The sequence below is a fragment of the Vulpes lagopus genome, chromosome 1 (genome assembly GCF_018345385.1).
Source record: "Vulpes lagopus strain Blue_001 chromosome 1, ASM1834538v1, whole genome shotgun sequence".
Lineage (NCBI taxonomy): Eukaryota > Metazoa > Chordata > Mammalia > Carnivora > Canidae > Vulpes > Vulpes lagopus.
Window position 1 is genome coordinate 87,235,959 of NC_054824.1, and position 72,089 is coordinate 87,308,047.

A 72,089-nucleotide genomic window follows, 5' to 3' on the forward strand; every position below is an offset into this window, starting at 1 on the left:
GAGAAATCTAGTCTTCACATCCCTCTATATGAATTCACCATTCATGGATCCTTAAAGCCATAAAAATCTAGATTGAGGATGATGTCTTGCTAACATCAGAACTGTGAAGACAATTTTATTTTAATAATTATTTGAACTGTTAATGAGTCAGAACTGTTTAAAATAAAATCACAGAATTTCATGAACTCTGAGACATTGTTGAAAAGTATTTTATTTTGTAATTATATATTTTAAATAGACTGTAGTTTTTAGAGCAGTTTTAGGTTCTCAGCAAAATTGAGTAGAAGTTACAGAGTTTTCATAAACCCCTGCCCCAACACATGCACAGTCTCCCTTCTCTGTCCATCTCCAACACCCTGATACATTTGTGAGAACTGATGAGCCTACATTAACACAACATTATCACTCATAAAACATAGCTTAATTAGGGTTCACTCTAGGTGTTTAGCCTACGCGTTTTAGCAAGTGTAGAAGTGGCACATATCCACCATGGTAGTTTCATAGAGAGTAGTTTCACTGTCCTAAAGGTCCTCTCTGCTCCAGCTACTCATCCCTCCCTCCACCCTAGCCTCCAGTAACCCCTGATCTTTTCATTGTCTCCATAGTTTTGCCTTTTCCAGAATGTCATATACGTGGGATCATACAGGATGTAGCATTGTTAAATTGGTTTCTTTCACTGAGTAATATGCATTTAAATTTCCTCCATGTCTTTTTATGGCTTGATAGCTCATTTCTTTTTAGTGCTAAATAATGTTCCATCATCTGGATGTGCCACAATTAAACCATATATTTTTGTGTCTATATTTACAGGTTACAAATCACCACTAAATTGGAATATTCTATATATCATGCTCTCTGTTTTGATTTTATTCATCATCATCATAGGTTGCGTTTTGCTGTTCAAAATCTGTGTCTGCAGGTATTCACTGATGCTTTTTCTTCTTCAGTTTTATTGGGCTAGAAGGGGTCAGATATATGGAATGATGGGGTAAAATTAATATGTTAACACCAATTCTCCCGTAATCAAGAAGGGTGTCCTAAAGGTGTTAGCTTTGGAATACTCTAAATGACAAGAGACATTTGCTTGGTTACTTGGACGTGTGAGCAGGGATATAGGCCATTTAGGACAAGATCTTGGGAGAGACAGTGTATGTTTTTCTGTATTTGAGAAAAGAATTACAATAATTCATTGTGTGTACCAAAAAAGATTGCCATATTTATTTCATATATCAGGATTCTGCTGCATAATTCTACTTTCCTCCAAACCAGAATTAACTTGTTTGGGTATATTAACTACAAGTAGGAGTCTTATTTCTGGTAGTGATTTCTGATTTATTTTGGCTTCTATAAAAAATAAACCACACTTGTCAATAGTATACTGTTTTGTTTTCCCATTTTTAATTAAATAATAATGTTTTCTACATTCACTCCAGCTTATATTTATTTTTGCAAAAAAATGCTAATTAAAAAAAAGCCACTTCAGTTGTTGAGGAGGTAAGACATTAAAAAGAAGTTTTACCATCTTTAAGCCACAAAGTCAAAATATAACCATGTAATTACAATTTGGATTAATATTAGTTTTTAGTTAAAAAGTAAAAATTCTAATTTCATAATGCCAATAGGTATACTTATTTTGTCAATTATCTACTATGGACTATTTATATTATGAGCAATATTTTCATTTCAGGAACTGTATCCTACAAACACATAATATTTGCCAAATTTGGGCTGTAATGTTTGGAGAAACTGAACTAGTCTTTCCTCCCCTATGAAACCATCTCCAATTTTTGACTTCCCTTTCTCCATACCATCATTATTCTCTTCTTACTTGAACTTAAATCTTCTCTTGCTTCATAATCTCTTATAACCAGTAGCTTATGAAGTCTTTGACCCTCTCCTTTGAAAAATCTCTCCTATTACTTTATTCTTTTCTATTTCTACTATCAAGCAAACTTTACCATCTCACACTGAGACTTAAATAAGCAATACATTTTTTTTTTTACAAAATAATAGAAAAAGTCTTTCTGTTATGTCCATTTAAGCACATATACAAATATAAGCACTCTCGGTAGATACTAAACCTGTGGGTACCTGCTAGAGCAAGACAGATAGCTGATGACTTCTGGCTTTTTTGAATTGATTTTGACTTTGAGTTCTTTCTTAGGATGAAATACAGCCCTACACCAGCACAGAGAAGAACAATCAACTCTATGATACTGTGAGCAAGGTGAAGAAGTCTCCAGAGTTTCAAAATGAAGTTGATGGGCTGTGTCTCCATACTTCATAAGTTACTGGAATCTAGCAGCAGGACAAATGAATAAAGATACAGCACAGCTACTATTTTGATTCTCTTAGAGTTCTAGCATGGAAAACTTTTTTGAGATTAGCTTCTCAAAGATTCTGAGAAGACAAAGACATTTTAAAGGGTTTGAACTCAGAGTCCCTGGGTGTCTCAATGGTTGAGCGTCTGCCTTTGGATCAGCTCCTGATCCTGCAGTCCTGGGATCAAGTCTTGCATTAGGCTTCCTTCAGAGAGCTTGCTTCTCTATCTGCTTATGTCTCTGCCTCTCTGTTGTCTCTCATGAATAAATAAAATCTTAAAAAAAATAAAGAGCTGGAACTCATACCCTTATGCATTTAAAAACTTTTAGAATGTTAGCTGCTATTAGCTACATATTGAAAAATTGATATTAATACAAAGAAAGCAAATGCTCATGATAAAATATTCAAATTGTTTGGTATAGTAGATAATGAAAAATGAGTTTCCTCAAGAAAGAACTCTGTACAAGGAACAGTCATCAACATATTTTATGTATTCTTCCAGAAAATTTTATATACATGTATCTATCCATCCAAGGTATGTGTGTGCATTTTTAAGTCTATTTATATATACCCATATGCTTGTCAAGACACAAATGGGAACATACCATGATAGTGTCCTGTACTTACATAAAGCCAATAATATGATAAGTCTTCGAGAGTCTATATCAACACAAGCACAAATGCTAAATTATGGTTTTTTTCATTAATAATTACAGAAATTTCCACTGTATGGTTAAATAATAATTAGTTAACCATATTTACAGACATTTAGATAATTTGTTTGCTATTACAAACAATCCCACATATAATGTTTCTTGTGGATATATCTTGTTATTTCAGTGTATTTATAAAAAGATTTCTGTGAATGGAATCACCTGGTCAAAAGGCTTGTGCATTTTAATTTTGACTAATATTTCAAATTGTATCAATTTTGATTCCCATCAACTGTGTTTGAATGTGCCTTTCTATATGCTGTTATTTTATTTTCTTCAATTTGTCACTTCTTGTTTTTAATCAACGAATTAACTAATGTGATGTAAGATTATAAGAAGAATTGCACTATTTAATAAAACCAGATTTATGATTTTCTGTTATGTTTACGAGAAAGAGTAGTAATAAGAGAGGAAACACGTGTGAGGAATTAGCTTTCTGAACTCATTATATCTCTATAGAGATACTGATATCTAATATCTAATAGTTTTGCAGATGTGATAAATTGAAATTGTGTATTTTTATGATGTACATTTTTGTGATGTATTTAGCAAATAACAGATGATCACTGACTTTATAAACAGATAAGTATGCATTATGAAGAAGTTGGGTATCCATAAAATATGATCTACCTGGTAAGAGAATAGTGAAGGGATGACACGACCTTCCCCCAATTTTTCTGTGGAATACAGTATCAAGAATGTGTGTACTAATTGTTTTTAATATTATGAAAAATGTATTTTATTTATGAAAATTTATGAAAAAAATTAGTCTGCTTCTTCAGAGCAGGAAAAACATTAAAAATTTTCATCATGGTGGAAATTAAATCAAAATCCATTCTTCTTCAATTATGCCATGTGAAGCATTTAAGACAGCTCTTACATCACTGTCATCTTCCTTCCAGATGTTTTGGCTACGCTAGGCTTTATTCTTAAAAAGATTCTTGGTTTCTTTTGGAGGTAAAACTAACTGAATGACATTTGTCACATGATTTTGACCAAAGCATTTTGACACCATTTGACTATGCCCCAAAAACAGTCCGTGAAGTTTCCCCATATAAATATTACTAAGCAGTGCACATCATAGATGTCAAATGCTGTCCTTGACCTTTTCTTAATTCTTCATGCATCCCTGGATAGGATGAGGCTCACAGTTAACTGGGTTAAAAGGAATCTGTTTAATTTTACTGAGAAACAAAAAAAGCAAAATTGTATTTACATCTTAACTTGATAATATATGTCAAAACAGCCATGTAAATAAACACATCAAGATAGTTTATAAATGCTAAACTATGATGTACAGGAAACAAATAAAGCTTCCATTATAGGGCTGCTAAATATGGTTGAACATGAGAATCATATGGGTAAATACAAAATTATATAGATTGCTCAAATCCGCTTTAGGTCTGCTGAATCAGAAAAATCTAGAAACAAAAACAGGTATGTCAGTTTGTTCCTCCAGGATGAAGAGGCTGAGATGGAGTTAGGAGCAGTAAAGGTTAATTGGGAAAGAGGGGTTATACATGTAAAAGATTGAAGGGGCAGAAAGTAGAATAGGGCAGGGAAGCCTTCAGACCATGACACTGATCTGAAAGAAACCTGTGAAAGGAAAGGGGAGGGAGCAGGACACAAGGGCCTCGGATCAGGATATAGAACTAAGTCTTGGCCAAATCAATGAGAAACCCTGGAGTGAAGATGGCTTCCAAGAAGAATTTTTCATGAGCAGAAGTGGTAAAACTGTAATACCCCTTCATGCTTAGTCATTAGCTGGAAAGAGTATGGCCTCAACTCCAAAGCTGAAATGGATCCTGAAGGCCTTAACAACTGGAGACCTTAAGCTGATTGCACTCCTTGCATTTGGATGGTAAATTCTCTACTGATGGGAAAGCTGAACCCCTTACCTCTTTGGCTGCCCAGTGCATCCTTTCACTGGTTAGTATTTGCCTGGTATGTCATCATCGGTCTCTCTTCAACTTCTCTGTGACGCTTTATTTTAGGTATACATTGTATAAAGAAACTCCAGATCGTTAGTAAATAAGATATAGCTGATTTTTACGAACTCTGAGAATTAACTTTTTTAAAAAAAGATCTTATTTATATTTTCATGCTCTCATGCACACACAGAGAGCGAGAGAGGCAGAGGCACAGGCAGAGGGAGAAGTAGGCTCCATGCAGAGAGCCAGATGAGGGACTTGATCCTGGGACTCCGGGATCATGCCCTGAGCAGAAGGCAGATGCTCAACTGCTGAGCCATCCAGGCATCCCAACTTCTGGTAGTTTCAAAGATATCCCTTGTAATATGCATGTATTCACGGTTACGCTTTATTTCAGAATACATAAAAGCATCTTTGTTTTGTTATTATTACCTCAAAAAAATTTTGTCTCCTTTTCTCTCTTCTGGCCTTTGATTATTTCAAATTTATATATGTAATCTGGCTTCTCCAAATATATATATATGTAATCAGGCCTCTTGAAATTGGCCCAGAGCTCACCGATACTCTATTCATATTAATGTAATCTTTTCTATTTATTTTTGCATAATTTCTATTATCTAGTCAATATTTTTTCTTTTGCAATGTGTGATCTGCTATTAATTTTATTCAGTCTATTTTTCACCTCACATATTGTAGTATTCATCTTTAGAAATCTGATTTGGGGGCAGCCCCAGTGGCGCAGCGGTTTAGTGCCGCCTGTAGCTTGGGGTGTGATCCTGAAGACCAGGGATCGAGTCCCACGTCGGGCTCCCTGCATGGAGCCTGCTTCTCCCTCTGCCTGTGTCTCTGCATCTCTCTCTCTCTGTGTCTCTGAATTAAAAAAGAGAAATCTGATTTGGGTCTAGTTAATGCTTTCCATATGTTGAATGAACCGTTAGAATATAGAGATAATAGTAATATTATAATGATTTTTATTGTCCTTGCCCACCATATCTTTCATTTGTGTCAGTTTTTAGTTGGCTTTAATTGTATGTCTTTTTTTCCCTCATTGTGGATTGCATTTTCCTATTTCTTTGAATGCTTTATAATTAAAAATATTTTTGTAATCACTCATAATGTGAAATTTACCATTTTAAGCATTTTTAAATGTACAGTTCAGTGGTACATTATTACTGTTGTGTGTATAGGATTTAGGTAAGTCTTTTATTAAAAATCTGGGTTAAAAATTGTGACAATTTTAATATTTATTGTTATGTTTATATATTTGATATAACATTTAAATATTAATATATTGTAATTTATATTTATCCTGGTGTCTGTTTTTCCCTTTCTCTTAGACTCACTGAGCTTTTTTTTAAATTGGAATTCAATTTGCCAACATATAGAATATCACCCAGTGCTCAGCCCCTCAAGTGCCCCCCTCAGTGCCGTCATCCAGTCACCCCAAACCCCCACCCATCTCCCTTTCCACTACCCCTTGTTCATTTCCCAGAGTTAGGAGTCTCTCATGTTTTGTCACCCTCACTGATATTTACACTCATTTTCTCTCCTTTCCCCTTTTTCCCTTTCACTATTTTTTATATTCCCCAAATGAATGAGACCATATAATGTTTGTCCTCTGACTGACTTATTTCACTCAGCATAATACCCTCCAGTTCCATCCACGTCGAAGCAAGTGGTGGTTATTTGTCGTTTCTAATGGCTGAGGAATATTCCATTTTATATATAGACCACATCTTCTTTATTCGTTCATGTTTCGATGGACACTGAGGCTCCTTCCACAGTTTGGCTATTGTGGACATTGCTGCTAGAAACATTGGGGTGCAGGTGTCCCCGCACTTCACTGCATCTGTATCTTTAATTAATCTCCAGCAGTGCAATTGCTGGGTCGTAGGGCAGATCTATTTTTAATTCTTTGAGGAACCTCCACACAGTTTTCCAGAGTGGCTGCACCAGTTCACATTCCCACCAACAGTGTAAGAGGGTTCCCTTTTCTCCGCATCCTCTCCAACATTTGTTGTTTCCCGTCTTGTTAATTTTCTCCATTCTCGGGATCCCTGAGTGGCGCAGCGGTTTGGCGCCTGCCTTTGGCCCAGGGCGCGATCCTGGAGACCCGGGATCGAATCCCGCGTCGGGCTCCCGGTGCATGGAGCCTGCTTCTCCCTCTGCCTGCTTCTGTCTCTGCCTCTCTTTCTCTGTGACTATCATAAAAAAAAAAAAAAAATCCCCATTCTCATTGGTGTGAGGTGGTATCTCATTGTGGTTTTGATTTGTATTTCCCTGATGGCCAGGGATGCGGAGCATTTTCTCATGTGCTTGTTGGCCATGTCTATGTCTTCTTTGGTGAAATTTCTGTTCATGCCTTTTGCCCATTTCATGATTGGATTGTTTGTTTCTTTGCTGTTGAGTTTAATAAGTTCTTTATAGATCTTGGATACTAGCCCTTTATCTGATAGATCATTTGCAAATATCTTCTCCTATTCTGTAGGTTGTGTTTTAGTTTTGTTGACTGTTTCTTTTGCTGTGCAGAAGTCTTTTTATCTTGATTAAATACCAATAGTTGATTTTTGCTTTTGTTTCCCTTGCCTTCATAGATGTATCTTGCAAGAAGTTGCTGTGGCCAAGTTAAAAAAGGGTGTTGCCTGTGTTCTCCTCTAGGATTTTGATGGATTCTTGTCTCACATTTAGATCTTTCATCCATTTTGAGTTTATCTTTGTGTCTGGTGTAAGAGAATGGTCTAGTTTCATTCTTCTGCACGTGGCTGTCCAGTTTCCTCAGCACCATTTATTGAAGAGACTGTCCTTTTCCCAGTGGATAGTCTTTCTTGCTTTGTCAAATATTAATTGAGCATAGAGTTGAGTAAAGCTCTTTAAAAGGACTTCCTTGGACTTCCTCTTTCTTTTACAGAGTCCCCCTTAATATTTCTTGCAGAGTCTGTTTGGTGGTCACATATTGTTTCAGTTTCTGCCTATCTTGGAAGCTCTTTATCTCTCCTTCTATTCTGAATAACAGCCTTTCTGAATAAAGTATTCTTGGCTGCATGTTTTTCTCATTTAGGACCCTGAATATATCCTGCCAGCCCTTTCTGGCTGCCAGGTCTCTGTGGAGAGGTCTTCTGTTAACCTAATACTTCTCCCCATAAAGGTTAGGGATCTCGTCTCTTGCTGCTTTCAGGATCTTCTCTTTATCTTTGGAATTTGCAAGTTTCACTATTAAATGTCGGGGTATTGGATGGTTTTTATTGATTTTAGGGGGGGACCTCTCTATTTCCTGGATCTGAATGCCTGTTTCCCTTCCCAATTTAGGGAAGTTCTCAGCTATGATTTGTTCAAATACACTTTCTGGTCCTCTGTCCCTTTTGGCGCCCTCTGGAACCCCAATTAAACGTAGATTTTTCCTTCTGAGGCTGTCATTTATTTCCCTTAACCTTTCCTCATGATCTTTTAATTGTTTTTCTCTTTTTTCTTCAGCTTCCTTCCTTGCCATCAACTTGTCTTCTATGTCACTCAGTCATTCTTCTACCTCATTAACCCTCATTGTTAGGACCTCCAGTTTGGATTGCATCTCATTTAATTGATTTTTTAATTTCGGCCTGATTACTGTTCTGTTTTTGCCTTTCTTTTAGACTTATTAAGCTTTAAAAGCTCTTTACACACTCCAACACTCCATTTCTATTCTTTTGATATTCCCTTTCAGTATTTATGCTTGAAATCTAGAGATAATCAACATTATTTTACCTAAAGGATTAAAATTTCTTACGATATTTTAACTTCTATTACTTCATCTCCCATCTAGGGGTTGAGACTTCACAATTCTTTGAAAACCATTCCCCAAACTAGATATTACTATAATGGTTTATAAGAGTTTATCCCTATATTTACCAATTTTGTTTGTTCAGTATTTCTTCCTGAAACTTAGAGATTCCTATTTTTCCTTTTGTTTTTTTTTTAATTTAAATTATATATATTTTTATTGGAGTTCAATTTGCCAACATATAGCATAACACCTAGTACTCATCCCATCAAGTGCCCCCCTCAGTGCTGGTCACCCAGTCACCCCAACCCCTGGCCCACCTCCCCTTCCACTTCCCCTTGTTGGTTTCCCAGAGTTAGGAGTCTCTCATGTTCTGTCTCCCTCTCTGATATTTCCCACTCATTTTCTCTCCCTTCCCCTTTATTCTCTTTCACTATTTTTTATATTTCCCCAAATGAATGAGACCATATAATGTTTGTCCTTCTCCGATTGACTCACTTCACTCAGCATAATACCCGCCTTCCTTTTCAGGTCACTTTCATTCTTCTCTTCCTCATTTTTAACTATTGTTCAGGAGTTTATGTAGGGAGGTTCTGTATTTATTGGTAATAAACTCTCAGTTTGTGTTTGTCTAGAGGAAAGGTCTTTAGTTTCTCATTTGTAAAATATGTTTTCCTGAGTAATTGAATCTAAAGAGTTATTTTGCTTCAGCACTTCGAAGATATTCTATTTATTTTGGCCTTCATCATTGTTGTTAGGAATTCTGTCAGTACAAGTGTTATTCCCTGGTAAGTATACAGTAATCTGTCTTTTCTTCTTGATTGCTTTTAAGATCATTTCTTTGTCATCAGCGTTTTGTAGTTTCACTATTGTACATTTAAATAAAATTTCTTTTTATTATCTTGGTTTAGGATTGGCTGTGCATCCCAAATTTGAAGATTCTGGATTTCCATTAATTAAATATTGAAAAATTCTTAGTTATTATCTCTTTTGACACTAAGTTTCATTATTTGACTCTGTTCTCTTCTTCTGGAAATCTAATGAAATTTTCTTGATCTTCCATGACACAACATTTTTCATATTTTCTATATCTTTGTCTCTCTGTGGGGTATTTTCTGCAATTTTTTCCAGATTTCTCCTAGAGACTACAAAATTTTTCTTACTTGTTTCTAATCTATAGTTTGGTCTGTTCTTGGCATTTTTAACCTTTAACAACATTAAATTTGATTCTGCAGGTTCTATTCAATTCTTTTAAATCCTTTTTTCTGTATGAATATAATTTTGTATTTTTATAAACATGTTAAAAATAATCATTATATAAATATATATTCTATGAATCTATTTGAATGTTATAATACTTGCCTTGATATTCTTTTTGTTTTTGTAATTTTGGATTGTGTACTCATATATCACTAATCTATATCTGCGGTATCATGTGGAATCTGAAATCTTGGGGAAAGAGTTTCTTTCAAAGAGGATTTTCTGTTCTTGGGAATGCTACTGAGATGGGGAAAGTGTATTTTAATTTCTGGGGTTAGAGTTTCTTAGATAACACAAGTAATATAAATTCAACCCCCAAACCCATATGAGGGTAGTGTGGTAACACATTCATGGTGGAAACCTTTCCATTGTTCTTATAAAAATAAGAGATAAGTGTATGACAAGTAATGTCCTCTTCTTTATTTTTAGATAATAACTTATTTAAACTTTATCCTGACTTTATTTGGGGGAAGGGAATCTCAGTTTCTACTTTCTGTTTTGCCTGGGTCCAATGTTCTTCTGTTCCCTAAATTGCTCTTAAAACCCTAGCGTCTTGGGATCCCTGGGTGGCGCAGCGGTTTGGCGCCTGCCTTTGGCCCAGGGCGCGATCCTGGAGACCCGGGATCGAATCCCACATCAGGCTCCCGGTGCATGGAGCCTGCTTCTCCCTCTGCCTGTGTCTCTGCCTCTCTCTCTTTCTCTCTGTATGACTATCATAAATAAATAAAATTAAAAAAAAAAAAAAAAAAAAAAAACCTAGCGTCTATATTTCTACTACACTCTTGATAGTTTTTGGGTTAAGTCAGTCTTTCCAGTACATGTTTGCTGCTTTCACTTTTGATTCCATGAGTTCTCCCTAATTACTCATGAGCCCAATTAAGCATTAATAATTTATCCATCCTTAAGCCCTAATTTTTGGTGTTTTGAATGGTAGGGTTTTTTTTTAGAGTACATAATTAACAATATTTCCAGAAATAGAAGTCCTAAACAGAACTAAAATCAGATTTTACATTAAATCTATTTTTTCAGCAATCAGTTGTTATGATGATATGTAAAAGTATAAAACACACTAACAATGATAAGTATATAGTCAGATTCAGACTACTCTAATGCTAATGCTGGTGTATAACTCATGTAATTCTATTGTAAAGATGAACAGATGGCATTAAACTTATTAAAAATAAGTTTAGCTATGATATGATAATGGATACACAATATAAAAAGATGTAAATTGTGATGTCAAGAACATAAAATGAGGAGCAGTAAAGGGATAAAGTTTTATGTAAGTTAAGTTGCCACCAACTTAAAATAGACTGCTATAACTACAAGATATTTTGTATAAACCTCATGATAACCACCAAGGAAAAACCTCTAGCAGATTCACAAAACATGAAGAGAAAGTAACCAAAGCATATATAGAAAGTCATCAACTCACAAAACAATACTGCAAGAGACACAGAAAAGTACAAAGAATTTTAAAAAGAGGTAGAAAACAAAAGTACAGTACTCAATCCTGAGTTTTCAATACTTACTTTAAATGTGAATCGATTAAATTCTCCAATCTAAAAGCAGAGTAGCTGAATGGATTAAAACTGAGATTTGACTTTATGCTGCCTCTGACACTCCCTTCAACTTTCATGACACACAAAGGCTGAATGCGATGAATTGGAGAAAGATAATTCCACACAAATGGAAACCAGAGAAAAGCAGGGAGAATTAAGCTTGTATCAAACAAAAGAGATTTTAAATCTATTAAACCCTATTAAGACCCTTTTTTTTTTTAAAAAAAAGATTTTATTTATTTATTCATGAGACACACACACACACAGAGAGAGAGAGAGAGAAAGAAAGAGAGAGAGAGAGAGAGAGAGAGAAGCAGGCTCTATGCAGGGAACCTGATGCGGGACTTCATCCTGGGTCTCCAGGATCACCTGAGCTGAAGGTGGCACTAAACCGCTAAGCCACCCAGGCTGCCCTTATTAAGACCCTTAATAAGAGACAAAGAAGGTCATTATATTATGATAAAGGGATCAGTTCTTCAAGAGGATATGGCAATTGTTTTTTTCTTTTTTAAAGGATCGCATGTATTTATTTGAGAGAGAGCACAAAAGAGAGAAAGCATAACAGAGAGAGCTCACACAAGATAGAGTGTGCAGAGGAGGGGCAGGGGAAGAGGGAGAAGCAGACTACTGCTGAGCAGGGAGCCAGTCATGGGGCTTGATCCCATGACCCTGAGATCATGACCTGAGCCGAGGGTAGATGCTTAAACGACTGAGCCACCCAGTGACCCCAAAGATATGCAATTATAATTATGTTTTCAATATCAGAAAACCTTAATAAATGTATTAAGCCAATACCAACAGATCTTATATAGAGCAATATAATCAATATAAGAAACTTCAATATCTCACTTAGAAAATTAAAAGGGAGCATTGAACCTGAACTATATGGTGGACTAAACGGACCTTACAGACATATACAGAACATTTCATCCAACAGAAGTAGAATACATATTCTTTCTGAGTGTAAACAGAATATTGTCCAGGATGGATCACAAAGTTAAGGCAAAAACAAGTCTTATAAAATTTTAAAAGTTTGATTATAACAAATATTTTTTCCAAACACTGTGGTATGAAACTAGAAATTGATAACAAGAGGAAAATTGGAAAAATCACAAATATCTGGAAATTAAACAGCACACTCCAGAACCACTAATGGTTAAAAGAAAAATAAAAAAAAATATCTTGAAGTAAGTTAAAATGGAAATACAATATACCAAAATTCATACAGTGTAGCAAAATAAGTTCTAAGAGAGAAGAAAAAAATCAACAACCATCATATTAACTGGTGAAAACCTATAAGCTTCCCCCCTAAGATCAGGAATAAGATAAGAATTCCAGCTTTTGCTACTTCTATTCAATATCATACCAGAAGTTCTAGCCAGAGCAATTACACAAGGAAAAGAAATAAAGGCTATCCAATTTGCAGAGGAAGACCTTGAACTATCTGTTCATGTATGACATGATTTTACATATAGAAAATACTAAGCATACGAACCCCACAACCCCAATACAATTAGGGCTAATAAACAAACTCAGCAAAGTTCCAGGATACAAAATTAAAGTCAACATGCAGCAATGTGTTGTATTCCTATACATTAGCAAAGAATAACCTGAAGAGGAAATTAAGAAAACTTCAATTTACACTAGCATCAAACAAAATAAGATACTTAATAGTAAATTTAAACAAGGAGTTGCAGGACTAATACACTAAAAACTGTAAAACATGACTAAAAGAAAATTTAAAAATTATAAATAAATGGAAAGATGCCCTATGTTCATGAATTAGAGACAATATTGATAAAGCAGCAACACTCCTCAAAGAGATCTATATATTCAATGCAATTACTATCAAAATCAGAAATGGATTTTTTGGCAGAAGTGGAAAATCATCTAATTCATATGGAATTTCAAGAGACCTCAAATAATAGAAACAATATTGAAATATAGGTTTGGAGAACTGACATTCCCTAATTTAAAACGTCTACAAAACTGTAATAATTGAAACTGTTTGGTACTGACCAAAGCATAGACATGCAGACCAATGGAAAAGAATTTAGAGTCCACAAATAAAACGATACTCTTATGACTTATTAATTTTCAGCAAAAGGGCCAAGACCATTCAGTTGGGGTAAGAAAAATCTCTCCAACAAGTGAACAAACTAGATCATCACCTACAAAAGAATGAGATGGATCTTTATTTGACACCATATTAGAAAACTAACCTCAAGTAGGTCAAAGTCCAAATATGATTATAAAATGATCAAACTTGGAAAAGACAAAGGTCTTCACTACTTTTAAATCTGGTAATCATTTTTAGGTATAGCATCAAGAGCACAAACTTCCAAAGAAAACATAGAGACATTAGAGTTCATCAATATTAACAACTTTTGTGTACAAAGTTTTGTGCATCAGAGTACACTATCAATAGTGAAAAACAGCCCATAGAATGTGAAAAAATTATTGCAAATGATCCATCTGATAAGATTCGAGTATCCAGAATATTTTTTTTTTTAAATTTCACTACTCAAAATCAAACAACCAAATTATAAAATGGATGGATGACTTGAATAGGCATTTTCACAAGTAAGATCAACAAATAGCCAATAAACACATGATAGATGGTCAATATTATTAGTGATTAGGAAATTGCAATTTGAAACTACAATAAAATACTACTTTACACCCACTAGGATAGCTAATAATAATGAAAATAACACGTGTAGGCTCTCATGTATTGCTAGTAGAAAGGTACAATTGTGTAGCCATGATGAGCAACAATTTGGGGACTGCATAATAAGTTAAACATGGAATTACACAGTGTTCAGCAGTTCCTTTATGCCCTTTATGCCCTAATCCCATGAAATTATTCAAATTAACCAATGCATGGGAACCCAGGAAATCTAGTGAACTCTGCTCTATCTGCCAGATATAAACTTTTCCCCATAGTTCTCACTGTTACCCTGAGCCCAGTTTATCCCCTGTACAGCCCTGTATGGCAGCCTTCTTTCATTTGGAATTGTCACACAGAGTCTGCTTTTTATCTATTCTGAATGTCGTTTGTTGTGTCCCGCCACCAAAAAAAAAAAAAAAAAAAAAAAAAAATCTTTCGATCTTATAAAACATTTGGCATTGTGAGCAAGAAAGCATGACTGCTTTCTCTTGCATAGCTTCTTAGGGTTCTGCTTTTGGCTTCCTAATTTATTCCAGATGACAGGAGAAGAGCTTGGGAAGGAGCTATTGCCTGTTGGTAAGCATGAGCTTTAACCTTGCAGCTTGTTGCTGCATCTGCTAGTGGTTTCCATGTTTCTCCTTGCCCACATTTTCTTGGAGCTGAAAGGCTAAGAAAGAACAAACAACAGTCCTAAATGGTTAAACTCCACTGACTAGATACTAGCCCAAGTGGGAGTCACCTAGGAGAAATGGGAATAATAGGCCACGTGAGCCACACTTTCCAGGGTCCAGCCTTATGTTTTCAGTCTTCTGTAGACTAAATATTGGTGTCCCTCTCATCCAAATTTATATATTGAAACTTATTTTTTCCTAAAGATGGCTTTTGGAGGTGTTGCCTTTGGGAACTGATTAGGTCATAAGGACAGAGCCATCATGAATGGGATGAATGCCCTTAGATAAGAAACCCCTAGGGAGCTAGCTCATCCCTTTGCCATGTGAGGACACAATGCAAAAATCAGCCTATGAACTAGAAAGTGGGTCCTCAGCAGGTACCAAATCTGCTAGTGCTTTGTTTTTGAACTTCTCAGCCTCCAGAACTATAAGAAATAAATTTCTGTTGTTTATAAGTCACTCAGTCTGTAGTGTTTGGTGATAGTAGCCTGAATAGTCTAAAATAGTAGATATAAACATTGTAACACAGCAAGTATTGAATCAAAATTAAATTTCAACAGATGAATGGATAAAGAATATTTGGTATATATATATATATATATATATGTATATATATATATATATATAATATTACTCAGCCATCAAAAAGAATGAAATCTTGCCATTTCATTGCAAATAATGATGTGGATGGAACTAGAGGTTATTATGCTAAGCAAAATAAATCAGTCGGAGAAAGACAAATATCATATTATCTTACTCATATGTAGAATTTAAGAGACAAAACACACACACACATACACACACACACACACAGAAGAGACAAAACACATAAGCATAGGGAAAGGAAGGAAAAATAAGACAAAAACAGAAAGGGAGACTTAACTATGGGAAACAAACTGAGGGTTGCTTGAGGGGAGGTGGATGGCAATTGGGGTAACTGAGGAGTTAAGAAGGACACTTGATGTAATGAACACTAGGTGATATATGCAACTGAAAATCACTAAATTCTACCTCTGAAATTAAGAATACATTATATGTTAGTTAAATTGAATTTTAATAAGAAAATGAAGATACATTTAAAATATTAATATTGAATTAATAAATAATTAAAATAGTTGTATTAGAAATTAAAGTTGATGAAATGGGACTCAGTGACCTTCAGTTAGAATACGGGCACTGAGGTGGACACTTGATGGGATGAGCACTGGGTGTTTTTCTGTATGTTGGTAAATTAAACACCAATAAAAGTTAATTAAAAAAAAAAAAAAAAAAAGAATAGCTACTATGGCTCAATGTAAGTTAAAACAGGTCCCTGCATGATTGAAACACTCCTAATTAACAAATAGGTGATTATTCCCTCTTCTCCATTGAACAGATCAATTTTGTCTGTTCTTAAACCTGGAAAGACAGAATTCTGCTTCATGATAGATTATTGCCATCTTAATGCCATTATTGCATCCATTAAAGCCCACATGCCAATATCCAACATTATTAAAAATAGTAACATCATCTAATGTGTTTCATTCAATGCTAACTTCAACAGCCTCTCAGTTTACCTTCTACTCCAAAGGGACACAATATACCTTTACTAGACTACCCATGGAGTACCTCAGTGGCTCTACCATCATACACAGGTTTTGCAAGCAGGAGTCTAAGTGCATCCACCTTTCCCCATGAACACAAATAGGGTATTATATTAATAACATTCTTATCCAAGGAATTGTGTTTAACATAAATATTAAGAATATACAAATCTAACATCTTTAAATCCCTTTGGGATTTAGAGGCAACATATTCCACATTTACTAATTTTACTTAATCTCTCTGACACTGCTACCTACAAATGAACTCATGTTAAATGACAACCAACCTCAACAAAAAGCTCTACAATCTATCCACTTAAAATCAATAGGATGTCCCACTCGTGCTAACAGAGACTCATTCACTATATAGGCTTTAGCAACATCCTCTCATAACTCCTGGGATCTCTGGGCTATCTATAATGGCCAGAAATAGCCCATGAGTTTCTGATACAAAACCCTACCCTTCACTGTTTGCTAAGTCCATAATCTTAATATACTCTTTGTTCTCTGCCTAAAATGTACATCGCTACACGTGTCTAAGGGAAATCCTGGTAGAGGATACTACCATCTGTGCCATTCTAAAAGTTAATGGATACTGTTACTCTCTGCAGGAGACAACTGCCTTACATAGGTCCACACCCAGGCCCCTGAGAAGAGGACCTCCTAATCCCTGAGCTTCAGTTTGTCACCACAAACCTCCCACCGTGCATCTCTGACCATGATCACCACAACTTGCTCTTCCCCTTAGTTACAAATATTGCTGATCATTACATATTCCTTAATGAATATAGTTCATATCAATGTAACTGCTGGACTTGCCTTCTTGAACCAAGGAACACACCGAGATATTATTGTCATAAAACATATAACTCATACTTGTAACATACTTTACAACTCAACCAGGGTATTGTTAGAGATCCTGAAAATTCCAGATACATGATCTAGGCTAATGCCATATAATGGTGAACTTGGCTATGTACTGACCTACAAGGACTCTACTTGTTTTCCTCTCATAATAAAATGATTTTTATGCTGTTTAGGGTGACGTATGTATTCAAATACCCCAAATGATGAAGCTCAAAGTTGATGTGAAGATCAGTGGGTCAATTTTAATATAGTTTTTAGTTATTACAAAATACTGACTTGACCCATATGTGAGGTCCTGACTAGAGGATGGTCACTTTCTTTTCTTGAGACCTGATCATTTCCACATCCTACCTACTTTCCTTAGTTATTACAAAATACTGACTTGACCCATATGTGAGGTCCTGACTAGAGAATGGTTAGTTTCTTTTCTTGAGACCTGATTATTTTCACATCCCACCTACTTTTCTTATCTGGGCTTTCACACTCTTGGCCCCTGGGCCAAGTACTAGAAAACAAAGAATAAACCCATAAATAATTATGCATAGGACTCTAGGAAATTATTCAAATTAGCCTGTCTGGGAGCCCTTCAAACCTAACTTCACCCCACTTGCCATACACACACACACTATATTCTATAGTTCCAGGTTGATGTTACCCTGTCCATTAGGACAAGACCTGTGTGATCTTATATGGGAGCCTCCTTTTATGGCACTATAATTAACAAAGTTCTGCTTCTCATTTATTCAAATGTCTTGTGTTGTGTCCCACCATCAAAAGAAATTGAAATCCCCTAGATCATGAAGGAAGCATCTATTCCATGCTTCTCTCCTACCTTCTGGTGGCCTGCTGGAAATCTTTGGAGTTCACTGGGTTGCAGAGGGTCTGCCTTGATTTCTGCCTTCATCTTTATATGGCATTCTCCCAGTGTGTGTATCTGTTTCTGGTTTTCCTCTTTTTATAATGATACTAGCCATTGGACTGGATCCACCCTACCCCAGTGTGGCTGCATTGGAACTAATCCCATCTGCAATGACCCTGTTCCAAATAAGGTCACATTCTGAGGTAATGAAGTTTACAATGTCAACATATGAATTTTGAGAGGACACAACTCAAATCATAATAGGAAGTATTTATCAAAGCCACACATTATAGCTATCATGTGATCCATTGATTTTATTCCTTGGTATATATGTAAAAGAATAAATGCATAAATAGACCAAAAGATAAGTACAAAACAAAAATGATCATAGAAGATGTATTTGTGTTAACCTGAACTGAAAATCCATGTACACAGCAAAATGGTGAATAAATTATGGCATAGTCAGATTAGAAAACCACTATACCATGTTACAAAAACCAACCATGTGAACAGTTTCATTTATATGGTGTTCAAAAACTGGCAAAGTGGTGATAGATATCAGAGTAGTGTTTCTCTCTGTAGAAGGGTTTTTGACAGAGAAAGAAAATGAAGGAAACTTCTTGAATAGTAGAAATGGTCTACCTTCACTTTGGAGGAGATTATCTGAGTTCATACCTACATAAAAATTCATCAAGTTGTACACTAAAGATTTGTGTGTCTTACCATATGTAATTTATGTTTTCCAAAATGGTTTCTAAATAAATTGTTGTGTCATTTATTTTGTAGCTTCAGTAATGTGGGAGACCTAATGAATTTTAAGTATTGGCTTTTTTGCTTTATTACCCAAGAAAACCCAGTGACATTTCCTGTTCATGGCTAGTCAGTGGCTAACCACTTGAAATGCATACTCCGGGGAGGACTTCAACTTTGAGCGTACTGATCTCCATCAATATCATGGTATCTGGTAAGTCTGATGCAATGGTATTTTTTAGCAAAAAGTAAAGCTATATTTCAATAGTGACGAGGATACTCTTGAGTGACTCACAAAATGTTTTATAACTTGTTCTAGTAGCAGTGATACATTTGTATATTATCCAGCAAACCTTCATATTTACCTTATGTCAATGGCGGACTGACTACTCTGGCTGAATCAGCGTGATGCCGGATCCATTCGGAGTGAAACTGAACTTGTGTGACTAGACAAAATGCAGTGTTTCCTCCAGTTTTTTGGTTTGTATATTTTTGTCTCCTTGAATTCTTATTTTTTGGACCTTATATTTATTGACATGTAGTTATTTTTTTCTCTTTTGATATTTTTAATATTTCTAGCACACAGGCTAAGAAGGAAACCATAAGTTTCTATTTGGGATTTTAAATTTTTTAAATGGAGACAAAAAAATGAATGGGTAAACTTTGTTTCAGAAAATGAGGATCATATAACTTAAGGATATATAAACAAAAAATAATTACTCAAAGTCAATGATTTCATACTCACACCAGAATATTCTATATAAAGGGAGTATTATCCCAAAGCATGAACAGATGTAGAAATGAATGCAGTGACTAAAATTAGAGCTGTCTCAGGACACCTGGGTGGCTCAGTGATTGAGCATCTGCCTTTGGCACAGAACACGATCCTGGAGTTTCAGGATCAAGTTCCACATCGGGCTCCCTGCAGGGAGGCTGCTTCTCCATCTGCATGTGTCTCTGCCTCTCTCTGTGTCTCTCATGAGTAAATGAATAAAAATCTTTAAAAAATAAAAATAAAATTAAAGCAGCCTCGGGCAGGTGGAAACAAACTTGAATCCATTCTGTGTTTTCTTGTAATCATCCCAAAGAAGTTCCAAAACATTCTGAAAAACACTGGCTTCCACATTACCATAATATGTCTAGTTAAGGGAGAAGAGAACCAGTTCTTAGGAGAAAGAAAGATGGAATCTAGAGTGAGGAAAAAGTGAAAGAAATTGAGAGGGAGGGAAGAACATTTGGGAAGAACTCAAAAGACAGTGAGTAGCAGATTTCTAAGTCTTTTCAAAACCTGATAGCTCATTCTTTTTAGCTCTGAATAATATTCCATTGTCTAGTTATACCTTGATTTAGGCAGTCATTCACCTACTAAAGGGCATCTTGGTTGCCTCCAAGTGTTGGGAATTAAGAATAAAGTTGTTACAAACAGCTGAGTGCAGGTTTTTGTGTTTTAAGACATAAGTTTTTAATCCGACTGGATAAAAACCAAGGAGTGCTATTGATGGATCATATTGTAAGAGTATTTTAATACCTTAAGAAATTGCCAACCTGTTCTCCAAATTTGCTATAGGATTTTACATTTCCACTGGCAGTCACTGAGTTCATTTTGCTTCACATTCTTGCCAACATTTGGTGTTATTATGGATCACTAATAGATTTTGGCCATTCCTTGTATTATTGCTGTCACTCATTTCAAATGTATATAAATATAGTCTATCTAATTAAACATATATAAATATTTTTCTATATTGTCTATATTTTATAATGTATTTATGTTAAGTAATACATAAAACATATAAGTATATATCTAAAGAATACATGTTTTATTATTTTGAACAAACTGTTGTCAGATCAATTAAGAATAAGAAAAATAAAGGCTTTTATTTTTCCTTCACTTATTCATTCTTCAATACTTTCTTCCATTATGTAGATCTGAGTTCTTCCTTACATTATTTCCTTCTTCCTGAAGAACTCTTGACATTCCTTGCAAGGCAGGTCCATTGGAACCAACTGACCAAAATTTTTGCTTGTTTGAGAAAGTCTTTTTTTCTCCTTCACTTTTGAAGGGTAATTTTGTAGGACACAGAATTCTAGGTTGATGGGTTTGTTTCTCTTAACATTTAAAACATTTTACTCATTCTCTTTTTCTTGCCTGACTTCCTAAGAGAATGTTGGATATAATTCTCACCTTTGTTCCTCTATGATTTGTTTCTCTGGATTTTTTTCAGAATTTTTCCTTTATCTTAGATTTTCTATTGTTTGAATATAATATACCAGGCCTTGTTTTTTGTTTTGTTTTGGTTTATGTTTTTGGGTTTTTGTTGTTGTCATTTGGCATTTTGCCTGCTTGGTGTTCTCTAAGCTTCCTAGAATTTTGATTTGATATCTGTTAGTAACTTGGAGAAATTCTCAATGCTTCAGATATTTATTCTGTTCCTTTCTCTTTCTTCTCCTTCTGATTTTTCCATTACATGTATTTTACATGTTTTCATAGTTGTCCTATAGTCTTTGGATATCCTGTTTTTTTTTAAAGTGCTTGTTCTCTTTGCTTTTGAGTTTTGGAGGTTTCTATTGATATATTGTTTAGCTTAGGGGTTCTTTCCTTAGCCATATCTCATCTATTAATAGCTTCATCAAAGACATTCTTCATTTCTGTTACAGTGTTTTTTATTTAATTTTATCAACTTTGCCTCATGTATTTTGAAGTTCTTATTAGGTATATGGACATATCTTGTTTTATTGTGTTTCACTTTATTACACTTTGCAGATATTGTGGTTTTTACAAATTGAAGGTTTGTGGCAACCTTCTATGGAGTAAGACCATCAGCACCATTTTTCCAATAACATTTGCACACTTTATCTCTCTGTGTCTCATTTTTGGTAATTCTTGCAAATTTGAAACTTTTATTACTTTATATTTGTTGTGGTGATCTGTGGTCAGTGATCTTTGATGTGACTGTTGTAATTGTTTTGTGGTGTCACTGTTTTGTGGTGTCACTAACTATGCCCATCGAAGATGGTGAACTCAAGTGACATGTATGTGCATGTGTTCTAGCTCTAGCACCTACTGGCTGTTCCCCCATGTCTCTCTCCTGTCCTCAGTCCTCTTTCTTTCCTGAGACACAACAATATTGAAATTAGGCCAATTAGTAACTTCACGATGACCTCTAAATGCTCATGTGAAGGGAGAAATACACATTTCTCACTTTAAATTAGAAGTGAGAAAGGATTAAGCTTACTAAGGAAAGCATGCTGAAAGCTGAGATCAACAGCTAGTCCTCTTATGCCAAGCAGTAGCCAAGTTGTAAATGTGAAGGAAAAAGTCTCAAAGGAAAATAAAAGTGCTACTCTAATGAACACACTAATGATAAGAAAGTGAAACAGCCTTATTGCTAATATGACAAAAGTTTGAATTATCTGGTTAGAATCTCAAACCAGCCACAACATTCCCTTAAACCAAAGCCTAATCCAGAGCAAGGCCCTACTTTCTTCAAAATCTGTGGAGGAAAAGAGAGATGAAGGAACTGCAGAAGAAAAGTTGGAAGCTAGAAGAGGTTGTTTCATGAAGTTTAAGGAGAGAACCATATCCAAAACAGAAAAGTGCCAGGTGAAGCAGCAAGTGCTGATACAGAAGCTGCAGCAAGTTATCCAGAAATCCTAGCTCATTCATGATGGTGGCTAAAATAAACAATGATTTTTAATGGAGATGAAACCACCTTACATTGGAAGAAGATGTCATAAGGACTTTATGAAATTCTATTGCCTTTCTCCTGTCATATACATTTATGTTATTCTCTATCATTTTTCAAGTTAGTAAGTAAGGAATCAATAAGCAAACTGAATTCTTTCGTGTGCTTCAAATCTGCACAGGTTTTTGTTTGGAGGTGGGTGGGGAGAGCATATATTTCTTCCTTTTTAAAATTCTGCTTTTATTTCTGTAGACATTCTCCACAGATTTTTTATTTTATACCCTACATTCAATAACTCCAAACTCTGAAGTTCTGAATCTTATTCTTCTCTTGAGGAATAAGGGAGGGCAACCAATAAAAAGTGCATCATGTCATTTTGTGGTTGCATTTTCCCCCCTGTGTTTTGTAATTTTGGAATATAAACTCATAATTATGTGGCTTTGAGTCTGAGAACCAACTGGTTTGAGTGTAGAAACTTGGGGGAAGGACCATCCTCTTCCATTATGGCAACTAACCAGAGTCTTTGCTCACTACTATGGACTGAATGCATCCTCAAAAATTCATATATTAAAATAATCTCCAACGTGATAGTATTTGGAGATAGATGTAGAGGCTTCGGGAGGGAATTTTGTCATTAGGGTGGAGATCTTGGGTTAGTACCCTTATAAGAAGAGACACAAGAGAGTTTGCTTTTTCTCTTTCTCTCTCCCTTTGGCCCTCCCATGCCAGAATACAGCAAAAAGGCAGCTGTCTACAAGGCAGGAAGTGGGCTTTCACCAGACACCATATCTGCTTGTGCTTTGGTCTTAGACTTCCCAGACTGTACAACTGTGAGAAAAAAGATTGTTATCTAATCCACTGTATGGTATTTTTGTTGCAGCAGGCAAAGCTGACTAAGACACTCCCGTACACTTGATTTAGATAAGGCAAACTATACCCTCTCTGACTGCCCTTTTATATTACCCCTAAGAACACTAAGGTTTATTTAGCTTTTGCTAGAAATCCTTCAGGTCAGAGTCTCTTGACTGCCATTCTGTCCTTGCTAGTGTTTATGATTATCTACTTTGCCTGACACTATTAAGTGCTGACACTTTGTGTTGGTACTGCAGAATCATATCGTCCTTCCTGAAGCCAGCACCACCACACCACAGATGATAGTGTGCACCTTCATAGATAGTGTGCATGGGTAACAGCAGTCACTTTATTCTGCCAAACTAGGAGATGGCATACAACCCTGAACACTTCAGGGCACTTTCCTAGTATAAAAAATTGGCAGATTTCAGAATTCTGTCTGGTTTTGTGGGTTTGAGAGAAGGCACACAATCCTAAGACTTCTGCCTCAAGAAGGAGCCAGGGGAATGGAGAAGGAATACATCTTTAGGAAACGTCTGAGAGGCATCCCAGAATCTCTAGCTGGGCTAACAGGTGAAGATGTTTTTCTGAAGAAGCCTGTCACTAAAGACTGGAGGAAGTGACAGCTTCCATAAATATGAAGACACTAATCATGGAAAGCTTCTAAAAAATCTAAAAACATGACACCACCAAAGGAACAAAATAAAGCTCCAGTGACTGATCCAAAAGAAATGGAGATCTGCATTCTGGACAAAGAAATAAAAATAGTCTATGTAAGGAAGCTCAATGAATACAAGAGAACACAGACAATTGGACAAATCTGGAAAACAATACATGTACAAAAGGAAGTTTCAAGAAAGAGACAGAAATCATGAGAATCAAGCTCAAATTCTGAAGCTGAATAATGCAATGACTCCACTGAAAAATGCAATAGGAAGCTTCAGTGGCATATTCATCAAGCAGAAGAAAGAATTATTGAACACAAAGGCGTAATTTGAAATCATTCAGCCAGAGATATAAAGCAAACATACAAAAAGAATGAAAGCGATTAATGAAAGTCTATGGGTCTTATGAAACACCAACAAACAAAATAATATCAGCATCATGGGAGTCCCAGATGGACAAAAGAGAAAGGAGCAGAAACCACATGTAATGTAATAATGAGAGACAACTTCCTAAAACTTTGGGGCAGTGGGTGAGGAATGAATGTCGAAATCCATGAAGCCCAAATAACCTGACTGACCATAAAGAAATCTTCCCTGGAACATCTTGATAATCAAATGGAAAAGAGAGACTTTTGAAAGTAGCAGGAGAAAGGTGACTGGCCACATATAAACAAACTCCATAAAACTAGCAGATTTCTCAGCAGAGACCTTGCCGACCAGGGGAGTGAGATGATATATTCAAAGTGTTGAAAATAAAAGCCTGCTATGGAGGAAATCTTTCCTTAGCAACCCAGAAATAAAACTGATCAAGACTTACCTAGAAAAAACAAAGCAGATGGCCTTTGTCAGTACTAGATGTGCTTGCAATTAATTCTAAAGGGAGCTCTTCAAATTTGATGACAGAATGGTAATCAAAGACATGAAGATATATGAAAAATAAAACACACTGGCAAAGGCAAATATATAATTAAATATATACAAGGTACAAGGTAAAACATCTTTCTGTAAAAACAGAAAGATGCCACTTAACTCTAAGAGTCCTGTGTTTGTGGTGTGTAAATCACTTTTGACTCTAGCACAAATGCTAAAAAGAAAAGTATGAGAAATAATTACAGCTATGATAATGTTAGTGAATAAACAAATTAAAAATATGTGAATTGTGACTCAATAAAAGAAAAGGGGGAGAGAAATAAAAGCAGTGAGTGCTGTATGCAATGAAGTTAAGTTGTAATCAGCTTAAACCAACTATAAGGTGTTTCATATAACTCTTGTGGTAACCACAAAGTAAAAGAAAATATCTGGTAGACAGACTAATGATATAGAAAAAGGAATCAAAGCATACTACTACAAAAAAATCATCAAATCACAAAGGAACAATAGGCAGAGAGGTAGAAAGGAACAAAGGAACTTCAAAACAGTTAGAAAACAATGAACAAAATGAAAATAGCAGTACATCCCTCTCAGTCATCTTAATATAAATGGACTAAATTCTACACTAGATGGTAATGGGTAAGACACCAAGATTGAACAATATGCTACATACTGGAGATTGACTTTACCTTTATAGATACAACTAGGCTGAAAATGAAGGGATAGAAAGTGCCCCCCCTCCCCCAGTGAGGAAGGTAATTTATGTTACTGAAATTATATTCATTTAAATGTTAGTCTTACCTTAACAAATACCTTCACAAAAACATCTAGAATACTATTTAGCGGAATACCTAGGAACCATGTCCAAGCCAAGTTGACACATAAAATCAGCCATCACAGTACAAAATGGGGGAAAGAGAGGGATGAATTATCTCAGTCTGGTTCCAAATTTTCCTGAAGGTAATCTCATTTGTGCCGTTGAATGAGGCCCACCACTGGATTTAACACTTTTAATCCTGCGGGTGATATCTGGAGAAAGCCCTGGACTCAGCCCAGATCATGGGAGGTACCCATGAGGGGTCAGTCCACTGTGGCTTCGAAAGAGGTGGAAGCAGGGTTGCCTTTGGCAGAATTGTTGTCAGCGTAGAGTAAGGTGTCTTATCAATGAGAAATCATTGGTTAATAGCTTATACTGTAATTTTCAAATGTTAACATGTTTTTCCACTTGATGGAATAACTTCTAATTTCTGTTTTGCAAAGCAAAGCATTTTGTGTGCTTTAGTTACAGTTAAAAGATTTTCTATAATTATGTCTGTAAGAGATGTGCATACATGGAGCCTTATAGGCCATTTAGGCACCTAAAACTGATATACTTTCCTCTGAATATTTTCTAGCTTTAACAAATATTTTACCTGTGGAAAGAAAACAGAAAAGCATCACACCTCCTGTGGAAGGTAATATGCTTTTTAATTTTTTTCTAGAGGCTAGTACTAAAGGGAGGAAGTGTTCAACATCCTTAGAAATATAGTTGACAGTCTGGTCAGGGGGACAATTTTGAGCCCAGTTGAAGAGCATGGTGATCTGAACACAGCGGGGTGAGGAACCATGCATGACCCTGACCCTCCTCTCCTAAAGCAGTTCAATTCCCTGTGAAGGTTATGGAGCTCTCTCTATCAGGCACTGTGCTAAGCTTCATGGGGAAGTCATAAACATGCTGCTTACCACCCTCTCTCTTTCTGGTTTCATCTTCAGCATCCATGCCAAAGAAAACCAAGAGAAAGTAGGGATAGGTATCCTTATATTAGAGAAAATAGACTTTAAGTCAAAAACTGTAACTAAAGGCAAAGAATGTTAGTATCTAATGGTAAAAGAGTTAATACATCAAGAGGATATAACAATTGTAAATATTTATGCATCCAACTTTGGAGCACCTAAATGTATAGATCTGATATTACCAGAACTGAAGAAGAAGTAGACAATACAGCAGTTGTAGGGAACTGTAGTACCCCACATAAAAATGGAAAACTCTTTGCTACATAGAGTCAATAAGGTAACAGTAGGCTTGAACAACACTGTAGACCAAATGGCCTAACACACATGTACAGAACCTTCCTTCCAACAACAGCAGAACACATTGTTCTCAAGCACACACAGAATAAACCACAAGATAAATGATTATATCCTTTATTTTTCTAAAAATTTTAGAGAGACAGAGAGAGAGCAAGCAGGGGGAAAGGTAGAGGGAGATGTAAAGCAAGGAAATCTTCAGGAGACCCATACTGAGGGCAGGTCCCGATGCAGGGCTTGATCTCAAAACCTTGAGGTCATGACTTGAGCTGAAACCACGAGTTGAACACTTAAGCAATTGAGCACCACCCAGGTGCCCCTAAATTATAATTTTCAAAAAAATTGTTGTTTTCCAAAAATTAGTTCAATATAGAAGTTTACAGAACCTGAATTTGAAGTAGATTAGGATTGTTTTGATTGTCGGAAACTGTATAGAATCCAAGGGATGGATGCATGTTGGTCTCAGGAACCAAGGAGTTAGAGATGCGAGCCAGGTGAGGAGAATCATTCTATCTTTCTCTGCTTCTGCTACAATCTTCCCAAGATGGGTGTATTAGGGTTCCCTGGAGAAAAAAGAATGAGAGAGAGAGAGAGAGAGAGAGACAGAGAGAGAGAGAGAGAGAGAGAATATAAGGGGGCAGGGAGATGGAGGAAAGAGGAAGACAGGTGAATGAGAGTGAGAGAGAAGGAGGAGGGAGAGGAACAGGGAGGCAGGTAGAGAGACTTAAAGGATTGGCTCACGTGATTGCAGAGGATTGCTAAGTCCAGAATCTCTCAGGTGGGCCAGCAACTAGAGACCCAGGGAAGAGTAGCAGTTTGAGTCTGAAGGCTGTGTGCTATAGAACTCTTTCCTGGGAGGTCACTCTTTTTTCAGTCAAAGCCTCCAACTGGTTTGAAAGTGCCCCCCCTCCCCCAGTGAGGAAGGTAATTTATGTTACTGAAATTATATTCATTTAAATGTTAGTCTTACCTTAACAAATACCTTCACAAAAACATCTAGAATACTATTTAGCGGAATACCTAGGAACCATGTCCAAGCCAAGTTGACACATAAAATCAGCCATCACAGTACAAAATGAGGGAAAGAGAGGGATGAATTATCTCAGTCTGGTTCCAAATTTTCCTGAAGGTAATCTCATTTGTGCCGCTGAATGAGGCCTACCACTGGATTTAACACTTTTAATTCTGCGGGTGATATCTGGAGAAAGCCCTGGACTCAGCCCAGATCATGGGAGGTACCCATGAGGGGTCAGTCCACTGTGGCTTCGAAAGAGGTGGAAGCAGGGTTGCCTTTGGCAGAATTGTTAGGAAAGGATGGATAATAGCAATCCCCTAAGATGCCTCTTATCAGGTGAAGAGGCATCGTTGGAGGTCATAGAGTGGAGCAAAGTGAAGGAAGAGAGACTATCCATAGTCCTGGGGATCCTCACCATTGGACCTACTTCTCTGGAGACTGCACCCCTATTAAAATATGTATGTTTATTTGATTAATTAGTAGTTTCCTTTAAAAGAATAGAGTCACACCTTGAGAATAAATGTCAGGAAAATTAAAGCCTTAGCCTGAAGGACTGAAGGGCAAAGTCCCCAGAACACAAAAGAACCCTCTTAACAGGCTGCTCATCAGCCTCTTCTCTTTCTGGTTTCATCTTCAGCATCCTGCCCTTGGGCACGTATATGCTCCTCCACACTCAGCTCTATGCGTTCTCCAATCAGCTACATTCTTGCTTGCCTCTAAGCTTTGGCCAAGTCACAGGTTCTCTGTGAAAGGAGTGGCCACCTGCAGTGGTCAAAAGAGCATAGATTTAATTGCTCCTCAGATCAGCTTTTTTTTTTTTTTTTTTCCCAGAAAAGTGAAATTTATTAGCATTGTGCTACGGGACATAAGAAATGTAAAGATTTGTCCTTCAAGATCCACTGACTTGAAACTGTAACATCCTGAGAGAGAATAAGTATTGTTATAAGTCATTTTATTACAGCATAAAATCATACCAGTTAGGTTTTGTAAGATGCAGAATTCTATGCCTACACAGGAAGTGACAGATGATGCTTTTGTGAAATTGGCAACGGTCTTCCCTGGAAGCCCTGGGAAATACAAGATGTTTTGCATGGTATTAGTCACAAAAGGCATTTGTAGACAGCAACAAAACAACTGTCCCCAACAAAACACAAGAGGGTAGAGAACGGATGAGAAAGTAGGAAGACCACTGGTCAGATGGCACTGAAGGAAGGAAGGAAAGAAGGAGATCTGTTGAATTTACTGACTTAGTGATTCTCCAAATAAAAAATAGCTTAAGAAGTGTCCATCTTGCTCAACCTGAATGTCATCTTATTTTTAATGAAAGTGTCACATGCTTTTTATATTTATGTTTGTATGAAGTGCCATCCTTAGGGGTAGGCTTTTCATTCTGATATTACAGATTTATTCTTTCTGATCAAGACTTGGGAGGAGAAAACCACATCGCCAATTTTTCCACTTTCTACCCCAAAGAGGATGAGATAAATCTAATAATCTCTGTGACCAAAAGATTTGATTTAGATGAATCTGTCCTTTAATTTATATTGTGTTTTTTTATTTGTGTTTCTCAAAGCTAAACTTCTGAATCAATTTTAAACTCTTAAAATATTTCTCACACATATAAGAAATATTAGTTTACCAAAGAACACTTGATATAGGAGAGAAATGGGTTCATCTTTGGATTAAGTTTAATGTGTTATATACATTTTGTGCATGTTTAATTTTTATGTAAGCCTAATTAATATTCTTGAAATAAGATCACCAGCAAAGTCATGTTGTAGTACACTTTATATAATCTGTTGTAGAGAGTGTAACACATGAAGTTGTTCACCACGCTTCTGTTTTCTCCTTCTCTTTGTGTGTGTGTCCAGCCAACACTTCTCTGTCTGTATTTGTGGATACAAGGGTTGTGCTCCATTGCCCTAATGCCACCTCGGATGCTGTGGTAGTAACATGGGCAGTAACCTTCAGAGACCAGACTTCCTGCAGCAGAGACTACAGGACAGATAACAACAAGACCAGTGAAAAAACTTGTACAGACGAGAGAATATCCTGGGACTTCAGACCTGATCAGAACTTTGCCCTTCAGATTAATCCCGTGGCTATCACTCATGAAGGATATTACAAGTGTGAAGTGATCACACCTGATGGGAATTTCGGTCATGGGCATCACCTCCGAGTGTTAGGTAAGGAGCCTCGCATACTGTGGTATGCCAGAGAACCAGATCTGAGACTGAACCGAAGGTCTCTCTCTAGTCCATATCGCATGTGTTGAGCCTGAAACATTTTCCCCTGCATCTCTGCAGTGCCCCCTAAGGTGACCCTGTCTCTAGGCGAGAATGGAACTACCATTTGCTGGGCAGTTGCAGGGAGTCCAGCTGCACAGATCTCCTGGACCCCAACGGGAGATTGTCACACTGTGGAAGAACGACTGGGCAATGACACAGTGACCGTGCAGAGTACATGCCACTGGGAGGACCGCCAGGTGTCTGAGGTGTCCTGCTTTGTCTCCCATGTGACTGGCAACAAGAGTCTGTCCATAGAGTTGAATCAAGGTAATTACCTGTTTTTTTTTAAAGGTAATGAACTTAATGCTTGGGAGGAGAAAACCACATCACCAATTTTTTCACTTTCTATTCCAAAAACAAAGCAAGGAACCTTTTGCTCCTAATTTGAAGATGTTATCTAAACTTAACTAGGTAATGCTTTACTATGTTAGGGAAATAATTCCTATTCCTTTAACAAAATGAAGGAGTAAATTTAACAACTTCTTAGTGGTACACTCTAAATATCTTTTATTCTGGAAGCCATAAAAATTTAACTTAGTATCTATTGACTTTTACTTTGAGATTAGTATTTGCATAAAGTAGCAATACGTTTATATAATTTAATAATACTGATTCAGTAGATAGACAGGAACAATATTATTCCTTTCCTGATTTTCATAGTTCTTAAATAGTCACCACTTTTATTACTAGCAGACAAGTTTTCCTTTCTCCTCTCTGTCATCTGAAACATATACATCAATTCATTTGCCAAATACTTGTTGAATGTATGTGTTTTTGATGCTGTTATGTAAAGATGAAAAGACAAGCTCCATGTCTTCATATCATTCCAAGAAGCATAACCCGATGGTTATGAGCAAAGCCTTCAGCATAATATGGCTTCTTGTTTACCAGCTGTGTGACTTGGGAGAGTATTTAATTTCTCTGTCTCATGGCCTTTTAAAAAATTGAGATATGGGACACCTGGGTGGCTCAGCAGGTAAGTGCCTGCGTGGGCCCGGGGTATGATCCTGGGGTCCTGGGATTGAGTCCCATATCGGGCTCCCTGCATGGAGCCGGCTTCTCCCTCTGCCTGTGTCTCTGCCTCTCTCTCTGTGTCTCTCATGAATAAATAAATAAGATCTTTAAAAAAATTGAGATATAATTGACATATAATAAATTAATTTGGGGTATACATAATGATTTGATATTTATGTATGTGGCAAAATGATCACTACAATGGCTAGTCTCATGGTTTCTTCATTTGATAGAATGGATGACAGAACCATGTTATAGAGTTATTATGATATCTAAAAGGAATAATATATTTGAGGAGCCTAGTTGGCACAGTTGGTTAAGCATACAACTCTGGGTTTTGGCTCGTGATTTCATGGGTGATTAGATCAAGCCCCGGGCTAGGTTCTACATTCAGAGAGTTTGCTTGAATTTATCTTTCCCTTTGTTCCTCCCCACTGTTCTCTCTCTCTCAAATAAATCAATCAATCCTAAAAAAAGAGTAATATATTTATTTTACATGGTGCCTATCACATAGGTGGTACTTAACAAATTTTAGCTACTGTATTTACCATGTGAACAGTATTAGCTTTTATATTCAATAAATGTTAGCTATTATGTTGATTATATTAATACAGATTAGCTATTATACTCATTCTTATGTTATTTAAAATAATCAGCCTATTAATTATTCCTTATAACATCTCTCCTATTAAGTTTTTTGCAACATCTTTATTGATATCTAATTTATGTAGCGTGCAATTCACGCATTTAAAGTGTATCATACAGGTCTTTGGCACATTCAGAGTTATGCAACCATCACCGCAATCAATTTTAGAACATATACGTCACTCCAAAAAAAAAAAAAAAAAAAACCTCTATCCTTTAGCTATCACTTTCTAATTCCAGAAATCCTCCAGCTTTAGGCAACCACTAACCTACTTTCTGTTTATAGGTTTTCCTATTTTGGACATTTCACATAAATGGAACCATATAATATGTGCCTTTTGTTACTGACTTCTTTTACTTGGGATAATGTTTTCAAGCATCACCCGTTGTCCCATGTACCAATACATTCATTTCTATTCTTTATTTTCTATTACCAATCTCCTACCAGCTCTAGGTTATTATTTTATACTTCTTGCCTCTAGACATATGCATTTATCTGCAGTCCCACCTGACTATGCTTTCCATAGATAAAACATTCAACTGTACTCTATATTCATTTCTCCCTTCCCATGTCCTGAGAAGCTTTGCTTCAGTAGTTTTCTGTGCTCTCTTTTGTTCACTCTTTTTTGTTCCACAGATCCATTTCCTAAGGCTGATTATATGGCATGACTCTTTTTCTCCCTGTTTTATTTTTTGTTTTTCCTCCCATGTTTTATTTTTATTTTTTTACTTTTAAAAATATTTTATTTATTTATTCATAAGAGACACACAGAGAGAGGCAGAGACACAGACAGAGGGAGAGGCAGGCTCCTCGCAGGGAGCCCGAAGTAGGAGTCCATCCCGGAACTGGCATCACACTCTGTGTCAAAGGCAGATGCTCAACCACTGAGCCATCCAGGCGTCCCTCCTCTCTTGTTTTAATAGTTGCTTTGACTTCCGCAAACTCTTGGCTCTTGCCTTTTATTCATATCCAAGATTTTTTACCAGAAGAATCTATGCTCATTGTCTCTTCTGTGTTACCTCACATCTACTCCTTAACTCCTTTGCATCTTTGTGCACAGGAAATATTCTAACAAAAAGCTAAAGATCTCTCAGATGCCAAACAAAATATAAATTTTTAATTCTTAGTTATTAATTAACTTCTTTGTGATATGTGATATGGTCTTTCCTCTCTTCTTACCTATTTTCCTCCCATAATCACTTGGTTCTCTTCTTAACCTTCAGTCAACTTCTTAGTCATTTGAGACTGTTTTTCATCTACTCATTCCATGAAGGAAGGTATTTCTCTGAGTTTGATCGTTGACTCTATTAATAGTCTTTTCACCTTTACTCCTATTCATTGAAGGACTTCATCCATACATGTGGCTCCAACCACTGCCTAATTATTGACTCTCAAACCTATTTTTAGCTCATATTTCTCTCCTTGGCTATACCATGATCAAAACCAATTTCCAGTTGAGTGACTTCATGTGGATACATCATGGGCACCTCAACTTGCATATTCCTGAAAAGGAATTCCTCTTCTCTACTCTTTCATAAGGAGTACTTATATTTTAATTTAATAATGACTCAAGCCAGAAAATTAAAGATATCCTACAATATTAATCTTTCTTATTTCCCATATTCAAAATCAGTCACTATGTTCTATTGATTTTTGTCTTAAATTATTTTCTTAAATCTAGACCTTTTCCTTTCCTTTGCTTTAGTTGAACACATGATCATCTCTCCCCAGAATTATTACAATTTCCTTGTAACAGGTCTAGCACCTAACTTACCTGTTAGGTAGAGTTGACTGTTGCCAGAGTGACTTTTCTAAAACGAGAAGAACATGCCCCTCTCCTCCTTAAATGCCCCCAGTGGTTTCTCTTGGTCTCTAAGAAAGCTAAGCTCCTTTGATATGCCATTCTCCATAGTCTCATGTCTCGCTAATCTTCAGCCTGGACTGTGGGCTTCTTTGGGTTCCTCAAAAGTGTTATCCTTTCTCATACTTCTGTACATGTAATTGCACATTATACATGCCATTTTCACCTCTCCACATGCAGTTCTTTCCTCATACTCTGTTCTTCCATTCCATTTTCTCAATTCCTATTCAAGTTTTAAAAAAAGATTTATTTATTTAGTTGAGAGAGAGAGGAAGAGTATGGAGGAAGGGGCAGAGGGAGAGAATCTCAGACCCACCTTGATCATGGAGCCCCATATGGGGCTCAATTTCATGACCCAGAGTTCATGACCTAAGCTGAAATCAAGAGTCCAATGCTCAACCAACTAAACCACCCAGTGGTGCTCTTCCTCTGAAGTTTTGAGGCTTAGTTTGAAATAGTTTCTGGGATAATTTTCTTTTCCCATGAAATTTCCTACTCTGTGTTCATCTAATGCCTCATGCATATATCTGAGTACTTCATAGTCCTGTAATTGCCTGTCCACTTCTCTGACTCCAGTACATGGTAAACTCCTTGAGAGTAAGAACCATATTCTTCATTTCTATATCCACAGTCTGGCACAGTGCCTAAAACATACAAATAGCTACAGAATTCAGATCATCATAGACTTCATCTACATCTGTACTCTGCTCTATCACATTTGATTTGTTAATGAATTCTTCAAATCTTTGCTCAAATTGTTTCTTTCCCTTGAAAACTTCTTCCTTCTTCTCTTAACCTATTTAATCCTGTTATTGGCAAGGTTCCATTCAAATTTCACTTCACCCTGACCTCCCAGTTGGAGTTGATTAAGTTTTCTTATTCTTTAGATGATTACATTCCATAATGCTCACTTAGCACTCTTTGCTCTCTTGTAAGTGATCTTTTCATTTGTATGGATCTGACTTTTCCAATCAGACTGTGAGCCTTTTTGAGGACTGAGACTATGTCTTCTTCCCTGATAGTGCATAGAAGGAGATTGGCCTACTTCTAGTCTAGTATGTGAATAGGTTATTTAACAAGATGACATGACTTTTGGAGCAAAGACTCAGAATAGTACTTAAAGTGTACTTTTGGTTGCCATTTTCTTAGCAGAAAAAAATTTCAGAATGATAGTTCAAATTAGTCTCATTTTATCTTTTCAACAATTTTTGGGGCCATTTTACAGATTAATAAATGAAAGTAAGAAGACATAAAATACCATACTAAACCGGTGACAGCAACTCAGTGACAAAATTACTATGTGGAAAATATCAGATAGTGCTCAAAATATTAATGATAATACCCTAAAAATCTTCCATTTACATAGGAAGTCAGAAAACATATTTCCTTTTTTCTTATATAATTGGAAAGTATTAGCAATGTTTACTGTGTATTTATTCATTTAGAAAATATTGAAAATCTACCATGTATAAACACACAGCTCCTAAACTCTGTCATGAAAGAATATCTTAACATTTGAATTGTAGTTTAGAAGGTGTTTTGATTGATAGTCTGTGAACTTTTAAGACTATTTTAAAAGTCTCTTTTAGACAATTGACCCTACTTTGTTCATCACAAGAATCCTTGAAATGGTCTTTACCTGTGCCTGTGTTGCCTGTATTTAAAGGTGCCATAACTCTGGAATTTCCAGCATCAGCCTTACTGGTCATTCTCTATGTGAAATTCTCTTTATTCTTGGTTATTATCCTGGTCATCGTGGGATTCACCTATTTCCAGAGAATAAATCATTGCAGGTAGGAAATGAAATCTAAAAAAATATAGGCTCATTAGAAAGAAAACATCATTGTAAAGCTTTAAGTTTATAATATTCTGGGAAGAGCTTGATGCATTTTTTGGCTCATCGTTTGTTCCCCTACCCCTTTCTTTGATGTATGAACTTTGTTAACTCCTGGAGAGTCCAGGAAGTGATGCCTGCAGCATTGGGACAAAAGTTCCTGTTTCTTTCCTGAAAGATAATCTGTCCTGGGCCATCCTTCGAGAATTCAGTGGGGGAAATGAAGTTCAACTGAAGCTTCTTAAATGTTTACTCCCTAGTCTCTATGCCTGTGAAGGATTATATTCATTGTGCTTTATTATATATTTTCTGTTTTTTCATAGAGCATGAAAACTGAAAAATCTGGAAGTCAATTTAGATTTGATGGAACACCATGAAAAAGCAGCTGGTTAAGATCAGCCTTTGGGTTCAACATCTAACTCAACTGCTCCAATTCTATTTAATACCTTTGTGTTTATGTGAATCAATGTGATAGTTGGCAAATCCTGTTTCAAACTCTTAGCATACGTATATTTACGCACATGCCAAAGCTTGCTGCCTGCCTTTGTAAATGTCTGGGATGACTCATCTACTTTCCTCTTTGTCTTACTGAATTCTTATTTGCAAACAGGAGATAGCCCTGCTCTCAGCCTAAAGAGGAAGATGGTTCAGCAAATGGCAAATTACAAAGCTTTGCAGGTTTTCTACACCCCTTGAGTTCTTTGGAACCTCCCATCCTTTTCTTACTTACTAGCAATTAGTCTGGTTGTCGTACTGCATGTTTGGCCCAATCATTGAATAAATGATGAGGAGTCATTTTCAATAGTACCTTTATTTTTGAAGAAATTATAAGTTAACCCCAAATAAGGACTCTTAGAGTTATTGGAGACAGTGCTGAATGTTACCTCATCTTTTAGAGCTCAGCTGTCTCAAGTACTCCACACTGGAATGGATTAATGGTAAGATTTCTTGGTGAAACCCCAAAATTTTCTAGGGCCACAGTAAACTGGAACCCTATCTTGATCGATTGATATGGTTACCCTATAGTAAAAAGTGTCCTTTTGTTTAAAGGAAAAATTTCTTCTATAAGTTGGCACGTGATTCAAGCTATTGTTTTTTTTTTTAGCAAGGCTCCAAGGGAGAAAATGAATGCATACTACTATCTGGAAGACAATATATAAGTAGGATAGTCTAATTGTTAAAACAAACAACCTCCCAATCTCAGTGTATTCATATCACAAAAATTTAATTATTCCTCACTCCGTATCCCAGGGAAGGATTTTGATCTAGAGCAGGGAACAGGAGTGGTTCTGCTATAAGTGAGCACTTTATCCTATATCTCTGCCCTTCTCAGAGTATTCTCCTTTCAGCTGGTGAGTGTGAAAGAGAAAGGGAGAATGGGGGATTTTTATGTAGGAGGTTTTTATGAGCCAGACCTGGAGTGGTAATAATATCTGCTCATGTTCTATTGGCTAGTATTTGTCACATAGCCACACCAAATTCTATGGAATTTGGAGAATGTAGTGTAACTGCCTCAGCAGAAATAGAGTCATAGTCCATCCCTACAGTAAAGGATAGGACAAATGCTAAGATTAATACTTACTTCATCAGTAATTCAACATGAACCAAGAAATAAACTAGTAAATAATTTCATATATAACTTATATTAGCTCTTTTTTCTTTATTGTAAATATTCCCTCATGTTTAAAACAGAGTATATAACTGAAAAAATCTAGTATCATAGTTTTGTCACAGACTCAAAAATACTGTGGCACTGACTGCTAATTGCCTGATCCAATGCTCATCTTCCCTTTTCTTTGTGGTAGAAGATTATATTTGTGACTCCAGATCTTCCCCCTCCCTCTGTCCATGTAATTTATCAGTGATTTTTTAGTTGAAAACATAAAGAAATTGCATGTTTCTCTAACTCATGTAATTTGCTTTAGCCAATCAAATGAGACAAAAGTGGCAGTGTACTAGTTTTGAGCTAACATCTCAAGAAGTCCTGAGTGTTTCTGTTAATCGTACATGAGAACATGCCTGGGCTAGTCCGCTGGAGGATGAGAAACATGTAGAGCAGAGCTGGGTCATCCTAGTCCCATTCTCCACCTTACTGTTGAGACCAGCCTAGATAATCCAACAGTTAATCATCTCTTAGACAAGGAAGAAGCTCAATCAAGATCAAAAGAGCTGCCTACCTGACCCTCAGATGATCCCAGACATTTAAGCAATTGTTGCTATGGAGGTTTTGTGATTGTTACACAAAATTGTTGTGATATTAGATCTTTGATGCATTGCTTAATAACATGACTCCAATTTTTTTTAGTATGGAGACACACTTAACTAAAAGACATTTCTCAGTTTCCCTTGTAACTGAGTATGACTACCCATTACAATTTTTGCAAATAAGGTGTAAACATATATCTTGTGTGATACCTTTTGGGATATCTCTTTGAAGAGAAAGGAGAAATCCTCTTTTACTTTTCTTTCTTGTCTCCTGGACTATAACACTGGCATAACGACTGGAGGTCCAGCAGCCAGCTTGGGCCATGGATGACATTGAGGATGGCAGCTACTCACTAAGATGGTGGAAAAGAAAGACAGAAGGATCTTGGGCCCTAATGACTATGGAGTTACCATACTAACTCTAAAATACCTACTGTAAAATTCTTTTGTGTGAGAGAAAATACGCTATTGTGTTCATGCCACTGTTATTCTGAGTTTTATTCCATACAATGTGAACTTAGTCCTAGTTCATGAAAATGCCTACTTTGCCAGGTTCAAGATTTTCTGTCAATCTTACAACATAGGTTATACTCTATTCATGTGCATTTTTCATGTCCTATTTTCATTCTTCCCATAGAGATTATGAAACACATGTAACTTCAGAAGATAGTAACCATAGATATAAGAGCCTTCTATGTTAGAACCAATTCCAGAAGAGCCAAAATTCCAGAAGAATTGCTGGTTATGTAAAACTGAAGGATGTTATAGACTTGTGATAGGAAAGGGCTTGGGAATTTGGAGATGTGCAAAGATTATCTAATAGTCAATCCCACCACATGTGAAGACGTGTCTGTGTTACAGGGTTGGAAAGATAAGGATGCTGTTGTGGGCTGTTAGAGAGGATGTGATCAGGAGAAACAGAGGAATTGAAATCTATGAGGCTTTACTGAGTTAATCTTTTTTCTGCTATCATTGAAATGAAAAGACTCATTGTTTCTGGAAGAAATTTACATTTGATTTCATGCTTCTTCACTGCCATGATTTTCTATGTGATGTCAAATTGGAAGAGTAAAAAGCTATAGCTACTGTCTCTCAACTTCTTACCCCTGAATAAAGAAAAAGAATTTCTTTCCTAAACACATGTATGCATACATATATACATGCACAACAAATTAATTATGGTCCTAAATTGAGGGAAATTGGGAGCAACCTTAGAAAAACACAATCGAGAGCCACTAGATGGTGCTTCAACTTAATTCTTTTAACATTTTGAAGCAAGCTAAAATTTAACCTTAAAACAGCAATCCTGCATTTTTTCTTTAATTTTTCCATAAAACTGTCTCTTCCTTTAGGTTTCTTGGGTAACTTAGGGACAATTACAGAAGGAAGGAAATAATTGTTGAAATTAAAAAGAAATTTTTTTTTAATTTCCAAACTTGAATTGTACTACTCTTGCCACTTAATTTTAGTAGAAATATTTTGTTTATCAAATGAGATAAGGGTGGATATGAATAGTCTAGTTTCAGGGAAAAAGGAAATGTGAGAATCTCCTGGTGGTTAGACAAGATTAGTACTCACTTACTTCTTAAGTGGAGTGCTGAGATCCTAGATCATTAAAGTGTTAACAGCAGCAAATGATTGGAGCTACAAATAAAATTAACTGGCCTTCTCTACTTCTTGGATTCATCCTCGTATCTCATCCCCCATGACTTTTAGAGGCCTACGTAGTATTCTAGAACTGGAAGGAAGCTACAGAAAAGTAGGCCACCTTCCTCATTTTACAAAAGAGGAAACTAAGATACTTAGAATGAAGTGACTGTTGGGTATTACTAAGAAGCCAGCTGGAGTGTGGACCTGCCTTGCTTGCTTGCTGATAAAGAGCACTCACAAAGTGAACTTTATAGTTTGTTGTTTTGTTTGGAGTAAGAGTTGGGGTTCAAGAGAGAATTTATGGGAATCTTCAAAAAGATGACAAAATGAAAAAGTGAAAGAACACGTGAAATATTCATGAGATTAATTACTATCTTCAAGGGACAAATGGATGTTATTAAAAATTGAGTGTCACCACATGTCAGGGATATCATATTTAAGCTTTTTTTAATGATTTATTTATTTATTTGAGGTGGGGAGAGAGAGGAAGAGAATCTCCAGCAGACTTTCTGCTGAGCTCAAGGCCTGACACAGGGCTCCATCTCATGACCCTGAGATCATGGCCTGACCCGAAGTCAAGAGTCAGACACTTAACCGATTGAGCAACCCAACAGCCCCCATATTTAAGCTTTGAGAATACAAGTACAATGGAGAAATTTTAAAAATTGCTTGTTTAAATCTTACTTCAGTCCTTTCTATAATCAGGAAGCAGGACAAGAATCAGAAGAGGAAATTTTGTCTATTTAGGGAAATACACCCACATTTTAGAGAGGAAAGGTAAAGCTTAGGTCATAGAATGCATAAGGAACACCAAAATAAAGGGAACTCAAATGGTCTGCATAATTTTTTTTAAAGTTTTGTTTTGAGGCTCCAGTGATGAGAATTTGGGAACCCTTGAGGAATCAGGTAAAAGAAGAGGTAGACTAGGCGTTAGCTTCAAAAAGAGAGTAGTTGATAGTAAATTCTCTTCTAGTTGATAGTAGCTAAAGAGTTCTCAAAATAAGGGTGCCTCTCTGTTAGCATTTAGTTAGAGTCTGTTATGTAAAACATCCTTCATGTGATTAATGGTGACTTAGAAATGAAGGAAGAGGGAACCCTATCCACATCCTGGGGAAAACAGTTGGCAGAAGGCAGAAGTTGGTAGCTCCTATGGTGTGAAAACAAGGGTGACCAATAAATTGGTCTGATATTTAAAGTGTACGCTAAGAGATAGTAAGAAGCCAGTAAGTAAAGGCAGATCATTAAAATCCAGTACTGATGCTGTAATGGAGGTATGTACACAGTGCCAGACCAATCAAAGGAAGGAGTATTCAATTCTGGCTGAACATGTTGGTTGTAGGTCAAGAAAAGCATTGGATGTATTAGGAAGCTTTCAGCTGCAAGAAATAGAGAGTAGGGCTCTGAGTTAATCAATAAAAAATTTATTATCTTACATAAGAAGACTTCCAGACGGGGTGCTTGGCTGGCTCGGTCGGTTAAATGTCTGCCTTCCGCTCAGGTCCTATTCTTGGGGTCTTGACATAGAGCCCCGTGTCAGGCTCCCTGCTCAGTGGGAAGTCTGTTTCTCTCTCTCTCACTGCTAATGCTCTCTCTCTCACTCTCACTTTCTCAAAAAATAACTAAAATCTTGAAAAAACAGAGAGAGAGAGAGAAAAAGAAGAAGGCATCCAGAAGTAGAACCAACTTCAAGTGTGGTGGTTTCGATGGATCTATGAAATCTTGAAGGGCCTGGATTTTAACCTCCTCTCTACTCTGCCGTTTTCAATGTTTTCTTCATCCTCAGGCTGGAAGTGAGAAGGTGGTGGTCACCCCAAGGCCATATGGCATGTCCAGAGGAAGAGGATTGACCATCTTTTCCTCAAATCCCATCTTACTTGTGAGGACTAAGAGCTCCACATTCATTTCCTCTCTTGCCTGATTGTCCAATCAGGCCACAGGATAATTCTTTATCTAATCTCTGGCAACAACTGAGATCATCTTTATGTTGATTAGGGCTTCTGTTGAACTGTGCTAAAGTTAGTACATCACATCTTGTTAGTGGGAATGAATAGAGACCTGAACAAAAACTGAGGCTTCAAAGAGGAAGCAGAATGGGAGAATGCCTGAGAAGCCTTAGTGAAGAAGATGGTAACTGTCAAGCTGAGTTCTAAAAGATGCACAGAGGGGCTGCAGGTGGGCAAGGACAGGGAAGAAAGGCATACTAGGGGAGAAGATAGCATGGGTAAAAGCAGGGGGCTGTGACAGGCTGGGTCTCTTTCCAGGCAATGGGGAAACTGTCTATATCATCTCCTACAGGTCCTGCATTTCAGGAAGTCATCTGGGGACACAAGAATGCTATTCTATTGAGAATGCCAGAGAGTTTTGCAGATCGAGCAAAACTCTCCTTGCAGATCTTGACGAATTTATAACATTTTCTGAACAGAATGTCCAAATCTTCTGACTGATTCACCCATCACTGATTTTAAGATCAAATAAGGAGCCAAGAACATTGGCTTTCTTATACCAAAGAAAGACAGCAGCTCAGCCTAGAGAGACAGTGGGTTGGTGGGATGATGTCACTCATCTCTGAAGGGCGGGGCTCAGTTTCTGAGCAGGGTAAAACTGGCAGATTTGAGACACTTCTCCTTATTCTGGTTTCCTCCAATGTAATATGAAAATAATTCTTGCTCTTAACCCAGCTGAAGAGAGGATTTTGTGGATAATCTTTATAAATTTATAATAAATTTATAAATATCCTTGGGGAAAATGCTATAGAAACACCAAGCCTTGTTATTCATCCTTGCTTTCGAGTGTCTTTTATGCACACACAGGAAAGTAAAGAAAAATTTGACCCTATGTTCTGCCCTAAAGCATCTCTTCTTTTTTTTTTTTTTTTAAATTTTTTTATTTATTTATGGTAGTCACACACACACAGAGAGGCAGAGACATAGGCAGAGGGAGAAGCAGGCTCCATGCACCGGGAGCCCGACGTGGGATTCGATCCAGGGTCTCCAGGATCGTGCCCTGGGCCAAAGGCAGGCACCAAACCGCTGCGCCACCCAGGGATCCCCTAAAGCATCTCTTCTACCTAAAGCACAGAGATCCCACGCACAGACAACCACAGACATAGATTTCCATTCCCAGTTGTGGAGCTGGAGTCGATGTTCCCACACATTGAGGAGAGAGCTCTGTAGAGGTATGGCAATCACTGGAGAGGGAAGAAGTGACCATCTCTGTGCAGGTAGGGGAAGGCCATGTGACTAATCTAGGCAACTTGAAAATTTTACAAGAGGGAGAGAAAAAACATACACAGGCTCAAAATCAGAAAAAAACAAATCTTAACAAGATACACTAAAACAAAAAGATTTGTGAAGTTCCACAAAATGCTAACACTTTTAGGAGAAATGAATCACTTTCCAAATTGCTGTCATGATCTGCCTGTTACGAAGAATGTGCTCCTCCTGGGAAAATGAGGTTGCTTATGAGATTATTTACTCTTGAGCCTTAACATGATGAAAACGCTTGAGTACATCACATCTTGTTAGTTTCTCTTTTTATCCCATTACCTTTATGAAGCTCATTTTCTTTACAAAAAGAGAGAGCAGAAGACCTGTTGAGCAGGGTGGTTTGTGCTAACATATGAGTTTTACTATGTTTCTGAAGGGCGTGTTGTCTACTGTGCAGCTTTCTGGGGTTCCACGGGGGCCTAGAACCTGGAGGGAAAGCAGTTCTCTTCCTTTGTGGGTACTGTGAAAAGAGGTTATGCTAGTGGAAAGATGATTTTGTATATTGCTAGGAACCCTTGAAATGGACATACGCACCTCTGTACACCTAGCTGTTGTTCTGTAGGAGATGATGCCAGGCCAGGTTATGTATTTTGTGTCTGACTACAAGAGTTTACAGTTTATTTACAATTTATACATTCCCAATTTAAGGCTTTTGGCCTGAGGACACCATCTATGACATAACACCTTTAAAACAACTACTCCCACAGATTTTCCAATAATCCATATAATGGAAAATCACAGCACAACACCATTTACAAGACATTGAAAACCAAGGAGTGGCCCAAGATGTCTGCTCCAAGAAACTACAGTAAATGTCTTGGGACTAGAAAGAAAGATTAAACAGCCAGCATTCCAGCAAGAAGCATCTGTCTTTTGTCATTCTCCCCAAAGCAACATAAAATGTGCAGAGAAAGGCAGCCATTTCAGTGAGGGCAAAGGAGGTCGACCGTCTGTAACATTTTCCACCATTCCCTTGCAACTAAAACCCAAATCCCATTACTTTCCAACTGCCTATCAGAGAAGGGTGTTTGCTGATGCAGCCCAAGGAGGCCTAATCACTATCCATGGCAGCCCCTGTGTCCTGGAGGATGATTAAATGGCCCAGCCTAGGGAGGAGCTGGATGTGAAAACTTATCTCAATGCCAAACTCATCTCGGGTATTTCAAATCTTTATTTTTTTTCTTTTTACTTTTTTTCAGATTTCTATCCAAAACATGCTTTCTTTGGCAGCCTCCCCAAAGGACTGTGAAGTCATAGTGCATAAACTATCCAACTCCTACCTCTGCAGGATGGTAAAACAGACTCAAGACTTGCCAACTGCAGCTGTTTTCAGGCAAGGGCTCTCTCTGGCCAGCGGAAATCAGCAGACACACTGGCAGTATGCACGCACCCACCAGAGGGCTGCAAAGCATCCACCTTCAGGCCGTTGTCAAGCTTGCAGACAAGGCCATCCGTGGTCTCCCAGTCACTCCAAATCTTCACTTCTCACAGTCAATAATGTTCTTCTTTTCATTAATGACTACTTTTCAGGGAGACTATGAATTGTAGGATTTATCACTTATTTCTTATTTATGCATAGAAGAGTAAGATAGTTCCACTCTACTTTTTCGATCTGGTCTTCCACTGACTTGACTGCTCTTATTCCTACCCATACAGTCACTGTCCGGCTTTCCCAGAAATTTCTCCCCAGCCCTTCCTGGCTGCATTTTCTGCCTGGCTTGTGTTGTTTCTCCTGTGATGAAGACTTTTACCTATCCTTGCTTTTCAAAAGGCCGCTGTCTCTTCAATGCTACTACATCTATGAAACTTTTCCATGTACCTTGTTCTGAGCCAGACATTGCCCCACCATAGTACTTATTTTTACAGTAATTTGTGGATTATTAAGACCCTTGGCTTTATAAATATTTGTGAACATGTGTCCCCAACACTGAATTGTGAGATCCATGGGGGCAGATGTCAGGTCTCAACTACTTTTATATTTTCCAGGGGCCCTAGCACATTGTTTTATATGTAGAGAGTACTTAATAAACGTATGCTGAATTTGAATTTAAAAGGTCAAAATAATAAAGACTGATGAAGGTATGATTATTAAGAGGATGAATAAAATGAGAGAAAATATTTACAACATATATAAAAAAAACTTTATTAATTTTTTTTTAATTTTTTTTTTAAATTTTATTTATTTATGATAGTCACACACACAGAGAGAGAGGCAGAGACATAGGCAGAGGGAGAAGCAGGCTCCATGCACCGGGAGCCTGATGTGGGATTCGATCCCGAGTCTCCAGGATCGCGCCCTGGGCCAAAGACAAACGCCAAACCGCTGCGCCACCCAGGGATCCCAACTTTATTAATTTAAGTGCATTAGCTCCAACAAATCAAAAGAGAAAGACAAAAAAATCCCATAGAAATATGGGCAAAGGGTATGAATAGCTATTTTTATAAGATAGGAAATGTAAATGTCTAATAAATGAAACCATATTCAATGTAAATAGTAAAGGGAAGTGCCAATTACAAAAAAAAAAAACAAGATGCCATTTTTTGGATACATAAGATTGATAAAATCAGTAACTTTGGTAGTATTAACTAAGAGAGGTATGGGGAACAAACAGTTTTCGATGGAAATAAAAATCAGTATAACCATTTCAGAGAGCAGTTTGCAAGGATGACCCAATATTTCTGTTTTTCAGCATCTACTCAAAGTACTATTGTACGTGTGCACAAGGTAATAATACAGCATGGTTTTTAATGGGAAATAAATCTTGCTATCCTTCTGCAATGTCATGCTAGGCTGTGTAGGAGATATAAAGAATGAGATTGCCCCTGCAGAGGGGCCTTCTCTGATGGTCTGAAACACCACCTTTGTCTCTGACCCTTTATCCCACTTTTTTCTCTTTGGATCCATCTCTTCATGTTATATCACTTATGTACATGCATGGATGACTATTATCTTTCTTCTTCTCTAACATGTAAGCTGACAAGACTAGAGATTTAGTATATTTTTCCAGTGCTATATATGCAGCCCCTGGCACACAATAGGGACTCAATAAGTGGTTATTGAATAAATAATGTGGAGCTATATGTAGTAGCACGGAAATATCTTCAAGGCATACTGAACAAGAAGAAGAAGCAAGTTACAGCATAATACATCTAGGGTGATATAATTTGTGTACAATAAATACAAAACCAATTTTTTTTCAGTGTCATTCTAATAATCCCATACTTTCCTTATCCCTTTTCGTTTCAAGCTTGGCCATCTTAGGCTCATCACCTTAGCAAAAAGATACATTTGAGCAGTAGGTAGGAATGTTGCATATATGCTTCTTCCTAAGTCTAGTTTTCAACAGGGTAAATTCTCTTAGGGAAACAGAATTCTGAACCTTTCCCTCCACCCTCTCCAGAACCTAAACAACAGCAACAACCAACCTTGGGCTGAGTGGAGAAGAGAAAATGGGGTAAGTGATCAGAACATAGATTCCTTTGGGGATGAGCTCACCCAGGCAGAGCTCAGGAGGTGAAAGACAGAGGGAGTTTTGGCAGAAGAGAACCTGTATGGTATTGCAGAGATTATCTTGTTTTAACAGGCACTACCAGTAGACTGATTGTTACTCTTCCAATCTTGATGTGGCAAGGGTAGGCTCCAGTTCTAAGGAGCCAGGCAGAGGGAAACAAGAGTTTTCTCCACAAATGTCTATGAGACAGAGGATTTAGAGGACAGATGCTTCCCTAATTGACACCAAATATACTTTATTTTTATTATACTTTATTTTAATTAGCCTTTTTATTTGAGCATAATTGACACAGAATATTGCATTAGTTTCAGGTGTACAACATAGTGATTCAACAAGTGTAAACATTAAGCTATGCTCGCCACAAGAGTAGCTACCATCTGTCACCACACAACACTATTACAAGATCACTGACTATATTCCTTATGCTGTGCTTTTTATTTCTGTGACCTACTCATTCCAAACTGGAAGCCTATACTTCCCACCCTCCACCATCCATTTTGCCCATGCCCCCCACCTCTCCTCTCTAGCAACCCTCAATTTGTTCTCTGTGTTTACAGGTCTGATTCTGCTTTTTGTTTGTTTATTATTATTATTTTCTAGATTTTACATAAGAATGAAGTCATGTGGTATTTGTCTGAGTCTGACTTCTTTCACGTAGCATAATATTCTCTAGGTCCACTCATGTTGTCACAAATGGAATACTTATGTACTGTGAGTGGGAATGTAAATTGGTTAAGTCAACTGGAAACCAATTTGGTGGTTCCTCAAAAAATTAAAGATAGGACTATCATATGATGTAATAATTCCACTACTGGGTACTTACCCAAATAAAAACACGAATTCAAAAGGATATATGTACCTCTATGTTTATATGTTTATTGCATTATTCACAATAGTCAAGATACAGAAGCAGTCCAAGAGTCCATTGATAGATGGATAGATAGGGAAGATGTGTTATTAATATATATTTATATTTATTTTAAAAATATTTTATATATTTAATCATGAGAAACACAGAGAGAGAGGTAGAGACATAGGCAGAGAGAGAAGCAGGCTCCCCGTGGGGAGCCTGATGCAGAACTCAATCCCAGGACCCCAGAATCATACCCTAAGCCAAAAGCAGACACTCAACCGCTGAGCTACCCAGGCATCCCAATATATATTTATATTTATTATATAATATTTATATTATATATTCATATATTATGGAATACATATATACATATATAATGGAATATTAGAGAATATAATGGAATATTATGCAGCCATAGCAGAAGAGAGGAGGGAAGGGGCTGATGGACTAGTTTTTATGCTACCAGAATAAGTACTCTACATATTAATGATTTTCCTTGCAACTCAGAGTAGAGGCTGAGCGTTACACCTGTACTTACATAATTCAATACGTATGTAGAAAAAATCTGGAAGTTTGCAAGCATGGGCAGGGATTTGAGCTGTGGTTAGTAGTGAAGAGAAGTTTTAGCTTGGTCTGTAATGTTTGGATTTTGTACCAAGAATGTGTTCATGTAGTCAGTGTAATTAAAAATAAGAATTTCCAAAAGATAAAAAGACAACCCAATGTATTTTCTTGCCAAAAGGTGGGGCAAGAGTTATCAGATTTGCTAAGGCCATGTAGAGGGACTGAGTTTAGAGCTGCCAGGCTTCTAAGGGGAAACCCGATAAAGGTGGGTAGAGCTGGCTAGATTTGACTTCTAGGAAGCTGTGATTGTGCATTTTTACTGATTCTTCATGTAGGTAATTTCTCTGGCCTCCCTACAGATTTGTCTACTGGCCTAAAAATACCAGAATTTATGAGAATTTTTAACTGAAGAATTAATCAAAGGCTTATGAGGAGAAAGATGAAACATTAAATCTAAGTTCTGTCATGGATATGCCTTTTTAATTACTTGGGAAAACAATATAACAATCTGATATTTATGACTGTCTCATACTTTTATAGCTGGTTTCAATTATGATAAGTTGTGTATAACCTAAATTTCATTTTCTACGTGTCCTTGCTTTAACTGGCATAGCTTTAAAATTAATTTTGTTCTTCAATTTCTTGCTGCCTTCTGTTCTTGAAGTTAATGAATGTTTTGAAATAATTTTTAGTAAGTTGATAAACATGTAATTACAAAAAAAAATGAAATAGAAAAACTTTGAAAAGCATCTCATTTATAATTCATCAGTGTTTGAGGGTCCTAAATTCTGGTACACTGATGTCTACCTATAATTATTTATTTTAAAGATACTGTGTCTCCTTAACCTTTTTCTTTCCATATCATTATTCTTCCCGCCAGTTAAGTTATGCTTTGAAGACTGATTCAAGAGGCCAGAATGAAGTAATCCTCTCTCTCAGGCAGTTCCTATTGACACCTTTTGATGTATCTGATGCCCTGTGATTTCCATTGGACCTACCATGATGCAGTATGCGTACAGTAAATGATGATTTATGCACAAGAGAAATATAGTAATACTGGGTAACTTTTAGAGTCTCTGTAGCTGGAAAACCGGTACTGGGAAATGGGCAGGAACAAACCAGTCTAGTGAGAAGGAGCACTGCTATCATAACTGCTGCACCACAATGGATGCCATAGCTTACAATACCACCATTACTGTGAGCAAGTGTGTCTGACAAATCATGCCTGGGGCACCTGTCCAACAACTGCCAGACAGACTGTTAAAGTAAGTGTTCTGCATTTTGCGGGTCTAGAGTGGAAGGAAATGCTCCACATCTCACCAAGACTCAGAAGGTGGAAAAGTCACAAACACAAGAAGGGGGTTTAAAGCCCAGGAATTGCAAAAACTCATAAATGTTATAGGGATTAAAGTGGAGCCTTTTATCATTTCCTGACCTGGAAAGATTTACAAACACCAGATCTCTAAATATTGGGTATTAAATGCATAACTGAGTGTACTAGTTTTCTATTGCTACATAACAAATTATACCAAAAATTTGCAGTTTAAAACTAAAAGAAGCATTTATTATTTCACACAGTTTCTGTGGGCCAGGAATTCAGAGGCAACAGCTGGGCAATTCCAGCTTGGGATCTATCATGAGGTTGCAATCAAAGTATCAGCTGGGACTGCAGGCTTCTGAAGATTTGACTGGGGCTGAGGGATTCTCTTTGAAGAGGGATTACCTACAGTTAATACCAACAGTTGCCAGGAGGCCTCTGTTTCTCCCCATATAAACTTCTCTACAAGATCTGAATGCTTTAATGATATAGAAGCTGTTTGTAAGCCAAGAAAGAGAAAAGCAGAAGCTTCAGTGTTTTCTAAGATATTTTTGCATGATATTCTACTGCTAATACAGGTTAGTCCTATGCAATATCTGAAAAAACTATATAGGGGCATGAACACCAGGAGGAGAGGCTCATTGGAGGCTGGACATCACACTAAACAAAATAGGAATTTGGGAGCTATCTAGTTAATTTCATAAAGTGGAAAGTCAAACAGATTTGCTATCCATTTGACTCTGAGATATATAGACAGGAACTTGGAATGAGGTTATCATAATTATTTGACTTGAAGGCCAAAAACTTTCCTGAATCTATTAAAGTATGATGATTAAAAAAGCTAGCAATTAAAAGTGTCTCACAAGATAGATTTTTTTTTCAATTTAAGCCAGTTTGGAATCTCTTCATCAAAGAAACCTCCTGTTACTCTTCCAAAACTGTCAGAATAAAATAAGAAATTAGAAAATTAAGGGGACTTATTCCTCTTGTTGCATTGTTTGGCTGAAGTGCTACCTTACTGGAAAGTTCTTAAATTGTTTAAAATATTAGATTCTCTTCACCCAGAATGATGAGCAGTCATGCAGTGTCGGACATGAGTGGTAAAAGATAAAGACCATTATTTTCCATGCTAGGACACGTCTAAACCTTTTTCTTGTTTTAACTCTCACAAGCTTGACTTACTCTCTTCTTATCCCATTGCTCCCACAAGATCAGTTGAGAAATGGAGAAAAATTAACAAGTTTTTGGTCCTAAGTGAAATTATTTATATATATGCCCCTTTGGGTTTAAATAATTATCAGCGCACTCAAATGAAAGAAAGAAAGAAAGAAAGAAAGAAAGAAAGAAAGAAAGAAAGAAAGAAAGAAAAGAAGGAAGGAAGGAAGGAAGGAAGGAAGGAAGGAAGGAAGGAAGCAAAGGAAAACCTCCTGACAACCAGCTTCTCAAGGGTAAAGAGAATGGGTTACCATCCTCAGGAGGTGAGTGACTTTATAATCTAATCCTGGAAGGGCTGGGGAATTGACTGAGCTCAGGGGTATGTAAATCACTTTAGTACTGCAAATGGGCTAAAAACTGGAAGTGTCCCTCAGCAGGAAGAAGGACATAGTAGAAGGTTCTATGAAGTTTGATGGGGTGTACAGAATACAGGAGACCCTCCCCCATCCCAATAAAAGAAGGCACATTTGATTGGCATCGGTACCAGCCATATGCTGGAGCCAGCTCTTACTAGCTTATGAGATTGAATACGAAATGTTCAGGAAATTTGGGAGCTGGTTGTTAAATTATTGGTGTCTTGAGGTAGGCTACAGTGGGAATATTTATGCCAGGCTGCAACTCAAGGCTCCCTCTTCACTCCCCTGCACCTTATGAAAGAACCAGATGTTATGGGTTGAATTATTTCTCCCCAAAATTCATATCATGAACACTTAATGCCTACTACCTCAGAACATGATTGTATCAGGGATAGGGCCTTTAAAGAGGCAGTTAAGTTACAATGAGGCCATTATGGTGGGCTCTAATCCAATCTGAATGGTGTCTTTATAAGAAGAGGGAATTGGACACAGAGAGACACCATGAATGATGTATATACAGAAGAAAGACCATGTGAGGACACAGCGAGAAAATGGATATTTGCAAGTCAGAGAGAGAGAGAGGTCTCAGAAGTCAAACCTGCTGATCTTGATCTTGAACCTACTGCTTCTAGACCTGAGCAAATAAATTTATGTTGTTTAAGCCACCCAGACTGTGGTATTTTTATTATGGCAGCCCTAGCAAACTAATTCACCAGTTTCCTGTGACCTGTACGTGGTTTACAATGGAGACCCCCCTGCAAAAACGATACTATGATTTAGTTTACAACAGTAGGTGGTAGCAGTGATGATTTGAAAAAAAAAAAAAAAAAGCTGAGTTGCATCTGGAAATTAAGCTGGTGAGGCAATGCTCACAGGACAGAGAGAATTGGTTCAGGGATATATTTAGGATCTAGAACCATGAATTTTTTTTTTTAAAGTAACGGTAACTTCAGATCAGTGTGGGATGGTCTACAGCCTAGAAGAAGAATTTAAGGTTTCATTAGGAATGGGAGACAGAAGCCAATACTTATTGGCACTTGCTTTAGGTGTTGTAAGCATTTCATCAATCTGCTCAGGAAGGCAGTGATTTATGGTTTTATCTATTTTACAGTCAAGAACGTTGAGGCTCCAATTAGTAAGTGATGGAGAACCAAAGTTCTAACTCAGGGTTGTCCCACACCTTCCTCCAGAAAATTGTGAATGGGAATAGGAAGAAGTATAAAGGTTTATGGACCAGAAATATCCAGAAAGAGCAGATGGCATCTCCACGTTAGTGAAGAAAGACATGAAGTTTAAGGGGGGAGTATCTGAGCAGACCAAACCTTCCTCACCAAAAGGAGACAGGCTGACCTATGAATTGGGTTTTGTATCTAAGTTTTCACTGTAGTGCCAGGAAACTATGTGCATGAATAGGAGAACTTCGTTATTTTAGGGGCCCGAGGAACATTTTTATAAGTTAGACCTGAGCCATCATACATAGTTGACAGATCTATAGCCCTTCCTGGAGGGCCCAAAGGTAACAGACAAGGATTCCTCTTTGTCTTGCAACTGACCTAATGTGGGAAAGTGCATCCATGCATCCATCTTCAACTTAACTTTATTCTGATTACCTTTTTTGAATGTCTAGTTCCTTAAACTTGTATTCTCTGTGCATGAGGAAGGACATGAAGATGGAGATTATTTGTTCTCCAAAAAGATCATATGCTCCAGGAGGACAGAAGTTGGTCTTTGTCTTTGGTATGTCTCTTGACAACATGGCACACTGGGTGAACAAAAATTATTTTTCAATAAATGTGTTGAACAGACATCTAAAGACTCTGCTAAAAACAAAATTGGCTTCAGGTTCTGTAGTTCTACCTCTGTGGTCTCACTACACAAACATATGTTTTAGATCTTAAGCTATTCAAGACATGTGTTCTGACTTATTATTTATAACAAGATGAAATAGAAAATGCAACCAAGAGGCTTAAAGAATTTGCCTGAGGATTACAAATGGAGCACATGCAGTCCGTAAGATGGAAATTTAGGGGCCCAAGAGTAAGCAGGAATTATTCATTCAAGCTATGTGGCTCATGACTGCAGTGGACTTTTCCCCTCCTCTTGTTTACACAACAGAGGATCTGAGACCTTTGGCTCAAACTTTGTTAAAACCTCAAACATTATATTTTTGTTTTGTTTTGTTTTCATTCTGGCTCAAAATCCAGAAGATATTGAGACAAACGCAGCCTTCTTTGTTACTCCCCTCCGCCCAGCACTATTGAGGTAAAATTGACAAATAAAACTGGAACATACTTAGAGTGTACAGTGTGATGATTTGATATATGTATGTATTATGAAAGGACTCCCCCCAAGTTAATTAACACATATATCACCTCACATATTATTATTTGTGTGTGTGAAAACATTAAGTTCTACTCTCTTAGCAAATTTCAATGATATGATACAATGTTATCAACTATAGTTACCATGATATACATTGGATCCCCAGACCTTAATCATCTTAAAATTGAAATTTATATCCATTTACTACATGTCTATATATCCTCCACCTCCCAGCCTCTGGCAACCCTCCCCACTCCTTTTTTTTTTTTTTAACTGTTTCTATGCGTTCAATTTCTCCTCTCTCTTCCTTCCTTCCTTTCTTCTTCTTCTTCTTCTTCTTCTTCTTCTTCTTCTTCTTCTTCTTCTTCTTCTTCTTCTTCTTTCTTTTCTTTCTTTCTTTCTTTCTTTCTTTCTTTCTTTCTTTCTTTCTTTCTTTTTCTTTTTCTTCTTTCTTTCTTTCTTTTTCTTTTTCTTTTTCTCTCCTCCCCCCCCCCATCTTTCTAGATTCCACATATAAGTGATACCATGCAGCATTTATCTTACTCTATCTGGTTTATTTCATTTAGCAGAATGCCCCCCCCATCCAGTTTCATCCATGTTGTCACAAATGATAAGGATTTTTCTCTTTTTAAAAGATGTATTTATTTTAGAGAGAAAGAGAGAGAGTATGAGCAGAGGGAGGGGCAGAGGGAGACGGAGAGAATCTCAAGCAGAATCCCTGCTGAGTGCAGGATCTCAGCACCCTGAGATCATGATCTGAGCCAAAAGGAAGAGCCAGCCCCTTAACCAACTGAGCCACCTAGGTGCCCCACGGATTGTTTTTAAAGGCTGAATCATACTCCATTGCATGAATATACCACATTTTCTTGATCCATTCATCCATTGATGGACTCTTAGGTCATTTCCATACTTTGAATAATGATTAATGATTGTTTCCATAATTTGAATTGTGAATAATGCTCTAATGAACATGGGAGTACATCTTAGAAATGATTTTGTTTCTTTTTTTAATGTCTAGAAGTAGAATCGCTGGGTCATATGGTAGTTCTATTTTTAATTTCATGAGGAATCTCCATACTATTTTCCATTGTGACTACCAGTTTATATTCCCAATGACAGTGTACAAGGTTCCCTTTTCTCCACATCCTTGCCAGCATTGTTATCTATCTCTTGACTTTTTTTTTAAAATTAACTTTTATTTGTGTTCAATTTACCAACATACAGAAAAACACCCAGTGCTCATCCCGTCAAGTGTCCACCTCAGTGCCCGTCACCCATTCCCCTCCAACACCCGCCCTCCTCCCCTTCCACCACCCCTAGTTCGTTTCCCCGAGTTAGGAGTCTTTATGTTCTGTCTCCCTTCCTGATATTTCCCAACATTTCTTTTCCCTTCCTTTATATTCCCTTTCACTATTATTCATATTCCCCAAATGAATGAGAACATACACTGTTTGTCCTTCTCCGATTGACTTATTTCACTCAGCATAATACCCTCCAGTTCCATCCACGTTGAAGCAAATGGTGGGTATTTGTCATTTCTAATTGCTGAGTAATATTCCATTGTATACATAAACCACATCTTCTTTATCCATTCATCTTTCGATGGACACCGAGGCTCCTTCCACAGTTTGGCTATTGTGGCCATTGCTGATAGAAACATCCAGGTGCAGGTGTCCCGACGTTTCATTGCATCTGAATCTTTGGGGTAAATCCCCAACAGTGCAATTGCTGGGTCGTAAGGCAGGTCTATTTTTAACTCTTTGAGGAACCTCCACACAGTTTTCCAGAGTGGCTGCACCAGTTCACATTCCCACCAACAGTGTAAGAGGGTTCCCTTTTCTCCGCATCCTCTCCAACATTTGTTGTTTCCTGCCTTGTTAATTTTCCCCATTCTCACTGGTGTGAGGTGGTATCTCATTGTGGTTTTGATTTGTATTTCCCTGATGGCAAGTGATGCAGAGCATTTTCTCATGTGCTTGTTGGCCATGTCCATGTCTTCCTCTGTGAGATTTCTCTTCATGTCTTTTGACTTTTTAATAATAACTCTCCTAACAGATGAGAGGTGGTAGCTCATTGTTGTTTTGATTTGCATTTCCCTGATGATTTGTGATGTTGAGCACCTTTTCATGATTCTGTTGGCTGTTTGTATGTCTTCTTTGGAAAAGGGTCTATTCAGATCCTTTGCCTATTTTTAATTGGGTTATCTTTTTGCTTTTGTGTTGTATGACTTATGAATTTTGGATATCAATCCCTTGTTGGAATTGTGGTTTGCAATATTTTCTTCCATCTCAAAGGTTGTTTTTTTATTTTGTTTATGGTTTCCTTTGCTGAGTAGAAGCTTTTTAGTTTTTTTTTTAGAAGCTTTTTAGTTTGATGTATTCCTATTTGTTTATTTTTGCTTTTGTTACTTTTGCTTTTGCTATCAAATCCAAAAAATCATTGCCAAGACCATTGTCAAGGAGTTTCCCCTCTATGCTTTCTTCTAGAAGTCTCAAAGTTTCAGGTTTTATATTCAGGTCTTTAAACCATTTTGAGTAGATTTTTCTGGACAGTGTAAAATTGGGGTCCAGTTTCATTCTTCTTCATGTTGCTGTCCAGTTTTCCCAATACCATTTACTGAAAAGACTATCAATTCCCCTTTATATATTCTTGGCTCTTTGTCGTAAATTAATTGGACTTGAGTTTATTTCTGAGCTCTCTATTCTGTTTCATTGATTGATGTGTCTGTTTTTATGCACATATAATACTGTTTCGATTGTTACAGCTTTGTAATATAGTTTGAAATAAAAAGTTGTGATGCATCCAGCTTTGTTTGTCTTTCTCAAGATTTCTTTAGCTATTCAGAGTATATTCTGGGTCCATATGAATTTTAGGATTTTTTTGTGAAAAATACCATTGGAATTTTGATAGGGATTGCATTGGATCTGTAGATTGCTTTTGGTGGCGTGGACATTACAACAATATTAACTCCATGAGCATGGAATATTTTTCCATTTATTTGTGTCCTTCTCAGTTTCTTTCATCAACATCTTATCAGTTTCAATGTATAAATCTTTTACCTTCTTGACATTATTTCAAAGCATTTTATTCTTTTGGATATTACTGTGATTGGGATTGTTTTCTCAATTTCTCTTTCTGATAATTCATTGTTAGTGTGTAGAAATGCAACTGATTTTTGCATATTGATTTTGTATACTGCAACATTACTGAATTCATTTATTCTGACTTTTTTTAGGTGGAATCTTTAGGGTTTTCTATATATAATATCATGTCATCTGAAAACAGACAATTTTACTTCTTCCTCTCTAATTTGGATGCCTTTTATTTTTATTTTTAATTTTATTTTTTGCACAGTTGCTCTGGCCAGAACTTCCAGTGCTATGTTGAATAAAAATGGCAAGAGTAAGCATCCCTGTCTTGTTCTTGATCTTAGAGGGAAAGCATTCAGCTTTTCACCATTAAGTGTGATGGCTATGGGCTTGTCATATATGACTTTTATTATGTTGAATTATGTTGTCTCTATACCCATTTTATTGAGAGTTTTTATTATGAAAAGGTGTCAAATTTTGTCGAATTCTTTTTCTGGGGACACGTGGGTGGCTCAGTGGTTGAGCGTCTGCCTTTGGCTTAGGTTGTGGTCCTGGTGTCCTAGGATCAAATCCCACATCAGACTCTCTGTGAGGAGCCTGCTTCTCCCTCTGCCTTTCTCTGCCTCTGTGCGTGTGTGTTTCATGAATAAATAAAATCTTTTTAAAAATTACTTTTCTGTACCAATTGAGATGATCATGTAATTTTTATTTGTTAACATGGCATATCACACTGATTGATTTGCAGATGTTGAACCATCCTTGCATCCCTGGAGGATACTTAGTTGGTCATGATGTATGATTTTTTAGATATATTTTTGAATTCTTGCTAATGTTTTGTTGAGAATTTTCACATCTATGTTTATTGGAGTTATTGGCTGTAATTTTCATTTCTTGTAGTGTCTTTATCTGGCTTTGGTATCAGAATAATGCTGGCCTCATAAAATGAGTTTGAAAGTATTCTCTCTTCTTTAATTATTTGGAAAGTTTGGGGAAGGACTGGTATTAATTATTCTTTAAATGGTTAGTAGAATTCACCAGGGAAGCCATCTGGTCTTGGACTTTATTGCAAAAAAATTTTTAAAGATTTTATTTATTTATTTATTCATGAGAAACACACAGAAAGAGAGAGAGAGAGAGAGAGGCAGAGGGGGAAGCAGGATCCACATGGGGAGACCAACATGGGACTCAGTTCTGGGTCTCCAGGATCATGCCCCGGGCTGAAGGGGCACTAAACTGCTAGGACACCAGGGCTGCCCTATCGCAAAGTTTTTGATTACTGTTTCAATATCTTTACTATTAATTAGTCTATTTAATTTATCTATTTGTTCATAATTTAGAATTGGTAGGTTGTATGTGTACAGGATTTATCCATTTCTTGTAGGTTGTCCAATATGTTGGCATCAATTGTTTACTATAGTCTCTTGTGATCCTTTGTATTTCAGTGGTATCAATTGTAATGTCTCCTCTTTCACATATACTTTTATTTTCTTGAGCCTTCTCTCTTGTTTCTTGGTAAGTCTAGCTAAAGTTTTAATCTATTTTGATTATCGTTTCAAGAAAATAGCTCTTAGTTTCATTGTTCTTTTCTATTGTCTTCTTGATCTCTATTTCATTAATTTATGTTCTGATATTTGTAGCTTTTCATCCTTCTACTAACATTGAACTTCATTTGTTCTTCTTTTTCTAGTCTTTGATGTGTAAAGTTAAGCTGTTTGAGATCTCTCTTTTTTCTTAATATAGGCATTTACCACTATAAACTTCCCTCTTACAACCACTTTTGCTGAATCTTATGTTTTGGTAATCTGTGTTTCAATTTTCATTTTTCTTAAGATTTTTTTTTAATTTTGATTTTATTTTGATCCATTGGTTGTTCAGGGACATGTTTATTTTTTACATACGTGTGAATTTCCTAGTTTTTTTCTTTTAAATTGATTTCCAGTTTCATATCACTGTAGTAAAAAAAATACTTGATATGATTTCAATGGTCTTAAATTTATCAAGACTTGGTTTGTAGCTTAATATATAGAAAGAGTTTCATGTGGGCTTGAGAAGAATGTGTTCTGCCGCTATTAGATGATATAAATGCCTGTTAGGTTCATCTGATCTAACGTGCAGTTTAGGTCCAACTTTTCCTTGCTGATTTTTCTGTCTGGATAATCTATCCGATGTTGAAAGTGGGTTATTGAAGTCCCCTAGTATTATTGTATTGCTGTCTATTTAAGGGCAGTCTTAAATATCTGTTTTCCCAAGAGTAGTTACAAAAATTTTGAAGTTTGGGACATAGGTCAATCTGCTCTTGTCCTTTAAGCAAGCAAAAGTGCTATCAGGTAAAACCAGAGAGCTATTGAAATCTAGTGTTCCTGTGTTTCTCAGCTAAGAATACTGAAAACCGAAGTGTGAAAGATCCTGATCAAGGGAAGAGCTTGAATCACCTTCTGTTCAAGAGGAGTCTTCATGAGAGTTATGACTGCTCATTCCAAATATGTTTGTACATCTTTGCTTATAAATGCAACACTATTCATGAAGTACTTGAGACACTCAGTAGGTGGACAGTAGATAAACAGAATATATTGTTGTAAATGAGGATATTCGTATTCTCTTTTTCACATAGCCAATGTTAACATGTGCGACTGTTGAGCTTTAACTTTCATGTGCTCAGTTTCAGCTTTAATAATTTTATTTTCCTTTATTTTGTGAGCTAAGAGAATGGAAACAAAATAAAAAGTCTGGCAGTCAATTCTCAATTTTTTTTTTCTCCTTCCAGGTGATTGGTAGGGCTAAAACATTAGAGTTTTCTTGTGAAACGCTGCCATTTTACAAATCACCATCATTTAGTGGAAAGAATCCCAATTGAGAGCCTATAGTCCTGTGCTCTAGTATCAGGTCATAGGTATTTAGCTTTCCCATGCCTTAGTTTGCTCATATGTAAAATGAGGAGTTAAATAGATGATTCTACTTCCCCTCTAATATCCTAGGTTTCTCTGGCACCTGGGTATAATTGCAGAACTTTAAAAGGAAAGGTATTAGACCCCAAAATCTGGGGTTTAGATCTGAATTTGTACATTTTGTGGTTTTATTTCCTCATCTCTAGGAAATAAAGAGTACTACCTATCAGTTGGTCACAGGTGTGATGCATGATTAGATATTACCTTGCATAAGAAGTTTGCGAGTAAAAAGGTCTATGGAAGAGAAGCCCCTCCCCTAAGGGTTTGAACCATATTAAAAAACTAGATGAAACAAATGTGCCATCTATGTGGGAAAATGCAAGAATAGTACAAAAGGAGCGTATGCATGCATTAGTAGTAGTTTAAGAGAAAATGCAAACAACCCATACATTCATTAAAAATGCTCAATATTTTTATCACATGTCAGTGAAAGTATAGGGAAGTGGTTGCCATGAAACACTGCTGGTCAGAGTATAAACTTGCATAGACATCTTGAAAGATAAGTTGACAGTGTTATAATTTTAAATGTATATATCTCATGATCAGTAATTAGTTTTTTATATTTACCACTTTACCAAAGAATTGGTCAAATATATTTAGTGCAGTGATATCCATAAGAGCAAAACATTTGAAATGATTCCCTTGTAAGTCAATAGCTAAAATTTTAAACAAATGATAACACATTCATACTGTGGAGTACTATGTAACAGTTAAAAAAATGAGGTGGATATCTGCATACTGACACGGGGCTATCTCTAATATACATTGTAGAGTAAAAAGCTAATTGTAGGACAGTTTGTATTATTTATGTACAAATACACACTAGTGAAATGATGTGTTTCTATAAATATGTTACATACTAAAGAAAAGGCGAGAAAAGACTTTGAAAGGGATATACAGGGGCACTTGGGTGGCTTGGTCAGTTAAGTGTTCAACTCTTTTTTTTTAAGATTTTATTTATTTATTTATTCATGAGATACAGAGGGAGAGGCAGAGACATAGGCAGAGGGAAAAGCAGGCTTCCCCCAAGGAGCCCAATGTGGAACCTGATCTCGCACCCTGGGATCATGTCCTGAGATGAAGGCACATGCTCAACTGCTGAGCCACCCAGGCATCCCAAGTGTCCCAAGCTCAGGTCTTGAACTCAGGTCATGAGTGCAAACCCTACATTGGGCTCCACGAGAGATATACAATGAGGGGCACCTGGATGGCTCAGTTGCTTAAGCAAGCAGCTCTTGATTTCAGCTCAGGTCATGATGAAGCCCTGCATCTGGCTTCACATCCAGTGTGGAGCCTGCTTAAGATTCTCCCTCTCTCTCTCTATCTCTTTCTGCCTCTCCAACCCCCCTCATGGTTTCTCGCTCTTAAAAAATTAATTAATTAAAAATAAAAGATACACAATGAGCTGATAATAGTAGTCACCTTTGAGAAGGGAAGTGGTGATGAAAGGGACTTAAAATTTAAAGGGTTTAAATTTTTTTTTTCAAGTAGGAATATATTCATGTATTATTTAGAAATTAAAGAGAAGGTTTTTCCCCCCACAATAAAGGAAGATAAATTAACTTAAGCATTTCCTATTCCACTAAACTAAATCAAACTCAAGTTATTATTCTCTGGACAATGTTATTCAACTTCCATGCATATCCCATTTTCTAGCATTCCACCCAATTCACTGGGTCTGATACCTTTACGAACTCAGGCTTTTATTAGCCTTATCCTTTGCTTTATCCAACAATGCAGCCAATTGGCTATAAAATTTGACTGGTAGAGTGTTCAGACATGAATATTCAGACTCTTAGTAAAGGTAATTATGAGATTGAAATTATCATGGAAGTATTTTATTTTACTGAATTTGAGAAAATAAAGTCACAGAAAGTGGTGGCATATCTTCAGAGATGGATAATTATCTTAATCACTGCTGTTCCTGGTGTTCTGTTGTGCAGTTGCTATTTGCCTTTGCATACAAAGTGCTCCCTCAGAAAATACTGTTAAGTTCCAGAATTTAACTATAATTCTACCATTGGATTTTTTTTTTTGAAGGCTAGTCATTCCCTTAGAAGTTAGTAATTTGAAAAAACACAAATACACACTTAACAATGGTTGTTACTTTTAGGAACAGAAGGGAAGGAAGAATCTGAAGATTAGGAACACAGAGAGACACATTTTGCTCTCTCAGTAAGCCTAGAAACTACAGAGAGGAGATATTATTAGTAGTATACCTCATTTTGCACATTAAAAAAATAAAACTTGGGGGATGCCTGGGTAGCTCAGTCAGTTAAGCCTCTGACTTCCGATTTTGACTCAGGTCATGATTTTGTATTGTGAGATTGAGCCTTGCATTGGGCTCCACACTGGGCATGGAGCCTGCTTAAGATGCTCTCTCCTCCTTCTGCTCCTCTACACCCCCCAAAAAAAGGAAAAACGGGGAGATGTCTGGGTGGCCTCGTTGGTTAAGTACCTAACTCTTGGTTTCAGCATAGGTCATGATCTCAGGGTCATGAGATCAATCCCCATGTGGGGCTTCATGCTCAGTACAGAGTCTACTTGAGATTCTCTCTCTCACACACTCTGTCCCTCCCCCACTCATGCATGTGTGTGTGTGTCCTCTCTCTCTCTCAAATAAATAAATAAATCTTTATTTTTTAAAAAGATTTTTTATTTTATTTGAGCAATAGAGAGAGAGTGAGAGAGAGAGTGTGAGCAAGGGGGAAGGGTAGAGGGAGAAGCAGACCCCCTGCTGAGTAGGAGACCGGATCTACTGGGGACTGGATCCCAGACCCAGGGATTATGACCTGAGCCAAAAGCAGATGCTTAACTGACTGAGCCACCCAGGTGCCCAATAAATAAATTAAAAAAAAAAAAAAGACTCAGAAAAGTTGAAAGTTGAACAATTTGCCCAAAGCCACACAGCAAGTAGTAAGTACAGGTTTTCTTGACTCAAAGTTTAACATTTTTTTTCCACTTCTATCATCCCTACCTTCTTGAAACTAGGTTCTGAAATTCGAAGACACATATTCAAATTGAGCCACTGAGTCAACTAATATTTCACCTAACATTTGTTGGATGCTTGCTGTGGATCCATCTCTGTTCCAGATTCTTTCATAATAATCACGTAAATCTTACTAGAACTCTGTGAGATACATAGTATTATCTCTGCTTTACAAATCAAGAAATGGCAGCCTAGAAATTAAACAGTTCACTCATACCACATCACCAGGAAGTAGCAGAATAAAATTTCAAATGTGTAATTTCTGGCTTAAGCAAGTACTTTTCTCATTAGCATTAGAATTTTAGTTTTTGCAAGAAGGAGCTCTCAGCAGCAGACAGCATGAACCTTGAACAAGGTTTGCCCCTAAATAGACCCATGCTTTTCAACCCAGCTAACTATCTTTGTTGTGGGACACTTGTCAAACAAATCAGTGTGGGTTAGAATGCTTTTATATATGGTTGGAAACCATCTGGTGATATTAGCAAAACATGCCATTTCAAAATAATGTCATGTGTGAACCAACAAGAGATCCATTCTTTCACTTCTTCTCAAGGGGCCTCCTAACCTCCTCTGGAGCAATGAGTGTTAGAGGTCCCCTTACACTGACACAGAGAAATTTGTTTTAATAATGTCTGAGGTCTCTGAGGTAATGGTCTTCTGATCTCAACTAGTGTTTTTAAGGAAGAAAGAAATGTGCTAAATAGAACATTGGAGTTTTTTTAAGTTCAGAAATACCTAGAAAATTGGCTATCGAAGCAATGAATTAGGATGCATGTTACCACAAGCCTCAGGAAAATGATTTGAATGAAAATATTTACTTATATGGAGAATTTCAAAATGGCAGACATCTGGGATAAAATGAGAACAAGAGAACCAGAACAGATTTTCTTAGCTTGGTAATTTGTGTAAATCATGATGACATTATTTATGAGTGTTTATTGCACAATGAGCACTTTGCATGTGGTAACTAATTCCATTCTTATAAAAGTCCAATGAGGTAATTTTTTAGTTCCATTTTACAGGTGAGAAAACTAAGGCCAGAAAGTGGCAAAAGCTGGAATTCAAACCCAAATCTAGCTCTGTTTTGAAAGTCAGTGTCCCTGCTACACCAACTCCAGGCAGAGGGCAAGAGCATGGAATCCATACTAAGTGAGTCTTTGGGTGTTGTTGAATAGACACCCAGATTATAAATTTGGGACAGCTTCACAATCTTCCAGAATGGGATCTTCCAAGTTGTCTTCACTGTTTCATCTGAAACGTAAGTTCTCAAGAGCTCAATCACAGCCATGATCAAAAGAAGGCAACATGTTCCAAAGGTAATGAGCAGGCCTTTGCTTTGCTCATTTGGTGGGCAAGGATGGTCACTTAGGAGTCTTTAAAAAAGTATGAAATGTTTCAAAAAAACCCTAGAAGATGTAAGCAGTATAAGAAACACATCTCAGAGATCTCCGAGCTTACAAAATAAAACCTGACAAGCCCACATAAAGCCCTCTATGTACCTCACTCTGATTTCATTTCCTTCCCTCTCCTTCAGATATAACCACTGTTTTGAATTTAGTGCGTGTCATTGTCATGAAATTCTCTATAGGTTTACATGTTCGTATCCTTATAAAATATATTATTTAATTTTACATATTTTAAATTTTAAATTTTATGTAATGGACTTATTTATGTATCCTTGTGAAATTTCTGTTTTACTTCTCATTGTGTCCACAATATTTATCCATGTGAATGTGTTTAGCTCTAGCTTACCCATTTTCACTTATGAATAGTATTCCATCATATTGTTTAGACATTCTACAATTGGTATATTTCCCCACGTTTTGACTCTGACCAATAATGCTGCTAATTCTTCAATGTGTCTCATTATGTATATGTTAAGAGTTCTTCTGGAGATAATCTTCAAAATGAAGTTGTTAGACAATAGGTCTCCACAGGATGAGCACTGGGTGTTATTCTGTATGTTGGCAAATTGAACACCAATAAAAAATAAATTTATTATTAAAAAAAATAAATAAAAATAAAAGGCCTTCAAAAAATAATTTTAGTAAATACAACCAATTGTTCTAATTGGTTGTGCCAATTTATAAACCAGTATTTTTATTTTTCTAAATTATCTCCAATACTTGCAATTGTTTCTTTTTACCCTCTGCTAATCTGAATGTTTAAAGAACTATCTCATGATTTTAAAATGCATGTATTTGATTATTAGTGAGGTTGAATGGCTTTTCATATGTTCAAAAGCCATTTGTTTCTCTGCTTGTTCATCTTTATGTCTATATTTCTATTGTATTACTTGTTTTTAAAAGCATCAATGTCACTGGTACTTGTAGCAAAATTTTCTACAGAGACATTCCTTTTAGACACATTTGAACTTTCATGTAATTTTCCTTTAGGACAAAATAATCCTTATGTTATTAGTTCAGAAGTTTTTGCCTGTGAATAATTTTGCTCTGATTTTATGTGGCTGTTTTTTGTTTGTTTGTTTGTTTGTTTGTTTGTTTGTTTTTAATGCTTCAGAAGATGAGAAAAGAGTATTTCCTGCAAGGCAATTAATTTTAGTATCTTTTCTTCCCCCAGTAGACCCAGCTGAAAACTGGAAAAATACAGACTATGGTTGTGGAAAAGATTTCCCTTCAAAGCAAAGATCACGATTACAGGTGTTCCTCTAATTTGGAATGCTCACAGATTGGTTCTTGGTTATCTAGTACCTCTACCTACTACTCTCATGTGAGTAATGTTTCCCTCATGTCAAGTTGGGAGGCAGTGTGTTTAATGGTTAAGATTTAGAGAGAGGAAGGCTTGAATTGAGGTCAGAAATTTCATTAATTTTTTTTCTTTCTTTTTTTTACTTTATCACTTTCTAGAGTGCTTTTGTCAGCAAATTATTTAAGATCTCTGAACCCCAGTTTCTGTGTCTCAAAGTGTGACAAATGCTACCTTTGTCCTGAGCCTTATAGGAGATGAAATGAGATCATGTCAGTTTGGTACTTGTACGGACTAAACATTCAGTTAATGGTAGTCACTATTACATGGTCCTAAGAAACCCTCATTCAATTGAAAAAAGTGCTTTAAAATGTTATAATTTGTCAGAGAAACATACCCCTTTCCCCTTCTTAGAGGGTACTTTGAGGACTAAGACTCTTTCTGGAAAAGGGAACTGAACATTAGCTCCTCCTTTCTCAGCTCCCCAAATGGAACTGTTGGTCTTATTGAATGACCCAAGAACAGTGTTTATTAGGCTGGGCCTTGAAGGTCAATGAACCTGAAATATAACCTGTTCATTTTGAAATGATAGAGAGCTAACCATGTTGCTCCTGACAGAACATTTTGTTTGGCGACAATGTTTTTCAAAGCTCCAGAACACTCTAGTTGTTTTGTTGTATACAATATGCTTATTCTTTGGCTTTTTCTAGCTCTATATTAAAGCTTTCTTTGTCTACCCCACGGATACTTCTAACACATACACACACACAATATACACAGTAATGCTTAAATTGAGCTAAAGTTCATAACAGAAAGCAATTTTTTGTAAAATAATCGACAGAATTGTTTAGACTTCCCTTGCCAACTATTGGTATCTGCCAGAGACAGACTTAAAATTTCATAAATGTCTGGTTTTCCTAATAGGGATTCAGCCTCTCTTAATGTTAGGAAGTTTCAGGTTTCTTCAAGTATCTATCTAAAATAACAAATAAGCCTAAAAACTTTTTGGTGAAATATTCATCCAAGAAGACCACAAATGGATAAAGACAACCAGAAATCTCAGCTTGCAGTCTCAGGCTCCATAGTTTACTAAAAGTGGGACCTGGAATGAGTCATTTAATCCCTCTGAGCCTCAGTTTACCTGATCTATATAGTAAGGCTGGTAAAAGAAATGAGAGACTGGAGAGTAAGGGCTTGGGCTGATGATTGCCTAAGCCAAGTGAAAGACAAAAGAATATCCTATAAAAATACAACCTGTGATTTTCTATAATACCTCCCATAGTTGGGATATGAACATTTATAACCTTTTAGATGTCTGAGTTTGCCATTCTCAGAAGACTAACAGAGGGTTTGGGTAGAACTGCTCCGAAGTCATATGTCAGGGTTTAACATTTTCCTGGGCACCAAGGCAGTGGGTCAAGGTATCTGCTGCTGCAGATCACCTGCCAGGTTACCAGAGCCCAATGAAGAGGGAAATAGCAGCTCCTTAACCTCATTTTCACTACTCTGTGCTGTCTGTAAACAAGTGGTGTGAGGGAAGTATGAGGTCTGCTCAGTGCCAGGGTCCTTTTGCTTCCTACTAGCACAGAAAGCTATTTTTAAAGGCAGTTGCCTTTAAAAGGCGGAGTCGGCCTTTTGGCTAACTAACCCAGAAGTATTGCTGATGGTCTCCTGAAAGATGAAGTCAGGAAAATGTCTTCCTAAGGACTGTGTCCTTGTAGGCATGTCATCTCTCCCAAGGGCCAACCCCAGGAATAACATCCCTGCTCTCAGGATTTTCTCAAATGCTTTGTGCTTTGAACTATAGTGGACTCCTCTGGAGGGGGACCACTGCCCAGCCCTGAGGAGTACTGGAGGAATCATTTAAAAAGTCTCCTTCTTAAAATAAATAAATAAATAAATAAAAATTAAAAAGTCTCCTTCTTTGAGTAAAAATCTTACTTGCTTCTGCAGTGTTTTGTTGAAAATGTGTTGGAGTGTTTTATTGCAACATCAGTTAGTGTTTTCTGTTTGCAGTCTGTTTTCCTCTCTGTCTCCCAGGAAGCTGACTTTACCCACTAAACCCCTCCCTTGCCACTTGGGAGGTTTGTGTAATGGGTGCAGAAAGGAAAACAATGACTTATAGGCAGTGCAGTAGCAGAAAAAACCCCTGACTTTTATTTTCCAGGGACCAATCCTTGAGAGGATTTTGCTAGGGGGATGGGAGAGAAGTGAGTTTCCTTTGGGAAAGGAGACCTTCTCAGACCAGAGGGAATGAAACTCTGCATGGAGAATCTTGCCCCATGAGAGACCCAGGCTGGAGGCAGGACTCCGGAAAGCGGCCACACCCTGTGCTAGGGTCCACCAGACAGCAGAGAGGAACAGGTTAGAAGGGACTGTAGGCTCCTACTTTTTGCCTCTATTTTGAGGAACCACATGAAGCTCCTAGATTTTAAATGGAGCCTGAAACGGGAAAGACTTCTCCTCACCACTAATGATAATGACAGAAGTAGAATGTTTGTACAATTTCAAGGGGGAAGAGACTCAAACTTGGATTTAATTTGAAGAAAGTAAAGAAATGGTACCCTTTCCTTATGCTCAAAGTTTATATAGCCTACAAATGCAAATGACCCAGGGAACTAAATTGCATAAAATATACCATTTATTACCAGTTATTAACATTTGGCGCAGATTTGCCTAATAGAATAGAACACATTAGAACGTGTTCTCAAGAAGTGGGATAGATAAGAGGAAAATTTTGAAAGGGTTGAAATTGATAGCAAGAAACAAAGCTCACTGCCAACAGTTGGTAAAAGCATTGGGCCATGTTTAGGTACTTTGGAAAATGACCCTTTGTGTTTATCCACAGCTCAAGTTTTCCCACAAGTTTCTTCTTCAAAACTAAATGACTGTTAGGATTGGGGAGGGAACAAAATGAAACAAACACTGATCAATGCTCAGGAATTTCTTTGTGTACCTGTCCTTTTTCTCAATCTTTAGGGAATGGCAATATGTATAAAATTGTTCCTCTAAAATGGACTTTCCAGGGCACCTGGGTGGCTCATTAAGTTATCCACCTTTAGCTCCGGTCTTGATCCCAGGCTCCCTGCTTAGTGGGGTGTCTCCTCCCTCTACCCCTCCCCTTGCTTGTGCTTGCTGTTCTTTCATAAATAAATAAATAAATAAATAAATAAATAAATAAATAAAATCTTTAAAAAATAATAAATAAAATGGGCCTTCCATGATTGGATGATAAGTAGGGTAAATTATCCTTTGGCAGTTTTCTTTCCCTTTCAAAAAAATCATTTTTCCTTGCTACATCCTTACCAATTTATGGGTACCATATAGCATATACCATATGCCATACAGCTACCAGCTGGTGCTACATGGACTCTGTTTTCCATCCTCTTCCTAACCTGAACATTTCTTTATTTCTCTAAACCACTAGCAACAAGAGAATTATTGAACAATGTATTATTCACAAAAATTCTGGTAAGATTGAAAGGGGATAGAGTTTTCTTTGTACACTCAAAAGCAACCTCCTTTAACACATTGTTAAACATCTCTGTTCCCCAAAGTTCTCATTTTGGTTACTCGGCAAGCAGGATATTGTACTTTTCATTTTCCCAAACATGGTCTAGTTTTTTTTTGCTGAGCAATTCAGTTCTCTTCCTAAACTTGGAATCTCTTCTCAGCTAGGTACTTAACAAAGCAAAAAGGTCTACAGTGAATAGGACTCCTCCTCCACAGAAGGAAGTTTAGCAACTACTTGAACATGAACTTAAATGTCTCTCTCTGCCCTACTCTCATCTCATTCCCACAATTCAGTGATAAAATTGTATTTTTCCATATATAGAAAGAGCAATCTCTCTTAGAAGAGTTGTGAAAAATAAGAGTTTTCTCTGCCTGATTACATATTATTACTGCTTGTCAGGGCCATTAGCTGCTAGATAATTCTAGAAACACCAGGGTGTTGGAAAGTTCAAGGTCAAAGTATCTCAGAAAAGATGATCTTTTCCTGAAGGTGGCCAGAAAGTTCAGATTTTCTTAGATTCTAAAGCAGTCTGAATATCAGGAAGTAAAAGTGATTCTGAAATGATTCTGTGACCTCATGGTGACCTCATGGTAGTTGGCCTTCTTACATGGCAGTTCCAGGCTCCAAGTATAAATACTCTAGTGAAGAAGACAAAGCTATGTTGCCTTTTATGACTCATCTGGGAGCTAACACGGCATCACTTCTACCATTCTCTACTAGTAGAAGCAGCCACAAGCCCTTCCCAGAGTCAGACCAAGAGGAATTAGACTCCCTTCTTGATGGGGGGGTGGCAAGGTCATACACTAGAAGAACAAGAAGAATGGGGGATATTGTTGCAGCCATTTTGGAAAATGCAATCTCTCTGCTTACATGCAGGTCACAGTCAGAGATTGAACCATGTGGCTCACACAACATAGCCACTACGTGAGTCGACAAAAATGCAATGTGGGATTGGGTCACCGATGTCCTTTTAGAAGAGTCATTTTCACAACCGTCTTCCATTGCCATCATCTTGTACTAAATCACTCATCACTGTGCTGTCAGAAATGCATCTGACGAGATGTGGCTTGAGTTTCATCTGTCAGTAGGAAGGATAGTATAGACACCTGAGGATATACAATAGATTTCTTCCTTGTAATTTAAGTTCATTATTTTACAAATAAATGGGAATTCTTTTGTTTTAGTTAAAGTGATTGGATCTAGTCCTATATGGGCATGAACCTTGTATTCCACTAGTTTGGCCTACCTAGGACCAAGGCAGTATTAGATCTTTAGTCTATGGAAATCTACACAATACAGCCACCTCACTCTATCTATAATATTTTTCTCAAGCTACCCTATGACCAAGTCCCCAAAATACCATATGCTCAGATTAGGCTAAACTAATTGTTTATAAGAAGAATGGTTTACACTTGATTTTATGAAACTTCCTACCCAGTCTGTCCCATGATACAAAGTAATATACCCTGTCCTTACCAGTTTATCCATTGAAAAACTATTTAGGCACCATTAACTATCAAGTAAACTCCATGGTTAGCATAACAGAAAATGGCAAAATTTGTATGTGTGTGTGTTTGTGTGTGTATGTGCGTGCTTTGAATTTGTAATGCCCTTTTTTTCCAGTGGAGAAATTTTAGAGTTTCTTCTTCTATCATATCCAGATTTCTGAGTTATGGAGGTCAACACCGTTTAGTATTTGGACATTATTTTTTTCCTAAATGAAAATACAACTCCAAATCACACTGAGCAGTCTGTTTATATTTCTGCATAACCGAAGTTCAACTTTATTTAATGGATCTTTGAGCTCAGCATAGTGGGAAAAACAGAATACTGTCTCTGGCAAAGCTATGTGGCAGTTTTGCAAAATAAGCTCCCAGTAAGGCTATAATCCCTTTGTTGGTTTAACCATGATTAGATTTGAGATTCTGGAAAAGTCCACAAAGGACTTTCATGTAACATGGGTAATAAATTTATTACTCACATATTCAGAGGGATATCAGAGGGAGAGAGAGATTTTCAGGACTTTGTTTGATACATGATTTCAGTAAATCTTTAAAGTAAAAAAGTACCTGTAATTCTGAGAAAGATGAAGACCTTGCCCTATTCTTAGCCCTCTGGGGGATAAACTGATGTAGTTGGCACAGCAGTAAGGGAAGAGTTAGTATATCTTCCAGCCCAACCTGTCTTATGGGGCCAAGATGTACTGTCGTGATTTAGTTCTGAGTTTAAGTTCAGTTGGACTGAAAATCATATCCAGGAACCAAATAGCAGTTTAGAGGGATTCATTCTTGGCCCACTAATCCTACCTATTGGTGGTCGGTAGGAGATGGAGAGGCTTTGATCAGGCTTTGTAGTTTTGACTCAAATCTGTGAGATTTGTTGGAAAGTGCAGCATGTGGGTGTGCTAGGGTGAACTTCCACCCTCGAGCCATCAGCCATCGTTACCATTTAAGGAAGTGATTTGCAGAGCCACTGACAGCTCTACAAAGCTAAGACCATACTCACTGGCACTCCATCGAATCCTGCCTCCTTGTCTCCTGGAATCCTCTGGTGTGCCGGGAGGGAGTCGGGACCTCAGATGTGGCATTCCACAGCAGTGGGTCTCAGTCTTGTTTACAATGAGAAAAACCTGGGGGGAGATTTAATGCCTAGGTTTACCACACTTGATTAAATTAGAAATGCTGAGGGCCAGGGCCCAGGCATTAGTAGTTCTTAAAGCTGTCAAGGGGTTCCACTATGCAACTCAAGTTGAGAGCACTATGCTCACATTCTACGTTTGATATTACTCCGGAGAGTAATTCTCCGATATCACACTCTCGATCTCTTAACCTGTGGTATGTGGACTTTGGTGGAGGGCCCCAGTATGGTCTGGGGCCATGTACTATAGATAGGAGTTTGGGGATTTAGGATAATATTGAGCCTCACTATAAATTCAATACAGCTGGAATCAGGTGAACTCACAAACTCCATCAATAGCTATCAGTTTACAGATATCAAAAAGTAACAACAAAACCCAGGCCCCATCGAGCTGAGTGTTGCCGCTCTTTCTCCTTCCTTTCCTTGGTGGTGTTCTGCATCCTTCCATTCAGCAGCCAGCCCCCAGATTGCTGTCTGACTCTGCTCTTATTTTTAACTAAGAAAAATAAATTTGTGGGCTGTGCTGACTATTCTTTGCCTTTCTGATAAGGCAGTCAGCAGCTGTGTTCACAAAGATGTGGAAGGTGGATCTGTTCCAATGATCAATCAAGGATAATCCTGCTTTGAACTGTAAAGAGGTCACTGAGGGAGGGTGATAAAGTCCATTTTATTTCTTTTTTGAAAGTGGATGAAGGAAGGGCTGTGAGGAAAGAGAGTGAAAGATTCTGTAGGAAGTGATATACACGGTTCTGTTGCTACTTATCTTCTAACTCAAAGATAAAGAGCTTGGAAAGCAAGGGCCTTTAGAGTTGGAAGCCCTTTGGTGTCCTCTCAGCATTCAGACTAGTTCCTTCAGGCTGGCCCCTGATAAATCTCTAATAGGCGGACTCTGGTCTTTAAGTGCCTTTGCAGTAGGTCCTGGAACACATCTGCTATCTTCCCATCTATTTCACCCAGGAAATCATCTTTCTCACGTACAGAGGGAGAAACAGTAAACAACTCAAGATCCCAAAAGTTCATATACCACACAGGCTGAAAATCCTAAGTTAAGCAGGCGAGGCAGATGTTCTAAGTGGAAGTAATTGCTAAATTCTTGCCTCCCTCAGAAGCCTGGAGAAGGTATTCTCTGTTCTTAACCTGTCCCAGTGATAGTGCTAAAAGCATAAAACTGTGATCTTGTTCTTGGAAAATGCACACACATAGCTGT

At 37.1% G+C, this 72,089-nt stretch overlaps 1 protein-coding gene across 1 annotated transcript; it reads left to right on the top strand.

The window, feature by feature from the left end:
- Nucleotides 1–19,040: 19,040 nt before the first annotated feature.
- Nucleotides 19,041–39,036, top strand: LOC121496595 (cell surface glycoprotein CD200 receptor 1-like). Its single transcript, XM_041765047.1, has 6 exons — nucleotides 19,041–19,157; nucleotides 26,411–26,470; nucleotides 29,970–30,284; nucleotides 30,405–30,653; nucleotides 35,574–35,700; nucleotides 36,065–39,036. Exons 1-6 carry the CDS (start codon nucleotides 19,094–19,096, stop codon nucleotides 36,069–36,071), a joined length of 822 nt encoding a protein of 273 aa, XP_041620981.1. The 5' UTR covers nucleotides 19,041–19,093; the 3' UTR covers nucleotides 36,072–39,036.
- Nucleotides 39,037–72,089: the final 33,053 nt, after the last annotated feature.

What these genes read in the sequence shown, in the direction of transcription:
- LOC121496595 (XM_041765047.1), top strand. Translation starts at nt 19,094, where the DNA reads ATGCATACTCCGGGGAGGACTTCAACTTTGAGCGTACTGATCTCCATC. An exon ending in CATCAATATCATGGTATCTG is followed by an intron (nt 19,158 to 26,410) that starts GTAAGTCTGATG and finishes AATATTTTCTAG; the next exon opens with CTTTAACAAATATTTTACCT. An exon ending in GTCCATAGAGTTGAATCAAG is followed by an intron (nt 30,654 to 35,573) that starts GTAATTACCTGT and finishes CTGTATTTAAAG; the next exon opens with GTGCCATAACTCTGGAATTT.